This window comes from Rhinopithecus roxellana, chromosome 8 (assembly GCF_007565055.1).
Source record: "Rhinopithecus roxellana isolate Shanxi Qingling chromosome 8, ASM756505v1, whole genome shotgun sequence".
Classification (NCBI taxonomy): Eukaryota; Metazoa; Chordata; class Mammalia; order Primates; family Cercopithecidae; genus Rhinopithecus; species Rhinopithecus roxellana.
In genome coordinates, this window is record NC_044556.1 from 48,608,880 (window position 1) to 48,680,968 (window position 72,089).

Genomic DNA, 72,089 nt, shown 5'->3' on the forward strand with positions numbered 1-72,089 from the left:
TTTCCTGTAGGCAGGTGGCTCCCTAGGAGGAAGGGGAGAAAAGGATGAGCTACTTATGCCCACAGAGCTGTGTGACTTTTGTGGGTCATAGGCACTGTTGGTTTCATGGGCTCCTTCTTCCATGAAAAATATTAAAAATGTGTGGGCCTTTAAAAGTATTGTGGACTCTAGCTACTGTGCTTCATGGGTAAGTTGGCCCTGCCTGCTTAGTCCTGATATCCAGGTTTCCAAACTAGATAATCCCCTCCTTCTTTCTTGGGGAGTATTGATTGAGGCCTAAATGAAGGGATTAAGTGTTAATTCAGATGGAGATATGAATCCAGGGATACAATGCTGCCCATAACCCCATAAAAGTAAAGTGCCACAAAGGAATGTGCAATGCAGCCTAGACTAACACCAAGCTGAGTAAGATATTCTTTCTGTCTTCAAGAACTAATTACATCACAAAGTACAGGGGAATCAATGCAAAACTGAAGAACAAGTCACTTGCTGAGGAAGTTCCTCAATTCCTTGAGGACATGATATTTGAGCTTGGCCTTAAAAGATAAAAGATGTTTGCTAGATAGGGAATAGATCAAGGTAGGATGGAATGGAGTGGAGAGATCATTCCAGATTGTGAGAATGGCTAAGGACACTGGGTTAGTCTGTTTGCATTGCTACAAAGGAATATGTGATGCTGGGTAATTTATAAAGAAAAGAGGTTTATTTGGCTCACAGTTCTGTAGGTTGGACATGAAGCATAGTGCATCTACTTCTGATGAGAGCCTCAGGCAACTGACAACCATGGTGGAAGGCAAAGTGGAACCAACGTGCTACATGGCAAGAGAGAAAGAGCAAAAGAGAAAGGAAGAAGTTCCAGGCTCTTTTTTTTTTTTTTTTCTCTGATGGAGTCTCACTCTGTCCCCTAGACTGGAGTGCAATGGCCTGATCTCAGCTTACTGCAACCTCTGCCTCCTGGGTTCAAGCAGTTTTCCTGCCTCAGCCTCCTGAGTAGCTGAGATTACAGGCATGTGCCACCATGCCTGGCTAATTTTTGTATTTTTAGTAGAAACAGGGTTTCACCATGTTGGTCCAGCTGGTCTCGAACTCCCGACCTCGTGATCCATCCGCCTCGGCCTCCCAAAGTGCTGGGATTACAGGTGTGAGCCACCATGTCTGGCTCATTCCAGGCTCTTTTAAAGAGCCCGATCTCATTTGAACTCATAAAGTGAGAACTCACTCATTACCACAAGGATGGCACCAAGCCATTCATGAGGGCTTCAACCTCATGATTTAAACACCTCCCAACCAGGTCCCACCTCTGACATTGGGAATTACATTTCAACATGAGATTTAGAGGGGCCAAACATCCAAGCTATATCACATATGGATTCACTAGAACAATGGAACTTTCTGGAAGTTGATGAATTTGACAAGCATGCACTTACTTCCTTCTTCTGACTCCAGGGACACCCTGTTCTATGCATTGTTGTTTTGTAACAGTGAGTGGGAGTGTAAGGAAAGTTATCATTTATTCAGTACCCCCTATGTTCCAGGTGCTTTACAGACATTCCTTATTTAATCTTCACTTCAGTGATTTGAAGTAGATACCATTATGCCCACTTTTTCAGACAAGGAAATTGAGACCCTGAAAGGACTCAGAGCCTACTAGCATCAGCAGAAGCCAGAACCCAGAGCTCTTGATTGCAAACCCAGGGCCCTGTTCTCCGACTCCTTGGAGATTTCAAAGGGTTTCTCTGAGAGGCCTACAAAGAGGAGTTCTTACAATTACATTTTAGGTAGAATGTTTTTCCAGAGCTTCATTTCTGGCGTTCCACTATCCAGACTCTCGACTCCTGGGAGGCTTTTCCTCTCCTCACCTGATCATCTCTCTGCTGAGGACCCACATCTGTTGGTCCACCACCAACAGGTGGTGCCGCTTTCCTGGCCTCCCATGCAGAAACAAGATCTCTGCTGTTCTGGGGTCTCTGTTTATGATTCCCCAAGGAGGAGTTGCTTCCCCAAGGGTTGAGTGCTTCTTCCAGGCACTCAACCTATTGGCCTGTCCCAAGACCATGTTGGGCTTGTAGGAGCTCACATACAGTGGCCGCATAGCTAACGTTTAGTAAGCACTTGCTATGTGCCAGGCACTGTGCTTAAGACTTCTCGCACATCTTTTACCCTCTCAACACTCCTTTGACACTATTAACAATTATTAATAACTATTAAATTGTTAATTTAATAATTAGGCATTATTAAAATCTTACAGACAAGGAGACTGAGGCGCAGAGAGGTCATGTAACGCTTTCAAAGTGACACAGCTGGAGGTGCTGGAGGCAGGATTTAATTCTGGCAGCCCTGCTCCAAACTTGCACTGTGAATCATGACAGGTTGCAGCCTCTTGTAGTAGAGTTTCACATCAGGTTTTCACTATTTGTGAGAAATGGACCTCTCTGCTTTTCTTCAATTTACTTCATTCTCAAACTTTTGCAGGACTTGGAATCGTTTCCTTGTTGTCTTTCAAGTTATACTTTTATAGGCATTTTTTTTTCTCTCAGAATTTTGTCATTTGGCTGTATCCTGTTCAGGAACTATTTGTTCTCCTGTTTCTGTTGCATCCAGTCCTTTGTTATGTCTTTTCTGTTGTCTTTTTCTCCTTGATTTTTTTCTTTTCTCTTTTTCTTTTTGAAACAGGGTCTCACTTTTGCCCAGGCTGGAGTACATTAGTGCAATCTCAGTGCACTGCAACCTCCACCTCCCGGGCTCAAGCAATCCTCTCACCTCAGCCTCCTGAGTAGCTGGGACCACAGGCACATGCCACCGTGCTCAGCTGTTTTTTAAAATTTTACTTTTGGTAGAGATGGGGTTTCACCATGTTGCCCAGGCTAATCTCGAACTCCTGGAATCAAGCAATCTTCCAGCCTCAGCCTCCCAAAGTACTGGGATTACAGATGTGAGCCACCACACCCAGCCTCCTTGCTTTGTTTCATCTTCTCCTTGCAATAACCAGGAGGGTTAGGATGGAAACTAGAATGTAGAATTCCTGGGTCAGAAGACACCTCGGGAGTCCTCTCTTTCCCCTCTAGCAAGACCAAACCCTGAGAGAGCATCTATGGGTTTTATCTCTTAGCATCCGTTCCCCTTCTTCATCAACATCAACATATTGCCTTAGGGAGCCTATCCTTTCCATTTTGATATTAGAGCAAACATGGTGGCAACCACACTGCCTCATGTTGAATGACAGCTCAAATTCTGTCTCAGTTTCTTAACTGTAATAGTAGCTACCTCATAGAGTGTCTGTGAGAAGAAAATACATGCAGATGTGGTGCTTAGAACAGTGGCTGGTAGAGAATAAACACCATAAATATTAGTGATTTTTATTGTCAATCTTTCCCAAGGCTAGGCCAAGGGAATGTTCTTTCCCTGGAATTTGAATCTTAAGCAGAATGGCAAAAAGACAGAAATCCATTAGAGCTGATTTATTTGGGTAATTGTGCCCTAAAGAAACGGTTAATCAGTTCCCACTCCCTGGATCCTAGGGCAGTCCTTGTTTCTGGTCCTTCTTGAATTTGAATCTTAGTTGTTTATTTTTTCTGCACCCCACTTCCAACAAATGCCCCTCTTTTTGCCTCTTCCTCCTCCTCACTTTCCTCTTCACCTGTCTTCTCCTTTTTCTTCCTGTCCTCCTCCCTCAACCCCCTCTTCTCTTCTTCCTCTTCCTTCTTTTTCTTTTTTATCTTAAAGTAGTTACAGTTGGTTTCTGATGCTTACTGCCAAAGAACTTGTACCGAGTCAGCATCCCTTGAAAATGACCCCTCAGCCTTGGTTTAAATATCTTCATAAAACAGCATCCCCTTTTTAATTGGTAAACTCTTATTCTTAGAAAGTACTTCCTCACATTAGGGCAAAAAAATCTTTATAGGACTCTGACGCCAAAAGGTTTCAGTTTGGAGCCTGGCTCAATTATTTACTTGCTATGTGGCTGGGACATGTTGTTTAACCTCTGTGCCTTGGTTTCCTCATCTGTAAAACAGAGGATAATAATAGTAACCACTTCATGGTATCGTTGTGAGGATTACATGTCATAATATTTGTAAAGAACAGTGCCTGGTAAGAGTAAGTTAATGTGAGCCCTCTTTCTCCCTGTCCTCATTCAGATCCCAGTTCCACCCTTTGGGCTGCCCAGAATAAGTAAAATCTTCCTTGTCATGTCAGCTTTTTGAAAACCAGGATGCCATATTCATGTCCCTCTTTCCTCCAGGCTCAATATGCCCTGCTTCCCCCTGACCCATCTGGAGACCTCTTCCCTGTGAGGCCAAGCCCTTCTTGGAAAGATCCAAACCTATCTTCAACTTTCCTGCCTCTTTAGTTTACTCAAACACAAACAAGCATTTTATAAGGTTTTGTGTTCAGGTTTACCCACCTCACCCAGCCCTAGACCCTCCAGAGTCTTGGAGCCCATCCCACTGCCCAGGCCTGAGGATAGAGCCTAGGGTCCGGAGGATGGCACAGGAAGGTATAGAGGCAGAATGCAGGGGAAAACCATTTCCCCTTCTCCTGGCCCGTTCCATCCAGGGTTGTGCAGAAGCTGACCAGACACACTTCCTGCACTTGGCTTGTCCTTCCCCAGACCCATGGCATGACTCTGCACTAAGCTGTCTGGTTGTTGACATGCCAATGACAAGGCTGAATAATTTCCACTCATAGGAAGAGGCTTCACTGCATGGAGAGCAAGAGTTTGGTTGATAATAACATCACTTGCCTGGCACGTTGCAGTTTACAAAAAGGGGTACCCTTTTTATACATGAGAACATTAAGGCTTGGAGACATTAAGGGACTTGCCTAGAATCACACAGCCACCAAGTGACGCAACTTCCATTTGAGTTGAGTTCCGAGTTTTTTGTGATGTGCTTGTTCTGAAGGCTTCTGTTGCTGTTTTATTATTCCTGTGACTATATCGGTTTGCCCTTGAGGCCGCAGGGCCTCCAGTGGCCCCTTTCTCAATGATCACCACAGACACCTAGAAGCAGGTGGCCTGAGAGCCCTTGGACCTATAGACTTTCTGCTTATGAGTAGGGGAACTTTTGGATGAAGAGCCACAGCTTAGTGAAAGACTCATTGTTTGGTAAGGCTGCAGGTGTGTCCTGGAGAGAAAGATAATAGACTGATACATTGGAAGAGTCATATCTTAGGGAGTCCAGTTATATCTGTTCATTCTAATGTTTTTGAAGCCCAAGGGAGCTTCTAACTGAGGGGCTTATTCTTACAGATTCTTGCAGAGATTTTATAGAAATCTCTTCACCTTTCTTCCCCTTTTTGTTCCTGTCCTCCTCCTCATCCCCCTCTTCACTTCTTCCTCTTCCTTTTCTTTTTCAGCTTAAAGTAGTTACAGTTAGTTTCTGATGCTTGCTGCCAAAGAACGTTTACTGAGTCAGCATCCCTTGAAAATGGCCCCTCAGTCTTGGTTTAAATATCTCCATAAAACAGTATGCCCTTTTTTCCTGGTCTCCATTTGGATTTTCTTGAATTCAGGGCTCCCAGGTGAAAGAATGGTCCAAGATTCTGAGGTGGAACACTGGTAGAGTGTCCTGCCATGCTCTGCCTTTGAGCAACTATGCATCCTTCACTTTCCAAGTGCATAGAAGTAAAGTTACCCAGCCTTGGGCTCTACCTGCAATGCTGAAGAGACTAAAAGCAAGAAGCACGTGACCAGAGAAATGATTTTACTTAGCACTCGGTGTGATCCAGGACAGGCAAACTGAGGAACCATCCTGGGAATCCCTGAAAATTGGAGGAGGATTCTGACTCATCCCCTTACTTGGCTCCCTGCTGAATGCAGAACAAATTAATGTGGTTTAAAAAGTTCTTAACAATCTGGCCCCAAACTCAGGTTTCTTTGCAAACCAAGCTCCCACATACTTTTTGGTCCAGCTGTGTAGAATTCAGTTAGGAGGGAGAACTTGACTCTGGACCAGATCAAAGACTGGCTGAAACAGGGAAGAGGCATGGGAAGCACTGCTCTGTAACACATATCCACCAGTGCCATACTAGTTTACCACTGCCATGGCAACACCCAGAAGTTACTGCCCCTTTCCATGGCAATGACCCAGAAGTTATCACCCTGTTTCTAAAAATCTCTTAAATAACCTGCTCCTTAATTTGTATGTAAGTAAAAGTGAGTATAAATATAACTGTAGAACTGCCCTGAGCTGCTGCTGTCAGTGCACTGTGCCTGTGGGTAGCCCCGTTCTGCAGGAGCCGTCACAGAGCTGTAACACTGCCACCTCCATAAAGCTATTTTATTCTACCACTGGCTCACTCTTAAATTCTTTCTTGAGCAAAACCAAAAACCTTCCTAAGACCCCACATTTGGAGCTCGCCTGCCCTGCAAAAGAACTACCCTGTAGTCTTCCAAAGTGCCATTGCCCATCTGTCCCATGGCGCCTGGGATGCACTTCTCCCACTTCCAGTTCTCTGTCTGAAACTTCTACTTATTTTTCAAGACATATCACAAATGCCATCTCCTCTGTGGAGCCTTTCCTGGCACTTTCATTCCTTTCTTAGTTCCCACAGCATTCTGATCGTAGCTCTATTGTAGCACTTCTCACATAGTCATGTAATTTATTTTGTGGTTAAGTGCACAGACATTGAAACTACACTGCCACTGATCAGCTTGGATAAGATTTCTGTTCTTGATTTTTTTTCCTATGTTAAATATAGATACTAATTCTTATCTCCAAGGATTTTGTAAGGGTTAAATGAGCAAACTCTGCTAAGCACTTAGACCACTGCCTGGCATTCTCTGTTAGCTCTCTATTATCTGTTTGCAGCCACCTGTCATGGTCCCTGTCCATTCAGGTCCACTGGAGCATCAACCATCATGATTAGGCTGCTTGCAGGCCCACAGTTCACAAACCAGACCTGGAGGTAAATGGGAACTCCCTACACCCCCTTGTATGGAGGGTGAATAGATGCAGATGTCCATGGTTCCTAGTTTCTGGTTTCCATTCTATACTCTCCTGAGATCAGAGCTCCACCTCAATCCCTTTTACAGGCCATGTTAGCATGCATTGCTCAGCTCCCTCAATCCAGATAGACTTCTTGGAAATTGCAGTGTTATCATAGACTTGATGGTCTAAAACAAGGCAGCATTTTTATTCCAACTAGGTCTCCAGCTAGTCTTGTGGGATTCTAAGTTGGTGACATCACTCAGCTCTCAGAGGGGCCTGGGAGCATTGATATTTATAAAACCCCTAGGTTTTGATTTCGTAATTCAGATGCCGTGTCTGAATCACTAGTATATCTAGTTCCTAGCACAATCTCAAACTCAGTGGGTTTTTAAAAATCAGTGGATAGATGAATAAATGAATAAATAAATGGATCAGCTATAAGTGGGCCATCCAATAACTTTGACACCCCCTGTGCGTTCCCACAGTATAGTGGTCAGTGTGGTTGACTCCAGCGGGGTTTTCTGTTACTGATGGCTGGTAGCATCCTAATTGAAACACACCTCCAAGTGTTGCTTATTTGTATTTTCCTTATTTGGAATACCCTTAAGTTTTCAATACAGCGGCACCACCTGGAATAAAAAATGGCCTAAGAACATCTCCCGTGCTCCCCAGAGTGCTGTATGGGTAAAGAAAGGGAGGAACTACAAGTGTAAATATAGTTGGGCACTTAAGACAAACTTCAACTTCTTCCAAGCTTCGGCTTGGTATGGAGATAACCAATTACTTAGAATCATACAGACATTAAAATTTAAAAGTAGAAGGCATAGTTGATATAGCTTAACCCAAGGGCAGTCAATTCTTTAAGTGTTAGAGATAGGACCTGAGCTCATGTGTCCTGAGACCCTGATTCCTGCATTTCCCTGGTCCCTCTCTGCCTCATCAGCTTTTGTCAGTTACACACGCCTTTCCCACCACAGGCAGAGCTGGTACTTCAATCCCAGAGTTGTGTGTGAGTTCACAGAAACCAGAGCAGGACTGGAGGCATGAGGCTCAGCGGTGGCTGTTCTGGGGCATCAGGCTCATGGTGGTGGTGCGCTTTTGCAAAGTTTGGTTTAGCTCTTCAGGATCTGAACCTTTACCCCATTTACCCATAGAAATCTCCCAAGATTCATGAGGGGTTTTCTCTGAACCTGTCAAGTTTGTTCTTATCTGCCCTAGTGTTTCACCACTCGCTCAGCACACTTCCTTTTGCATCTTATGTGTATGGTGGAGAAGGGGTTGGTTGAATGCAGGAAGCTAGTATTTTTTGTTTTGCTTTGAATTGTTTTGTTTAGAAATTCTGCTTTTTCCCATGAGCTGTTCGCAAGGCTTTGAAAGGACTGCTCAGAATTACATGGAGTAACTTATTCGGGGCAGAGAAAGAAACGTGTTAACAACAAGTTGCTTTGTCTTAGAAATTAAAAGAGCACCACTTACATTCAATATGGTGTTATTTATAGTCACCCAGAATTGAAGTGCTCAATAATAGGGCATTAAATGAATTTTGGTAAATCCAAGAGTAGGAAACTGTGTAACCCAAGGACTTAGCAAAGGGTGGAGGTGATGTATATACCCTGACAGTAGTCTAAAGAGTTCTGCACAGATGCTAGTCTTTGATAATTCTAGTGCAGTGGTAACATCCTTATGGAAAGAAAAGATACAAACACATTACATTGCCTTTGGGTGCCATTCTCTTTGACTACACTCCTGATAATCACTAAAAAGGTGAAGAAGATGTATTTCTATTGGCATAGAAAACGTCCCTGACATATCGTTAAGTGAAAAAAAGCAGGTTACCAAAAAGGGTTCATAATACGATTCCAATTTTTTAAAAAAATTTATAGGTATAAAAATGTGATAGAAAGATCTCAGTATTTTAATAGTACTTACAGGTGATTTTATCTCATGTTTAGACTCTTCTATATTGCCTACATTTTTACAATAATACACTATCCCTTTTTGTAATTAGGAAAAGACTGGAACAGTTTGAAAAATGTAAAGCTTTCTGTCTGTGGTTGGTCTCGGATATTAGTTTATGAAAGGGTCAGTGCTGAGTGGATCAGTCCTTGCATTAATAAAGTTAGGTGATCAATAAATATTATTTCTCTTCCCCATGAAGAGAGGGAGGCAGGAAGATGCCATCCTCGGTGCAGGTGTGGGGTGGAGACTCTTGAATCTGAAATTCTTCAGAGGGAGATATATTCCTGGAGTCCCCAGCCAGAACTTGGCATCATTCTCTCCCATCCAGAGACCATGTTAACTAGGTTGTTAGCATCTCTAGTACTCTCAACACCATAGTTGAGCAACATTATGCCTGAAATAAGCTTTTATGGGCTACCTGGGAAGCTAATTACCCTTTATAACATTATTTCTATGGGAAAACATGCTCCAAATTCCACACCACCAATTTACATTGAAGCTTTTAGGATGCAAGTATTTTCAGTTTGGAGACCTGCTCACTTGCCCCCCTGCCCCTTATTCACTAATTATTTGGAAAATCTCTATTATTTTGCAGTAGATTACAAACTGGTGAACAAGTCTTTTGGCTTATGCTTTATTTGTTAACCCAGCACACAGTCAAAGGGGTTTCAAGATTGGGGGGATCTTAGAAATTGGCACCTAGTTACTGAATGAATATTACTGCTCATTGATTGTCAAGCTTGCTGGAGTTGCCCAGGGATGGGGCAGTTATGCCAGGGTTCATGTCTTCCCCAGCACTCTGCCAGTCTCACTTCCCTTGTCCACACTGTTGGGAAAGGCATTAAGGAAATAATTCTTCATTTCAGGGGCATGCACTCATTTACCTACCACATTTACAAATGTACTGAGTTCAGGGACAGTTCCCATAATCCTATAGCTCCTCTAGCATTTGGGACCATTTCAGGACCATCTAGAAATGGTGCTTAATAAATCCTTGAAAACGTTCTGAGGTGGCAGAAATAATACTGGACTAGGCATGATGAGAGGTGCCAGTATTGGCTAGCTGTGTGAGTTCGGGAAAGTTACGAAAGGAAGGAATAAGCATGCTTATCTCAGAAGACCTTTTTATATTTGACGGGTGAAGACTCTGAACTGAGAAGTGGCCTTATGCCTATGGAACAGATTTCAACCTGTTCGATAAGAGGTTTCTAGGTTGGGAAGGGATAGAACATATTGGCCTTTTTGGTGGTTGTTTCAATTACTTTGGAGGTTGATGTGAAATAACCTTTTTTGACCTCCTATACCTAGAACAGTGACCTTTAACCTTTTTTGGGTCAAGAGTGCTTTATGAATGGATCAAGACTATGGTCCCTCTTCCCCTAAAGCTTTAAGATGAACACAGGGGTTTCTATGCTCCATGAAGCCCACCAAAAATCTTCTAGGGGTCCAGGCAGGTAATACTGATAATCTTTGGACTAAATTTCAAATCATTAAGCTCAACAGATCCTCATGATTTTGCCAAAGATGTTTAAAAACAGCTCAAGCAGAAGTTTTGCATCTCCTCTCAGAAAACTTTAGGGTCTAGAATCATCTGTAGCTTTTGGATACAAGTTATTCCAGGATGCAGAGAGGTCAAGAAACCATGCCTTTTCTCTAGTTTTTAGTAATTTAAGCTCCAGGGACTTTCAGCTAAGTGCCCTAACAGCATCATAGGAGTATCTATGATTAATAACTGACCCATTCTACCCTCAGGGAAGTCCCCAGGTTTCCTGATTCTTTGGAAGATCTGGCTTCTGCTCCTGACCTTAGACAAATTGCTTGCCTACTCTGGGCCTCAGTGTTCTCATCTAGTCCACTTGATCTTCAGTTTCTCTTCAAGCTCCAGTGTTCTGGTATCTGTGATTCCTTGATATCTATATGGCACTGAGACAATCCTCTAAGGAGTCATGAATTTTGCGATTCCCAGCTTTGGTCTGCTCCTGTCACTGAGGAAATTCCTGTTCAAGAGGTAATTTCAACAGCACCTGTCTCAGAAGCATTTGGCTTCCTCGAGGCGGTTCAGGAGACCTGCAGGAAACAGATTTTTTTTTTTTTTTGGCTCTAGAAAAAAAACTCATTAAGAGCCATCTCAGACAGCAGATGTCTGTTAGGTGCATGTACATATCCAGATGAAACTTTCACCCAGAGGACCAGAAAAGGCAAGGCCAGCATCAGAGATTTAGCAGCGTCCTAAGAAACAGAAATCTCTACTCTTAGGCATCCTCCCACTTCCATGACTCACCTCCTCTCATTCCAGAAAGTCATGCACAGGAATTAATTTATGGGTCCTGTCCAGAGGTCTTTAAGTAAACAGTGCTACCAGTCCTTTCAGCTACCCAGGCAAGCTTGACTTCAGGCCCCAAAGAGGAAGCTAATGACTTGTAGTTACTTTGCTATTGTTTTCCGAAAACAATTTGACTTCCTTTTTGATAGCCTCAGAATTCCTTCTTTACAAATGAAGGCGGTGGAGCCAGGGGAGGGCTGAGTTGGCCAGCTCAGGAGCATAATGCTCTCGGGGCAAGATCTCCTTTATTAACAAGCTGCAGAGCCTCCTTAAAGGATGGTGGGCAGACCCTGTTTGTGAATGGAGGGACTTCGGTGCTGCCTCTGCCTCCCTCCTAAGATCTCACCTCTATCCCAGAGCATATGACAATAACTAAGGTGTTTGGTGTCCAAAGAACAAATTTGTGAAGACCATCTTATTATGACCATTTTACAGACAACAAAGTTGAGGCTTATTGGCTTGCCTGAGACCACAAAACAACAAATGGACAAGGTTAAAATTCCATCTCAGATCTCCTGACTCCAAGTTCACCTCTCTCAAAGAGGCTATAAAGATGCAAAGAGAAGCCATCTGTCTAAAGCTGGCGGGCTTTGGTCTATCCCCTGAGAAGGGAATTTGGTCTATCTCCTGAGAAGGGAATCTTCACGTTAGATAAGAATCTACATTTGAAATGTACTGTATGAGTGATAAATCCCTATCCTTTCTTCTGGTCTGGTCTGGTTTTAGGGGAGCTATTTTTGCACCTTCCTTCTACCAGAGGTGCCTCTGCTAGAGGTTCTTAGTAGAGTCCCTTCCTGCCACAACAAAAGATCCCCACTGGATTTCTCTGAAGAGACTGTACCCCATTGACTTTTTCTTGACTTTTAAAAATGGTGTTTATAAGAACTTTTTTTTTAAGAGAGTTAGACTTTTCTCATATTTGCTTCTGTGAATCCCGACACTACCCCTGTCCATGACCACTGCCACATAGAAGGAAAGTTGGTAATCCTCTAGTCTCTTTACGTAAATGCACTCTAGCACTCACTACATTACATTCTACTTCTTGGTGCACAGGACTTTCCCCCAGCCACTGGGAGCTTCAGGGCAGAACTTGCGTTTCATATATCTTTGTACGCCCAGTCCTTGCACAGAGTATGTTCTCAGTATACCTTCACTGAATTAAGGACTAATGAGTGAATGAATGGCTCTACAGAGCAGGTGCTGTTCCTCAGACTCTGGGAGGAACAGCTGTGAGGGAAGTACAGGCTTACCTGGAAGAGTAGTTGCCATGTACTCTCAGGTACAAAGGGAAGGTTATATGTGAGTGGTGCCTTTGGATGTGTGCATTGTCCAACCTGCTTGGCTATATCCGGTGGCCTTGCTCAAAGGAGGCAATGAAGGTGGGCACAATAGTTAGAGCTATAATCATCAGAACCCATGTTTGCATTGTAAAACCTTATCTCCTTTCAGAGTACTCTCCCATTTATAATTTAATTTTTATCTTCAGAATAAATGGCATGATTCATTGTATCTATATGTCTATCTCTCTGTCTATCTAGCTACGTATATATATAGAGAGAGGTATACATTGTATTTATATATATGATAGAGAATATTTAGCACTCACTACATGCCAAATATGACATATATCTCACTCAATCTTCATAGCCAACCCAAAACTACTATTATGATACTCATTTTTAAAGCAAGAAGGATATAGAAATTGAGGGTCACATTGCTGCCAAGTAGTGGAGCCAAAATCTGAACCTGAGTACTCTTAACCACAAAGTTCTTTGCCTCAAGTCCTGTCCATTCTACCTTGTGTATTCAGCTGACTGGACATGTGACTAATCTTTGAAAAACCAGGGAAAAGTTGTAATCTCCTAAATGCCTCTAATCCTATGTAATATCTTGACCCTAGGAGCTAACTTTGGCTCTAGATACTAATTTGGGAGGAAATGTAAAACCTTTGTTATTTGTATTAGTACATTTTCATACTGCCATAAAGAACTGCCTGAGACTGAGTAATTTATAAAGGAAAGCATTTTAATTGAATCACACTTCAACATGGCTGGGGAGGCCTCAGGAACTTACAATCATGGCGGAAGGTGAGGGGAAGCAAAGCACCTTCTTTGCATGGTGGCAAGAAGGAGAAGTGCTGAGCAAAGAGGGAAGAGCCCCTTATAAAACCATCAGGTCTCATGAGAACTCACTACCACAAGAACAGCATGGGGAAAACTGCCCTGATGATTCAATTACCTCCACCTGGTCTCTCCTTTGACACATGGGGATGACGAGGATTATAATTCAAGATGAGATTTGGGTAGGGACACAAAGCCTAACCATATCATTATTGAATTAGGCTTTGAACATCAATGGCTAAATTATCAGGACAGATACAGGGTGTTGTACCTCACTTTTAGACACAAGGAAATACCTCTATTTCAGAGTGAGTTATTTGAGGGTCTGAGGGTGCCTGGTTAACAGCATATTTGGCAGAAAGTTTCTTGATCTTGTATCTTAAGACTTTTTTTTTTTTTCAACAGACCACCTAATACTATACCTTGGACATGACTGAAACACCTTTCAAAATAAAGGAAAAGCAAGACCTTTTTAGTATTGTGAGGTAGGTAGGTGGGGTGGATCAAGGATGCATAAATTGTTAGAGGAGGGAGGAATGTGTACCAGGGATGCACTACAAACTCTAGACCTTGCTTATAATCAGACCAAAATATGAGGCTCTTAGTCTTCTTGCTTTCAGAGATTTCCGTCTGGATCTAGAGGGGAAATCCCATCCCAAGATCTCCCAGGCCAATGTCTCATTTTTTGCTGTAGAATAAAATCCCCAGTCCCGGGACTCTCAGAGCTCAAGTGAAACTGCACCCAGCTGTTGCCTTCATGCCCTGACTTCAGTGGGAGAGAATTCGGCAGGGCTGGTAGTGGATTCCCTCTCCTCTTCTCACGTCCATGGAGGCTATTGTTCCAAGCCCATCACAAGAGTTCTTAAGCCTGAGATCCTTGAGGATTCCATTTGCCTTAAGCCTAAGAAGTATGAACATGATCTTGACCTTGTCTTTGGGATTAAAACTTGAGATATGATAAGAGTAGGCTCATAGATCAAAACACCAGGAGCAAGGAAGTCTGTGTTTCTTTTGCTTTCTGCTTCTTGGAACAGAGTGTTCTTGCCCTTTTTAGCCAGTAAAAGTCTTAAACGGGATGGCTTATGCCTGTGGTGTCTGCATGTTAACCATCAGAAAAGTGTGACCTCAGCCCACTAACCATGGCTCCAATTACCCATTTATGCCCTCCAATGAGGCACAGAGGACTCACCATTCTTGCAATTAGATGCTGACAAATACTTTGCACATGTTATCACGTAGGCCATAGGGGAGGCAGCCCTGGACCACAATGTCTTGGGAAGGAAACTTGTAGAGTCAGAGATTCATTGGGTAGAGAAGACATTGGAAGATCTCCTCATTTGCCCCCTTGCCTCTAGAGAGAATAAAAAAAGAAGCAATTTTCAGTATGCCAGTTTTAAAAGACTTGTAAAGAAGGTGATGGTGCTTCATCCTGGAGATCAGTGACTGCTGAACCACCTTCATAATCAGGTCTGAATACAATCTCTTCTGCTAGGGTTGGAGTCCATTCTTCTTGTCCTATCTGCAGGTCTGTTTGCTCCTACCTGGAGGGCCCTGTGCCTGCCTGTCTTACCAGGCCAATAGGTTTCATGAGAATTTCTTCTACAGCCATGGGGAGAAAGTGCCTAATCTTTCACATCAGGTGAACCTTTTCTGTACTTACTGAGTAATCTTGGGAAAGTTACTTAACTTCTCTGAGTCTGAATTTTCTTTTCCATGAAAAGGAAATAATAACATACTGTCTATCTGACTGTTGTGAGGTGAAAATACCTGGTACATTGAAGGCCTTCGATAAATGTTCCTCACAGCCATAAAAAAAGAACAAAATCATGTCTATTGCAGCAACATGGATGCAGCTGGAGGCCATTGTCCTAAGCAAATTAATACAGGAACAGAAAACCAAATACCGCATGTTCTAACTTCTAAGTGGGAGTTAAACATTGGGTACTCATGGACCTAAAGATGGTAACAATAGACCCTAGGGGGTAACAGTGTCTATTGCATAGAAGGAGGAGGGAAGGAGAGAGGCAAAGGTTGAAAAACTGTCGGTTACTATGCCCACTACCTGTGTGACAGGATCAACTGTATTCCAAACCTTAGCATCATGCAATATACCCAGCTAACAAACCTGCACAGGTATCCCCCTGAATTAAAAATAAAAGTCGAAATTAAAATAAATAAATAATATAAAAACTATTGCTTTTTCTTCCCCTTCATTATAGCACAACAAAGAGCTCACTCTGTATGAAGCTGTTTCCCAAATGATTTTTTTCTCACATAATTTAGCACTTTATTATATCATCACTGACACACATACATATAGGATACTACCCTTTATTCTAATTGTTTTCTCTCAACAGCTCTTTTCTACAACTAGAACATCAGCTCCTTATGGACAAGGAGGGCCCTTGTTTCTCACATAGAATAGGCTGGGCCCATAGGAGTAGCCAATGATTCTTGTTGAGATGAGACCCTGATTATAGTTGAGAAGGTCTTTATAAGGTCATTTTTCTGTCTTTTTTCTCAAAGTAAAGGAATGTGAAATGTGCCTAGTACAATGCCTGGCACATAATAAATGTTGAATAAAGTTTATTTTGCAATCCCACCTCTACAGCCTTTCCTTTCAGGTATGGTAAAGTAAATCCTTTCAAAGATTTACTAGTTCTTTGACTGGTTTGGGCTTCCTCTGTAAATCCTCTCTGAGTCCTCCATATTTGGTAATGTGTGGGACACAGGCTTTGATACTTCTTTCTAAGACCGTTTCTTGTGTGAAATGTGAGGAAGATGGGGAGGTGATGGCAGAACCTCAGTTCCCACCCTTGGCCCTTGGCCCGTCCTTTTCTCTGGTGCATTGAACATCTGCTTATGGGGTCCTTCTTAGCTATGCGGTGATCGCCAGTTTCAGCCCCTTTAGAGAATCACCTCACATCCACAGCCCAAATGATCTTTTTTTTTTTTTTTGAGACGGAGTCTCGCTCTGTCGCCCAGGCTGGAGTGCGGTGGCCCGATCTCGGCTCACTGCAAGCTCTGCCTCCCGGGTTCACGCCATTCTCCTGCCTCAGCCTCCCGAGTAGCTGGGACGACAGGCGCCCGCCACCACGCCTGGCTAATTTTTTGTATTTTTAGTAGAGACGGGGTTTCACCGTGTTAGCCAGGATGGTCTCGATCTCCTGACCTTGTAATCCACCCGCCTCGGCCTCCCAAAGTGCTGGGATTACAGGCGTGAGCCACCACGCCTGGCAGATCTTTTTTTTTTTTTTTTTTTTTAACTTTTGTTCATTAACTTTCAGGTTAGTCCTGGTGCCTATTCTGGGTGCCTGAGCCAGGTGAGGAATAAATCACATTTCTGAAGGCCTTGCTGAAGCAACATAGCTGTCCTGGATGCCATGCTGAACGGTCCCGACTGGAGAGCTGTTTGACCTCATTGACTTGGGATGATCAGTCAGAGACCTCAGCCTTCCTCCACCCCTGAGGCAAACTTCCTGGACTTCCTCTGACAACCCATCCAGTTTCTTCACTGCTTTAGCTCTCTGTCAGCCAAGCACGAAGGGAAAATTTACCTTGTATACCCTGCTCTCCCTCCAGGGTCGTTAGTGTGTCTGTATCTGGGCAGCTCTTCCCTTCTGCACATTCAGAGGAAAACGGCATTCTCCTGTCATCTCCAGGCCTGCCCGAGATCATCTCTCCTCTGGCAGCCCAGTGATCTAGGCGTGTACATTCCACTAAACCTTCCCCACTCTCAGACCATCTCCCAGCTGAGACTTTATGGGTTCTTTAACTGGCTACCTCCTGGATGGAGATAACAAGATGTTCTTAGGTGTCCCCTGCTCTTGTAGAAAGGCTGAGATGTAGGGGCAAAGTCACAGTGTGAAACTGGTGAAACTAATCTCTGTTTTGGAGAAGCAGGGTTTGCTATTGATTTCATATGTTGAATTCCATCACAGGACTTTGGTACAGCCATGGCAAGTATGGGCAGGGAGGAGGTAGGTATAGTATTGAGTATTGTGTATTGTATTGTATTGTATTGTATTGTATTGTATTGTATTGTATTGTATTGTATTGTATTGTATTGTATTGTATTGCATTGCATTGCATTGCATTGCATTGCATTATTTTGCAGCCACATCTACAGTACCTCCGTGTTCCCAACCATTCTATGTGCCTTTCACATCCTCGTTAGTCCTCATGACAGCCCTGTGAAGTAGATAATATTCCCAATTTACAGTTGAGGAAACTGAGATGCATAGAGGTTAACTTGTCCAATGTCACACAGCTAGTAAGTGGCAGAGCCAGGATTCAAACCCAGTCAGGCTGGCTCCAGAATCTGCTCTGATGCTGGATAAAAGTGGGGTAAACTCTGGCTAAGGAATCAAGAATCCTGCATTTGCTTTCACCAGGGTTGTTGCCTCCCTCGAAACTGGAAATTCAACCCCTTGCTCTTTTCCCTCTTGCTGATCCTAAGCTCATTCACCCATGAAAAATATAGCCCATTAAGGAAACATCTTTGTAGAATCTTGGAATGCTTGTGACCGGTGCTTTGTGGGAAAGGCATGTTTCAGGTGATGATGTGGAGCAAAAGGACCGTTCTGGCTTCCTGCCCTGCCTCTGCCACCTACTACTGTATATGACATTGACAAGTGGCCTTTTCTCTGGGCCTCAGTTTCCCTGGCTGTTCCAGATGATCACTGAAGTTTTCTTTAGCTCTCATAATCAGTGGGCTCTTAGTCATTGTTTTGTCTGATTTCAGTCCACTCGTAGTGACCTCTGTTGTTGACACTTACCTCATTCCAACTGGGTCCATGGCTAAGTGTTTAAGTTGAGGAGTCTGGGGGAGAAGTTGGAGAGTGGGAGGGTTTGAAGGAAGAGATACCCCAGTTTCTGAATTTGGTCACCTGTGGCATGTGATCTAACAAGAGCCAACCTTACTTCCATCAGTTCAGTTCCAGCTGGGAGACCTGTTTGCTTTCACGGAAGGAGCAGTAAGGTAAACGTTGGCACCGGTGAAAACTTCGAATCCTGATTCTACCACTTACTTTACACACTGGGCCACCATAATCATGTTACTTAATTTCTCTGAACCTCAGTTTCCTCAAATGTAAAAAGCAGAAAAGGTCTACCTTATAGAATTGGAAATTAGAATGATTGAGATAAAAATAGGCAACATATATATGAAGTCTCTAACCCAGTGCCTGACGCATAGAAGTTGCTCGCCTCTCTTTAGAGGAGAAGGGGAGAGAGTATGATTCTGGGAGTGAGGAATCCCCTCCACTTTTGGAGCTGGGAGGTTAGCATTTCTTTCCTTTCAGGTTAGTCCTGGTGCCTATTCTGGGTGCTGGATGGTTGTGACTTGTGAGACCGCATTTTCCTGTGCTGGCTGATGCTCAGTTCTTTGGTATGGGCATAGTGGAAATCCCAAAAAAGGCTTGTTACGTGAGTGAACACCCTCTTTTTTTCTGATGATGGGAAAAGGATGGGAAGAGGGATCTCTCAGGCAGTGCCAATTTTCCTGCTGATGCTCCAGGATGGCCTGGGAAGTCTGTGGCGACGCAGCAGAGGGGTGGGCAGGAAGAGACCTAGGGAGGTGGTGCACCAGCGGCCCGGGCGGAGAGGCAATGTGGAGGACTGCTGTGAGGACAAGGATGACAGGCAGACAGACGGGGGAGGACTGCAGGGAGAAGGGGGCTCTGCCTCCTTGGGGGCAAGGGAGGGGGAGCACAGTGAGCTGAGGCTACAGGAAGGTAGAGGGAAGAAGACTTTTAGAGCAAAGACTCTAAGAGCACAAAAGAGAGAGGGGAGGGAGGGATTCACAGGGGAAAAGGGGTGGAGAGAGAAAGAGTAGGAAGAAGTGGGAGGAGGGAAGGCGACAGATACGATTAAAAAGAGGGTGGAAGAGGAACAACTGACAGGCTCAAGAGCAAAGAGCGTGGGCAGTTGGAGAAGAAGCAGCCAGAGTGTGAAGAAGCCAACGGAAGGAAAGTCCAGGGAGGAGGAAAAGAAGCAGGTAAGAGAAGACTTGAATTTGAACAACTAAAACTACAAGTGGATATGAAGTAGCCACAAGAGGGGAACTTGGATTCTGGGCTGGATAAAAAGAAAGCTCTTTCTTTCTACCTGTGAGTTTATTCCCTACCCCTCTCACTATTTCCTGTGATAGTGAGGTTTGGATATATTAAAAAGAAAGGCTTAGCGAAGCAGCAGATAAATTACTTCCTTGATTTAGAGTGAGCTGGAGAATTGCGAGTGGAGGGCCCTTGGGGTTCCAGCCTACTCTTGTGGAGTTCAGTCCTCTGGGGGCATCTTAGAAGTGGGTCACCAGTCCATTCCTAAGAACTTTTCTTAGAGGGAATTGGCCCTTTAAAAGTAAAACCAACACTGTTTTACGATGCTTCTGCTAGGCATGGAATCTTTTTTCAAAATGCTTTTCGAAGCATCTAGGGGAGTGTTTTACTTTTTTTTTTTCCTCCCTAAGGCATGTTGGATGGTTTAAAAATATTCCCTGCTTAGTTTCCTGCAGAGTATCATGTCCCCGCTGTGCAGTGGCCGCATTTGAGAGATCCAGGCTGCCACTTGCAGCCAGAGGAAAGAGGCGTGTGAAACCAGTTAGGAAGCCCAGGAAAGCGCCCACCTGAAGGTCTCCTTTCCACTCGCGGTGTGAAGTAGAAGACCACAGGGCAGAAAGATTCTGTTAGTTTCTTCCTGGACCTTTCTTCTGAGCAGGTAGTGAAAGAGCCCAAACTCAGGGGCTGGGAGGCCTTGTAACAGACACATCCCCATGCTTGGCCTCGGTTTCCTCATCTATAAAATGGGGAATTTGAAATGGAAGGTTTCCTCTGGTTCCATTCAGCAGTAACGGTGTGTAAGGCTGTGATTCCAGAGGCTCAAAGGCAACTCAGAACCACTGAAAAAGGGAGGCTCAACCCAAGGATTTCTCATCCTGCTCTGTTGCTAAGTTTTTTCCTTATTCTCCCTCGCAGTATTGCATTGTAATAGAGGGATTCCTGGTTCTCACTCCCCAGCAAATCACTGGGGTTGCTGTTTCTGGAAAAAGGCTCTGGCACAAAGAGGTCCAGCTGGCTGCGGGTGGAGGCAGGGCAGTGGAGAGAGCACTGAACAGGGTGTCAGGAGACCTGGAACCAGCAAAATTGAAGGAGAGAAGAGACCAAGGGGAGCGTGTGGAGGTGCAGCGCCTCTGACTGCCTGGTGCTGTGGCTCATGGCTGGGGACACCAGCTGGTATTTAGAGGCCTTCTAACCTGACTTTCACATCAGCAAGCCAAGCAGCCTCCATCCCCTCCACCCACTGTCCTCAGAGTCACAGCCCAGCCCAGTCCTTGATTCACTACTCTCTAGGGACAGCTCTGAACTTTCTAACTTCCTGCCAGGTTGCCTGGGGCGGCAGAGCTGTTTGGAGCCTGCTCCCCTGGCTGTCCCTCCAAGCCTTTTCCTCACTCAGCACCTGCCGGTGAGGAGTCCCAGTGACCACAGCCTGCAGAGCACAGAGTACCAGGAGGGGATTCTGTGACTTCCAACCCAGCACTCTTTGAGCATCCCTCACCCACACATGTGACGTCCACAGAGCCACAGCAGTCACAGAATCAGGCAGCCCCGCTTTGTCTCTGCCTTGGAACCCCGGAGGCGTGCTTGCTGGGCTCCTGAAGCTGGTCACTGTTCTTATATCTTAACTGCCTCACTCCCGTCCCCTCTCCTAGTACTCCCTAAGGTTCGAGAACATTAAAACTTAAAGAGGTCTCTTCCATTACCGACCTCCTTCTTCAGCAAATAAGGAGAACAAGGACTAGAGAAGGGCATGACTTGTAGGAGACGACACAGTGAGTCAGGGCTGATTGAGTTGGGAGAGCACCCTGCCCTGCTCACTCATACCAAGGGCTCTTCTAACCTCCACCTCCCTGGCTGTATTTTCCCAGCCTCCATCTCTCCGAGTCTCCCTGATTCTTCCACTTGAGCGTCTCTACGATTCTATTTGTTGGTATTGACTCCCACCTGCCCACCTGCTCTTCATTGTCTGCACTGGCGGTTCGTGGGCCACAGGCAGTGCAGGGTGCTGCCACAGTGCCGCCTGGTCTCTCGGCTACTGGCTGACCCCACCTCTTAGGACAGGGGACCTGTCTATGTGGATCAATCAGGACAGGAACTGGATGATCTACCATCTTCAGGGCCAGGGAGACCCAAGGTCAAAGCTCTGCCCCCTGTCCTAGGGAAGGACTCAAGATTCCAGTAGCTCTCTGTGTGAATGAACTCCCATAAGCGCCAACCTGGGCTCAAGGGTTGAACTGGACAAAGGGGAGAGATGACCATTTTCCTGGAAAGCTTCAGGGTTCCTGGAAAGGAAGCTGGCTTCCTTCCTATTGTTGCAAGCTGCTGGCTCCTGGTGATGCCAGCTTGATGCCACTTTGAGAATATTGTTTCTGATATATTAGCAAATAATGGGCAAGTAAAGTTTACTATTCAACAGCCCAATGAGAGTCAGGAGGTCGCAGAATCAGAGGTATTGAAAAAATCACAGAAGGATCTTAGAGTTTATCTCATCGAGGGGTACGGCTGAAGGAAGAACCTGGGCATTTGGAGTCACATTTGGCTAGGATTTTAGCTACGTGACCTTGGGAAAATTATTTAATGTCTCTTATACTCAGTTTCTTCATCTGCCAAAGATGCTAATAAATATCTTCTTCATAAGGTTTTATGAGGATTAAACAAAGTATTTTAAATGGCTGTCAAATAGAAAGGCTTCCCATGACATATACTTCCGAGGAGGTATTGCTGGGTTTTTATGACCACAGATTTTTTTTCTTCTAGGACTCCTTCTGCTGTCCTCTAAGCTGGAAGTCAGAAACTCTGGACTTGCTTCTTGGCTTTGCCACTAACTTGCCATACTGTCACAACTGGGCAAGTCACAGACTCCCCAGATGTTCTAACTTAGAGATGGAAGAGCCTCAACTCTTTTGTTTCACATGTGAGCAAAGTGAGGCTCAGGGAGGGGAAGTATCTTGTCTAGGATCACAAAGAAACAGCTGGAATCAGAAAAGAGCCTCTCTTCATGAAATGATAACATTGCATTTTCACAGGGGATTTCCAGAATCTTACTCCAACCTGGCAACTCCATGATTCAGAACCTCAGGAGAGGACAGAGGTGGCTAGGGATCAAGATGTCCCTTACCCTCTGATCACGGAGTAGACAACCCCCCCTTTCTCTTCCAAGTAGAACTGAGCCTGCTTCAGACCTCTCATTGTGAGTGTGCCTTCTGCTTGGTGATCAGATTCAAGAGTGTTGCAGCTTCTCAGAAGAGAGGCATCCCATGAGGCATACATTTTATAATATGGAGCCATGTAGAGTCCAACTTCAGGCCTAAAAGCTTGAGTTAAAAACACATTAGGAGGCAGGCTGGACTTGAAACAGGAATGAGAGTGGCTTAATTTGAGTAGGCCCTACACCTCCCTGATTCTCCAGCTTGACCCAGGAGGTCTGGATGCCTAGTGAAATAACTAATTTATAGACTAATTACTATGCTTTCCATTGTCTGTATTTTTCCCATCTCTTGACAGTTACCCTCTTGTACCTGTGCCACGTGAGGGTCCTTGCTGTGTCACTAACCAGCCTGAGGCACTATCAGATTCTGCATCAAGTTGGCTAGTTGGATCATGTCTGAGAGGAGTTTTTACTGCAAATGTCAGAAAAGAAAACAAGGAACTAATATTATTGAGTGCCTATATGCCAGATACTGTTCTAGGTGCCTCCACATGTCCACATATTATGTTATCCTCATGAGTAAACATTCCCATTTGTTAGATGAGTTAGAAATTGGGAGGATAAGTGGCTTGCCTAGGGTTACACCACTAGAGAGTAATGCAAGCAGGGTCCTAGCCCTATTATTCCTTAGAGACCGGAAGTTCCTCCACCTAACAATCGCTGTTTCTGTTGTTCTTGTTATGATTTCACATCAATGGAACACCAGAGCCCGCTGTTTGGCCAGCCAAGAACCGGGCAGTAGACGCTGCTGCAGCCAAGAACACTTGCTGGCTAAAAAAGGAAATAACTTTCTATATGTGAATTCTGGCCAAATGATGGCAGAGGCCAAAGAGTCTGGGAATCCTGACTACTGTGGGCTGAGGGCCCCAGTGTAATAATTAATTCTAGGAACAGCATATGTAAGAGATGGCCAGCCAGTAAGCCAGAAGCTAAAAGGAAAAACCCTGGGTCTCTTATGAGGCAAGGTAATGTGGGAAAAGTCCTGCTCTCAGAGTTAAGAGACTAGAGTTCTGGGCACAGGCTTATCATCATCTATCAGTCCTAGTCCTTGGTTTTCTTTCTCGTCAGAGACATAGAGAGGATGTGGGCTTTAGAGTTAGGCTAGCTGGATTCCAACACTTTATGCAGCATTTGCCAGTTGTGGCACTTAGTACAAGTACTTAGCTTCTGAGCCTCAGTTTTCTCATCTGTGAAATGGGGCAATACTACTTTCCTTGCAGGATTAATGGGAGGGTTAGAAAGTATAGTTATAAAGGGCTTCACACATCGGAAATACTCAAGTTAGTGTTGTTATCACTATTCTTAACTTCCTTGAACCCTTGTCATCTTGTTTATAAATAAGGAGTTGAGTTTGATTGATCTCTACATTCCGGTCAGCTCTACTGCACTATAAATCTATGACAAATGGGGGAAATAATAAAGAAATGTGGGTATTATAACAGAATTTTCATTAGCAGTTAATTGCGTGGGTACTAAGTAACCCCCTTGGAGTAATTAAGAAGGACCTCCCAATATTTTGTTGTAATTTCATATCTCCATTTACTACTCCCTTTCATTCACTTTTTGTAAACATTTTTTCTTCCAATGGTTTAAGAAAATTATTTATCCTAGCACAAATCTCTTTCTTCACTCCCTTCTACTTCCTTGGCTTTGAAACAACTGTCTGCCAGCAGGGTGTTGCTGAATGGACCCATCTGTTCTTGTCAGAATAAAATAATTACATTTAAAAAGGAGTTAATTATCTGCCATTGGTACCACTGGCTGGAGTAGGAGGAAGACTGAAGTGAGTACTTCACCTCGCTCATCTCTTCTCCTCTCTTATCTCTATCTTCCTTTCCCCTCTACAGTAAGCAAGGTTCAGGGATGCTGGCCCTCAGTGGACTTCCATTTCTGAGGAAGGTGCCCACACTGCCCAACTCAGTAGCTACAGTTATATCATATGCCTGATCATTTCTCCTGAGGCTGAAGTAGTTTCCCCAAACATAAATCCGGGAAAGAATGAAAATCCTAAATGTAAGAATTAGCACCAATCGCTTACAATCAACTGCCTATCCGAACAATGATCTCAACGAACATTCCCTCTTCAATCATCTTATATAAAAGTGGCCAGCCTTTGACTGGCTAGGATTTTCCAAAGAAGAAACTTCAGGTGATTTAGATAAGAGTTTAGCACAACTGTTAAGGCAGGGACACTGCTGCCAGATGAGCTAGGAGCTGGGTTTGACTCCATCTCCACCTCTTACTAGCAATGTGATCTTGCTCAAGTTATCCTCTCTGAGCCCTGTAAAAAAAGATGAGATGCCAGGCATGGTGGCTCATGCCTGTAATCCCAGCACTTTGGGAGGCCGAAGTGGGTAGATCGCCTGAGCCCAAGAGTTTGAGACGAGCCTTGGGCAAAAGGACAAAACCCCATCTCTAAAAATAAATTTTTTTTAAATACAAAAAATTAGCTGGGTGTGGTGGTGCACACCTGTGGTCCTGGCTACTTGGGAGGCTGAGGTGGGAGGATCATCTGAGTCCAGGAGGTCAAGGCTCCAGTGAGCTGTGATTGTGTCACTGCACTCCAGCCTGGGTGACAAAGTGAGACCTTGTCTCAAAAAAAAAAAAAAAAAAAAGAATAGTCCCCACTTCCTCAGGTTGTTGCGAGAAGCAAATGAAAACAGATATAGAAAGACACTTATAGAGTGTCTGGCACATAGACAGGTGTCAGTGAGTGTTATTTTATTTCTATTATTATTATTATCACCTAGATCCAAATTCAAATTCTTTTTCTGTGTGTAACTGGGTAAACTAGATGTAGTTGGGAATATCAAAGGATGACAAAGATTACTGAAGTCACTGAGGATCAAGACCACTTTCTCATGTAATTCTCCCTACATATCCATTTTAAGGAGAAATTATTGGGGTGAGAGGAAATCAGAAAAAAATGTACACAAACGAATAAGGTACAAAAGAGTTCTGACATAAAGATTATGCTTGGTGCTTTGCTTTATAAAGCTACCTTGATGTCTGGCATGGCGGAGGAGCTTGATAAACACTTTCTGAACTAAACTGCCCTGACATGATACTATTTCTCAGGCAGCCTTTAAGCGAGGCCCTTTGGGTCCTTTCACAACAGAATTCTCTTAATCGGGAAGCAAGTGAACTCTGCCCTGCGCCACATTCCACTGTATGGCGAGTGGAATTATAGCATGGGTCCAGGGAGTTGTTATTATTACTATGAATAACAACCTTTATTGAGAACCAGAGATTTGTTAGATACTGTCCAGAACATGTGTCGTTGTCCAGAATTAGACTCAGACTCTGTGGAGTGGTCTTGTCATCTAATTTTGACAAGCTTGGATAAGTTCCCCAGTACTATGAGGGGAGGAGGCAGTGAGGGAGTAGTCCACGGTGATGGAATTTCTGCTTGAGATACATTCAGTCCTGCTGAGAGAATGGTTCTGTCACAGGTAGAAGAAAGACTCAGTGGCTTCCATCTGCCTGGTGTTCTGGTCACCATCGTCATTGGGCAGGTGTCCCTATGCTAGCTTCCCAGGGAGGCCCCTCCACTGACGTGCAGCATGGCCCCAACGTGTTGCTTGGCCTCTGTGTGCATTCTCATCCTTTTCTTCAGCAACTGGTAAAGAATTGCCTTGATCAATTTGGCATTAGGTGTTTTAAGAGACTTAAATGCTATCAATTCATCCATTGTTGTTTTTATAAAGTACATACCACACTGTGCAGGGTGTGGTGTTGAGCACTAAGGGGTTTGGAGTGGGGGTAATTTCAGGAGGAGAATACAGTGATGAACAGAAAAGCAGTTTGTTTTCAGAGAGCTCAGGGTTGAGTGGGAGAGAGAATACATGGCTTGTAGAGCAACTAATTCTCAGGTGTGTGAGACCTCAAAGGCTTTATAGTTCAAGGCCCGGCTGCTGACTTGGGGGACACAGAAATTATTGTAAAATACTATATTAGAAGGGCTATGATGTGTGACTCCATGGGACAGAACTAGAATCAACAGAAAGAAAAGAATTTTCAAGGCATCCCTATGGTAGCACCTCACTTACTAGCAATATATCTTCTTAAGCAGGAGAGACGAGAGTGCAGTCACAGCAAGTGTGCTGGAAGGTACCTGTCATCGGAAGCCTACCTAGTTGATGCTGCAGCCACTACTAAAAGACTGCTACAAGCATGGACATTACTAATTGTGCAGTCCTTTACATCCCCAACCCCATTTGGAGGCTTCAGATTAGACCCTCAGGAGCAAATCATGGACCAAACATGGCCTATCATGTGGGTTGAGAATAACTCCACACTCCTAGGCATGGCTGTTAAAACTCTCCACAATCTGTTTCTGCCTGCTCTTTTTCATTTCAATGAATTTGTTCATGCAGTCTTGCTTTTATCTGAAATCCCCTCATCTCTTCTGTAACTCCTCCACCCACTCCACACCCCTACAAACATCACATACCCCTAACTCCTCCACAAGAGTTATCTCCACTAGGAAGTCCTCTCGAAGGTCTAAAAATTGATGAGCTCCACTCTTGGAGGGAAGACAGAATGAAACTTTCTGGCACGCACCAGACTTGAACAGAAACTCTGGAATGAAGCCCTGGTTCTTCCTCCATTAATTGTTTCTTTGAACGAATCACTTTTATATGTTTCCTCCTCTGCAAAACACAGGCAATAACAATCACCCCACAAAGTGGTTATGAGGATTCATTCATTCAACAATAAAAATTGAATGTCTATAACATTCTGAAGGTATTCGGTCTTGAACAGAACAAATATGATCCTGCTCTCTTGGAACCAACAAGAGAATGTAGAAGCACATTTTGAACAGTATGTAAGCTTTTATTTTTATTTACTTATTGTGAGGTTTTATTTTTACTGCTGACCTTAAGAAGATTTGAGCCTCCTTAGGACCTCTTTTCAATATTACTGCTAGCCAAACATTTTCTTCAATCATTAAGAAAGCATTTATTATGTACCAAATGAGAGAACCTGATGCAATAAGAATTCAAAGTAGAAGACATAGGGCTTTTAACTTTGAGAAGCATACTACCCATTTGAGAGAAAAAGCTGTTAAATACTTGACAGAAGGAATCATGCCTGATTTTATTAATTTTTTTTTTTATTTTTTTTTATTTTTTTTGAGACAGAGTCTTGCTCTGTTGCCCAGGCTGGAGTGCAGTGGCCGGATCTCAGCTCACTGCAAGCTCCGCCTCCCGGGTTTACACCATTCTCCTGCCTCAGCCTCCCAAGTAGCTGGGACTACAGGCGCCCGCCACCTCGCCAGGCTAGTTTTTTGTATTTTTTAGTAGAGATGGGGTTTCACTGGGTTAGCCAAGATGGTCTTGATCTCCTGACCTCATGATCCGCCCGTCTCGGCCTCCCAAAGTGCTGGGATTACAGGCTTGAGCCACCACGCCCGGCCTAATTTTTTTTTTTTTTTTTTGAGGCGGAGTCTCACTCTGTTGCCTAGGCAGAGTGCACTGGCATGATCTCAGCTCATTGCAACCTCCACCGCCCAGATTCAAGTGACTCTCCTGCCTCAGCCTCCTGAGTAGTTGGGATTACAGCTGCCTACCACCACACTGGGCTAATTTTTAAATTTTAATGGAGATGGGGTTTCGCCATGTTGGCTAGGCTGGTCTTGAACTCCTGACCTCAGATGATCTGCCCGTCTTGGCCTTCCAAAGTGCTGGAATTACAGGTATAAGCCACCACGCCCTGCCGATTTTATTAATTTAGTAGACATCATTGAGTGCCCAGTGTGTGTCAGGCCTTGCACCTCTTTGGGACTGTTCTCATTACTCAGAACAGTGGTGGGCACATAAAGGGGACTCAGCAAAGTATCTGCAGGTTAACTGATAGACAAATGTTTAGAAAACAAGTCTAAGGAAATATATAACCAAGTGTGAGAATATATCCTACATGCTGGATGGTAATTTAGAGTCTTCTGGAGTTCAGGAGACACCAAAGAGGGCTGAGGTCAATTTTAGAAGACTTCTCCATTTTGCTGTAGATTTGCGGAGTCAGCGGAAAAGGTTCTGGCTATGAGTTTATGATTAATCCAGGTTGCTCTGAAATGATTTTCTTTGAAAAACATTGGCCGTGTAGGGGGACCACAATGTTACCATAAGAAGGAGCACTGGGCTGGGCGCAGTGGCTCACGCTTGTAATCCCAGCACTTTGGGAGCCCAAGGCGGGAGGACCAACTGAGGTCAGGAATTTGAGACCAGCCTGGCCCACATGGTGAAACCCCTTCTCTACTAAAAATACAAAAATTAACCAGGCATGGTGGCACACGCCTCTAATCCCAGCTACTCCAGAGGCTAAGGCAGGGAAAATTTCTTGAAACTGGCAGGCAGAGGTTGCAGTGAGTTGAGATAGTGCCACTGCACTCCAGCCTGGGTGACAAAGCAAGACTTCATCTCAAAAAAAAAAAAAAAAAAGGAACACTGGATTAAGAATGTAGGTGCCTGAGTTTTATTTCTGGCCATTTGGCCATATAGTACACAAAATAAAAGCAGAAAATGATTTATGCTCACTATACACAAAATTCTTCCTCAGGCCCTCTTCCTCTTATCTAGCATCATATTACTATTGCCAAACAAGTTCCCTAGTGGCCCCTCCAAAATTTGCTTTATCCCAGGATAGGACATGTTGAAAGAGGATGTTGAAGGTTTGGGAGTGAAGAACCTTTAGAGATGGGATGGTTCTCTTCCAGGTTCTAGGGACCATCTCTTTTTGCCTTGCTGATTTCAGAACTTGTATCAGTGGCAGAGGGCTTTAGAACACAATTCCCTAGGACCCTCCCCAAAACCCATAAACCAGATTCAGGCTCCTGCCCACATTCCCATAACACCTTATACTTCCTTAATGTTAACACACATCATGTTTTATTGAAATCATGTATTTACTGTCTGCTCTTAATTAAGGGGTATAAAGGCAGTTACACTCAGTGAAGGCAGGGAATCCTGGTTTGTTTCCCCTCCTTCCTGCTGTATTCTCATTGTCTAGAATGATGGCTGGCACCCTGTAGTCACTCAATAAACTTATTAAATGAATGAAAAAAGGACATTCTAGGCAGAGGGAACATAAGAAGCCAAGATACGTGGGTGAGAAGTGGTGAGATGTGTATATGTACATGGGAAATTGTGTAGCTTAAGTATTGAGTGCGTGAGTGGAAAAGCTGAAAAACGACAGCATGAGACTGTACAGGGTTTCAAATGGCAAGTTAAGCAGCTTAGACTTTCTAAGTGGTAGGAAGCCAGTGAGGATAACTGCTAAATCAGTGAGGTAAATTGCCATTGTGTTTGATAGCATTTATTCATGGCATGGGCAGCTTCCTATGCCCCTCCTAACACACTTCCTGCCAAGAAGCAGATAATAATCTACAAAGTAGTTTATATGCTATACGCCCAGTAAACTCACTGAGTATCTAATCTACAAATTTCTGTGGCTGAGATAGGGGAGCCAACGTAGCTGGAAAAGTAACTACAGTCAGAGACCTTTCACATTATAAACTGAGCATCTGGTACGTGGCAGCAATTTTAAGTTTCTCTGACCTTGCCTGAGCGTCAGCAGGAAGTCATACATGAAAAACCCTTCACCCTATTTCCTCTGCCTGGGCCCAGGAGGTCTGCCTCACCCTCATACCTCCTCAGATAGTTTCTCTTGTTCCCTCCCAATAAGACATCTTTCCTAATACTGCCTTCTGGTTTTCCAAGGTGTTCCTTTCTTGTACCTGTGCTTTACCTCTTCCAGGTGGAATTCCTTGGACAGCAGTGAAAGAGTCAGCAGTCAAGCCTCTTGGCAGATTAGACCAAAGGGTCGCATTCTTTGCCTGGAACTATTTTTATACTTCCTTGGGGACTTGCAAGGAATGAGTGACAGAGTGAGATCAAGGGAGAAGTCTTTAGGGACTGAGTGTGGAAAACTTGCCCCAAATCCTGGAAGAATATGACATTTGTTTCTTTTTGTTTCCTTTCTATTTCCGTTTTCTTCTCATTTCCTCCCCTTCTACTCTTGCTTCCATTTCTTTCCTCCTTTGTAATGCACCTTTCTCTACTTTCTAATTTCTCTTTCTCCCTCCTTCTTCTACCTCTCATCCTTCCCCACCACTCTCATTGCTAGTAATGGCTACCTTTGATTCAGTTCTTATTTGCTGAACACTGTGTTAAGTGCTTTGTAGGCATCATTTCATAGCACTCTATGAGTTAATAGTATGTCCATTTTGCAGGTAAGGAAAGTGAAACACAGAGTGAATCATTTATCTAAGCCCAGCAGATGGTAACAGAAATTTGTCAAACCTCAGTAAGCTAACTCCCGCATCTGTCTTTTCTTAATCCTTACATGGTCTTTTTCTCCATTTCCACCTCCCCCTTGTCCTTGCCTTTTCTTCTCTTCTTTTTATTCCTCCCCTTCTCTCCCTCCCTCTTTTTCTCAGACACTCACCATAGTTCAGTCACTGCACGTGTATGGCTGACCCTGAAGGTGCTGAACACTGTACATGTGCCCAGAAGAGAGGACAGACAATTCAAACTCTTATCTAATCAGCCATTTTCCTTTTGAGCACACGCTCCACAATTTTCCACATTTGGAGGCTGAAAGAGGGGGTGCTTCGCTACCTAAGGAAATGGGGCATTTGTCTGATCACAAATGATAGGACAGGCCTCAGTACATGGATGGGTCTTTGATACAGAGAGGAGCAGAGAGATAAGACCCTTTCTGCTCACTCAGGAACTCCCTCATTCCCAGGGACTCTGTATACTCTCAAGGTTGGGGACCTGGGGTCTGAGAGAAGACAGGGCCAGGAGGTTGGTCCCTGTCAAGGCAACAATCAACTCAAGAGCTGAGGAAGCCTGGACTATAAAATGCACCACCCTGACCCCATCTTTCCCCATAAGCCTGAAGAATGTTTAGACAGAAACCAGGAGCACGTTGGCAGCAAAGATATGAAGGTCAAGTTTCAATTTGACAAACCTCTAAAGTCCCACCCAAATCTGAGGTTTTATGATTCTAAGAAAGGAATATAGTATGCTCCATTCCCTCCGAGATCTTTGTCATCCTGTTGATTAGGAATGGTTAGAGACTTAAACTGTAAGAACATTTATTATTCACTAAGTAAGAATTCTGCAGGTAGGGAGCCGCAAGAGTTGCTTCAGAGGCCTCAGGGCACTGGTTGACATTTCTGAGATTCTCTGGACAGCTTTAGACATCCTGGTTCATACAACTCTGTCCACAGGCAGGAAGCGGTGGGGACAAGCGGAGCTCACTCCTATTCACTGGGGGATGGGAGCACTGTGAGTAGGCTCCCTCCTGTTCACCAGGGGATGGGAGCACTATGAGTGAGGTTCCCTCTTGTTCACAGGGGGATAGGAGCACTGTGAGTGAGGCTCTCTCCATTTACTGGGGGGTAGAAAAACCTTTTCTGGAGCATTCCCTCTACTTTAGATTCTCTCCATACCTCACCTACCAGAACTAACCGCAGAGGAGATTGAGAAAGTAATACCTGGCTTTTTCACCCTGCCAATGGGAGGCAGGCAAGAAACAGGGAATTGGTTTTCTATTGGGTGGGAAACAACAGTGCCTGTCAGCCCCTCCTTCCTTCACTCAACTAAGATGTATTAAACACCTACTCTGGGCCAGGCTCTGGTGATACAGAAGAGAAGACAGTCTCCATTTTCAAACAGTCCCTACTGGGAGAACACAGACAGGCAGAGGATTACAACACAAGGCGGCAAGCACTGGGAGACAAGTAAGTGTCCCAGGGACCATCACAGGAGCTGAAGAGGCTCAGCTTGAGGGAGGAGGGAGGGTTGGAGGAGGCAATGACTGGGTTAAGTTTTGAAGGTAAATGGGATTCAACTAGGAGTGAGGGGCCATGTAGAGGTACAGAAGGAGGGCATTTGGGAAGATTTAGCATGGCTGGACAAAAGGAACTCATGTGGGCAGGCAGGAAGAAGCTGGAAAAGCAGACAAGCGCCAGATGAGGGAGGATTTTGTAAGGGACATAAAGTTTTGGGACATTTATTCTGGACATAAGGGTGGGTAGATCTGTGTGTGAGAATCTTATTTAAGTGAGACATAGAAACTTAGCAGCAGGGCGAGCTGAGCTGTGTGGTTGGAATGGCTGTGTTGCACTGAGGCACGGGAGATCAACATTGCCTTACCAGCCAGGGGAAGTGAGCACTCATCTGTGATACTGTTAGCTGGTGTGACCAAAGCACACTTTTTGTTTGCCACCTCCCAACACAGCTGGTGTATGCTGGACGGTTCTGATTTTTGCAGAGTGCTTCCTGAGGGGCCAAATTTGCCGATTGCATCCTCACTCTTTCCTCCTCCACCTAGTTCTGCCCTCTGGAGCCATAAAAATATTCCTTTTCCATCCAACAGTCATTTAAACATTTGGAACAGTTGTGGAATGATTTTCAGAATATCACATACCTCTTATCACTTAATCCTCAGAATTCTCTGGTGTAGCTATTCCCACCCCCATCTGATAAATGAAGAAACAGACTCAGTGAGGTAAATGCCCAGAGTCACATTTGCAGATCCCAATCCTGTGTTCTTTTTAATACTCGTGTTTCTCCAGGTGCGGTCCCACGCTGCCTGCATCAGAACCACTTGGGCCACTTGTTGTAAATCCAGATTCCTGGGGGCCATCCCAGACCTCCTGAAGTAGAATTACTGGGGCAAGAGCAGAATCCATATTGTAACACACACCTCGATTTCTAGATCCGTTAAAGTGTGGGAGCCATGCTCCAATTTAGCTAATATGGCTACTTTGAATCTTCTCTTTCTTTTTATTTTTGCTGGGAAATGAGAGAGAGCTTTTCTTTGGTTGCTTTGACTTCTAAGTTGCATTGTCTTAAAGAACCCATTGGACGGATCAGTGGAATCCCAGAATATGATAGACCTTCCAGACCTTCACAGAACATCCTTCTCCTTTTCTCTCTTTCTCTCTCCCCCATTTGCAGAAGTTTTGGCATCTGTGACCTGGCTGTGCCAAGATGGGCGATTGGAGCTTCCTGGGAGAATTCCTGGAGGAAGTACACAAGCACTCGACCGTGGTAGGCAAGGTCTGGCTCACTGTCCTTTTCATATTCCGTATGCTCGTGCTGGGCACAGCTGCTGAGTCTTCCTGGGGGGATGAGCAGGCTGATTTCCGGTGTGATACGATTCAGCCTGGCTGCCAGAACGTCTGCTACGACCAAGCTTTCCCCATCTCCCACATTCGCTACTGGGTGCTGCAGATCATCTTCGTCTCCACGCCCTCTCTGGTGTACATGGGCCACGCCATGCACACTGTGCGCATGCAGGAGAAGCGCAAGCTACGGGAGGCCGAGAGGGCCAAAGAGGTCCAGCGCTCTGGCTCTTACGAGTACCCAGTGGCTGAGAAAGCAGAACTGTCCTGCTGGGAGGAAGGGAATGGAAGGATTGTCCTCCAGGGCTCCCTGCTCAACACCTATGTGTGCAGCATCCTGATCCGCACCACCATGGAGGTGGGCTTCATTGTGGGCCAGTACCTCATCTACGGAATCTTCCTGACCACCCTGCACGTCTGCCGCAGGAGTCCCTGTCCCCACCCGGTCAACTGTTACGTATCCCGGCCCACAGAGAAGAATGTCTTCATTGTCTTTATGCTGGCTGTGGCTGCACTGTCCCTCCTCCTTAGCCTGGCTGAGCTCTACCACCTGGGCTGGAAGAAGATCAGACAGCGATTTGTCAAGCCGCGGCAGCACATGGCTAAGTGCCAGCTTTCTGGCCCCTCTGTGAGCATGGTCCAGAGTTGCACACCACCCCCCGACTTTAATCAGTGCCTGGAGAATGGCCCTGGGGGAAAATTCTTCAATCCCTTCAGCAATAATATGGCCTCCCAACAAAACACAGACAACCTGGCCACTGAGCAAGTGCGAGGTCAGGAGCAGACTCCTGGGGAAGGTTTCATCCAGGTTCGCTATGGCCAGAAGCCTGAGGTGCCCAATGGAGTCTCACCAGGTCACCACCTTCCCCATGGCTATCATAGCGACAAGCGACGTCTTAGTAAGGCCAGCAGCAAGGCCAGGTCAGATGACCTATCAGTGTGACCCTCCTTTACGGGAGGACCAGGACCAGGTGGGAACAAAGGAGGCTCAGAGAGGAAAGATGTGTCCCTTCTGAAGTGATGCTTTCTCACTGTCATCACTGCTTGGCTCCTTTGGGCCCTGGGTCTCAATGACATTGCTCATTAATTCTAGAAACTGTAATCAGGGCTCTGGGATAGTAAAAGATGTGACTATCCACCCAGACTGCAGTTCCCTCCCCACGCTGTACCCAGTATATGAAGCCTTTCAGGTTACTCATGAAACAGGGTAGAGGGAGGGAAGGGAAGCATGGCAAAAGCTGGCCTGGAAGGGATAGCCAGAGGGATAGAATGACTCTCTCTTTACATACCAGCAACATACCAGATGCGTTCTCTAAGTTCCTACCTCCTTGACCTGATCACCCTCCCTCTTCCAAGGAAGAGCTCAAAGTTCCCAGCCAACAGAGAGCATGAATCAAGGAACTTGCATTATATGTGCTCCTTGAGTCTGTTGTCTCCATGGACCATTCCTCAGAGTAGTGGTGAGATGGCCTTGGGTTGCCTTTGGCTTCTCCTCCCTCTACTCAGTCTTAAAAAGGGTTTCTTGGAACTTACCAGCAGCCTCAACTTTACAAATGCCTTGGTATGTACCTTTGGCAAATGCCCCACCTTGATGATGTTGCAACCTTTCCTTCTGCCAGGGTGTACACCTAGCCTGTGAAGATGTCAACTCTGCTAGGGAGTCACTGTACACACAAACTCCACTGGAATTCCTGCCAACATCTGTCACCCTGCAGCTCCTTTACAGTTCAATCCAATGATAGAAACCATCCCTTCCCTTTCTCCCTTGGCTGTTCACCCAGCCATTCCCTGAAGGCCTTATCGACAGGAATATCCAAGAAGCCGTTGTCCTCTCTCGAACCCTGACCAGATCCCCAGCCACTGAGGCCAGTGGAATTTCCCCAGGCCTTGTTAAAACAAAGAAAGCATTGTACTTCTCAGATTCCCCTTGTGGAAAAAAAATTCTGCTGTGAAGATGAAAATAAAATAGGAGAGAAAACACTGGAAAACTATTTTCCCCTCCTATTTACTTCCTTTGCTGACTGCCAACTTAGTGCCAAGAGAAGGTGTGATGACAGCTATGGAGGCCCCCAGATCTCCCTCTCCTGGAGGCTTTAGCAGGGGCATGGAAATAGTAGGGGAATCTCCAGCTGTCTTGGCAGGGCCTTTATTTAAAGAGCACAGAGATTCCTATGTCTCCCTAGTGCCCCTAATGAGACTGCCAAGTGGAGGCTGTAGAAAAGCCTTGCCTTCCCCAGGGACTGGCCTTGTTTCTGTATTCACTGGATCCATAATGGGTTACTGTTGTTTTGGATGAAGGTAAAGGATGCTCAGAATTGTTGGATACTGAGACTTATAGAGAGATTATTACATTATTAAAATGCATGCGTGTGTGTGTGTGTGTATGTGCTGATAGGATGGGTAAAGGCTAGGGGAGTCCTGAAATAAGGAAAGGAAACCACAGAGAAACTTGTGTCTTCCTGCTCTCCTCTCCGGCTGCCTCGCAGAGGGGCTAAGCCTCACTGTCTTGGTGTTATTAAACTGAACAGATAGGCACGAGAGGTTGGGACAGAGGAGGCTAAAGGCTCAGGAGGTTCAACCTCTGACTCACCTGCCCATCTCTGGGCCCTCTGCTGATACTTGGATGCTATTGTTGGGTGGAAAGAAAAATGAGAGTGGGGAAGTGGAGAAAAGTGACTAGGATGCCATTTAGGAAGGAATGTCTGATCATCCCAGGTCCCTGGAGGGGACACCTTTTAATCTATTGCCTAGCATTAATATTTTCTCCCCTTCTATCTCTGAAATGTTTTATGAAATGAGCGTTCTTGAATTAGAAGTTCTATGGGATCAATCTTTGATGGTGAGGGTTTTAGAAAGGAAAAATTAAGTAAAATGTGTAATTTGTCTAAATAAAATCCATCTCTACATCTGTCTCTCTTTTGTTGTCCACTTCATGCTGTGACTACAAAAGGATGGCAGACTTGGTGGGGAGGGGAGCGCTTGGACTGTACCCATCAGTAAGCCGTAATGCAAAGAGCTTTGAAGTCAGGCATGCAAGGGTTAAAATTCCAGTTGCTAACTTACATCTGGACTCCAGCAAGACAATCTCTGAGCCTTGGTTTCTTCATCTGTAAATTGGGCCCCATTAATATCTACCTCATGGGCTGTTAACTGAGCTGTTAAGTACCTCATAGAGCTTTTATCTGAGTTGACTGTAAAGAGTTCAGCAGAGTGCTTGGGAAATAACAGTCATTACATGGTAATTGTTGTTATTATCTGATTATTTTTGTTATTGTTTTGAATACACAGTCTTTGGAAATGGGATGTTGAGAGATGATTCCAGAACTTCTCTTTATCAAGCCCACAATCTGCCTAATGTGATCAGATTAACTCACATTATTCTATTCTAACAATTAGAATAGAATTAAACAGGAATTAATGTATCATCAGTTCTAGGAACCATAGGCTCCAGGAGGTGATACATAAAAAACAAAACAAAAAACTAACAAACTACACAGAAAAGAGGGGAGACCTGACCTGGACCTAAAAAATGAGAAGGCTTTAGAGAAGTATAGACCCCAAGGATGAGTCTGTGCAAAAGGTCTTTGTATCACCATTTTACAGATACGTAAACTGACGCCCAGGAGAGTTCCCTGAGAGTGGGGCTGCTTCTCACTGGCTCCCTGATTGATATTTCATCTATTTGGAAGAAGAGAAATAACTGTTGCTCCAAACAAAGGGTCAAGGGACCGACCACCTAGCCTTTCACCAACAAATGGGTGTCATTTCCGAGAGAAGATTAGGAAAGACAAACAAAAGTGTAATCTTAACTACCAATCACTCTTGTTTACCAGAGCAGGAAAGCTTTTTAAAAAAGGTCTTGCAAAGAGATCATAGAACGCATATTATGACACCAATATGGAGACTTAGGAGTGCACCTGGCCTCTGTCTGAGGATAAGGTGCTCCACCCAGAGATACCGCAGTAGTCCAACTAAAGAAAGCACCTGGAACCCATTTTCTTTCTCCTAGAAAAATAAAAATCCGTCCATCTCACATTTTTATAAACATAGTCGTTAACATTTAACAGTTCATTTTATGCCGAACTGCAAAACTAAGGAACTTATAGTAAGATTTCAACCTCATGTATGTCTACTCTCATTTTCTTTCTTTCTGCCTCCCTTCTAAAGCTTCATCACTAAAGAGCATAATCTGGTTGGTAATAGAGTGAACACATTCCGAGTTGCAGGCCCCTTTAGGCCCATTTCCTGAAATTGCTTCCTCCAGTGCCAGATAAGAACAGAATGTCTACCAGAATGTTTCATTCCAATGGCTCAAGTGTTTAAGTGGTTAAATGCTAATAATACTCCTATGTAAAATCATAGTATGAATGGGTTTCAGATTTTTTCCTAATAGCAAATTGCGATACCAGAGAGAAAAACAAAAGAACAAGGACAGTAGGCATCTTGCAGGCATCTTGAAGGATTGCTGTCATGATGTGGAAATCAGGAAAACAGCGAGGCTAGAGGGAGCTGCCCACGTCCCAGTCCTCAGGAAGTTCTGGAAGCCCCTGCAGTTGGTCCTTGATAATAAACAGATTTTTTTAAATCCTAGATTTTTAAGTAGAATGTGATTAGGGATTTTTCCTTTCATTGGTCACTTGATGGTCATCAGAGATAGGTAGGGTCTATAGTTTTTTATTGTTGTTTCAAGTGGAAAATATTGTCACTCAACAAAGAATTACTGACCAGCTATTTTCAGCTAGGCATTCTGTTAGGCTTTAGGAGTATAATTTTAGAAACCAGACATGGTTCCTGCTTTTTGGATCTTACAGTCTGGTGGGGAAGGCACTCTAACACAAATAAACAAATAAAATAATTTTGTGTGTGTGTGTGTGTGTGTGTGTGAGAGAGAGAGAGTGAGACAGGGCTCACTGTGTTGCCCAGGCTGGAGTGCAGTGGTGCGATCTTGGCTCACTGCAAACTCCACCTCCTGGGTTCAAGCGATTCTTGTGCCTCAGCCTCCCAAGTAGCTGGGATTACAGGCATGCACCACCATTTTTAGTAGAGATGGAGTTTTGCCATGTTGGCAAGTCCGGTCTCAAACTCCAGGCCTCAAGTGATACGCTCGCCTCAGCCTCCCAAAGTGCTAGGATTACAGGTGTGATTCATCACACCCAGGGCTAAATAAAATAATTTAAATTGTGACAAGTGTCATGAAGGCAACAAGGGGTTAATAAAGGTGGGCTGAGAGATTCTAGTATTCAGATAAGGCAGCAGAAAGTCCTTTCTGAGGAGATAACATTGAAGCTGAGATGTGACAGTTTAGAAGCCAGGCACTGATGCGCAGGGGAAGAACCCAGGTGGGTGAATCTAAATTCCTTCCAGAAAATTCCAGAATACAGCTTTCCCTTATCTCACTCTGGTCCAACATTTTTGAAAGACAGAATTCAAGCAGTAACTAAAACAGCACAGTTTGGCACCAACTATAGCAAAACACACATACCTCTTTCTACAAAAAATTCAAAAGACTGAAATCTTTTCACTCAAGGAAGCAAAAGGAGCATATGTAAAAGATCTGAATTAAAACAAGAAAATATATGTTAAGTTCTAAAAGCCCTATTTTTTTTTTTTTTCTCCATGGTCAGGAAGACTGTCAGAATCCACTAGTATCAATTCTGATAACACACTTTGGCCTATTCCGTGGGGTACGGCTGGAGAGGGGAGGCAGGGGTGCTTGGGGACAGAAGGGAGTCCAGTCCAGGCTTGTTGGAAGAAGACTGTATCCAAAGGCACTGGGAGAGAGTCAGCAGGGCATGGCCCAGAGTAGCCTTAGCATCAGGGAAGTCAAAGCAGCAAAACATCAAGTACACAGAGAGGTGGGGAATGCAGAGGGTGGAGGAGCACATAGGGAAGCTAGGCCACGGAAGTTGTGTAAGACACCAGACAGGCAGGCAGGCACTGTTGGGGACATGTCTCAGCTGGCAGTAAGGCTCCAGACCCTGATCTGGATTTGGAGCTGGACTTCCAGACTCAGGGAAGGGAGTCTGACATGGGCAGAGTGGAGCTTCATCCTAGTAGCTGGGTTACTAAGCAAGGCACTAGGACAGGGTCTTGGATAGAGTACAAGCAGGCTCTTGTACTCTTGTGGGGCCCATTATCAGAATTACAGAGGTGTGGATGAATGAACTGAGTCAAGCTATTGGTGGCAATATATATGATGTTTATAGATACAGTACCTTCAAAGCCTTAAACCAAAGGAATGACAACTGTGAGACTTCTAAGCACCTCATCAAGCCAGCGGGTGGGGAGATAATTTGGGGGATGGAGGCTAATGCTTTTCTTTATCCATCGCCACCTTCAGCTAAGGGTAGCACAGCCCCGGGGAGGCCATGGCTTGGAAACAAGACTCAAGCCCCGTCATTCCCTTCAACTTGACTGAATTTTCCATTACCTGGATTCAAGGCCCTTATGGGACTGCGTGCATGTACTTGCTAACAAAGGGTTTCTCAGAGAAAGTGAGAACCATGCAGGATCCTTTCAGGAGTGTTCATTGCCCTGAGCTCTGCAGCCTGGCCAAGGCTAAATCCCCTCCAGCAGCAGCTGCTCTTCAGTCAACAGGGGGATTCAGGGAAGGGTAGAAAGTTATTTTATACCTTCCTGGGACTTGTCTTTCAACGTGATAAAATATAACCTGGAGGGGTTTACATTCACAAAGGTTTGAGGTAAAATTGCACATTTGAAACCATTATAAAAACTTGTGTAGGGTGTAGTTGACTGGGGAAAAGTCAATTTAAAAACCCTTGCATATTTTAATACTAATAATGAAATACACCTTCAATTATTAAGTGCTTGCTGTTTTCTGGGCATTGTGCTAAGAGATTTTATGAATTGCTGTTTCATCCTTACAGTAATCCTACGAGGTTATTTGACCCCATTTTACAGATAAGGAAACTGAGAATTAGATTCAGTAACTTGCACAGCGACTAGGCAGTAGGACTGGGATTCAAACCTGCCTTATACTTCTCTTAAGTGCTCATCATTTATTCTTAAGTAAAAAGGCAAGACACAAAATTGTATGTGTAGCATGATTACGATGTGTAAAATTAGGCATTCATGCTTGGTGTGGTATCCCATTGCACATCTATAGTCCCAGTTATTTGGGAAGCTGAGGTGGGAGGATCACTTGAGCCCAGGAGTCCCAGGGCAGCCTGGACAACATAGCAAGACCCCTATCTCAAAAGAAAAAAAAAAGGCATTTATAAGAGCAAAGACTTGAGGGAAACAAACAAAAATGAAAGCAATTTGGTGGATTGGTGGGAGTGCTTTAATTCTCTTAATTTTGTAAACTATTTTAATGTAATGATGCTATTTTTGAGATTAACACACTTAAAATACACTTATATTCAACTTTTGAGCTAAATTTGGTGTTCCCCCGGGGTGGCTGCCAGGAGCTGCCTTTCAGTTTCTGCAATCCTCATGCCTGGGAAAATTGTTTTGTTTGGGCTCAGACTGTCACCCTTAAAGGGGATATGGTTAGCAGGAGGTGCTCATCCCAGGGTCCTGGCAGCCAACTGTGTGACAGCAGATGGCCCACCAGCTGCGGCCTCTGGGAATGGTGGAGCACTAGAGTGAATTGGGAGGCATGGTTTCCCCCATGAACTCTTCTTACACATCCCAGTGTGGTAAGCGCCCACTGCACACCACGTCAGGGCCACGGGCAGGCACCATTTGGGAGGATATCAGTAAGAGAGAAGCCTGCCCTCAACCACTCAGGACCTTGTAGAGGAGGGGAACAATGCCATATTACCAGGGAGCAGTGTTCAGTGTGGTAAGAGGAAAAAATGGCACTGAAGGTCTTCAGAGGAAGGGGAGAACCTGGGGAGGAGGAAGAGCTCAGGAAGGGCTTCATAGAGTTGGTGGCACTTGAAATTGCCTTTGAAAGAGGAATAAGATTTCCTATGTCAGAGGAGAAGACTTTCCAGTGGGAGAAAATGGCATAAATTAAAACAAACAAACATCAACAACAGAACCGATATAGAACTGGTATGTTCCAGGAGCTGGGAGAAGCCCTGAGGGAGTGAGACCAAGAGGTGGGATGCACAATGGGGGACGCTGGACACTTTCACTCTGTAGTGGTAGTGACCTGTTGAGTTTCCTTGTGTGTTGGGAGTGGGATGCTTGGGGCTACACTTCAGAGTTACACTTCAGAGTCGCAGCATGTGAGACAGGGCAGACTTTGGAGGCTGGGAGAGGAGTCAGCATGAGCTAGGGACATAGGCAGTAGGACTTGGTGACTGTTCAGGTATGGGGTGGGAGATGGTGGTAGGAAGAAGTCAGGAATGACTAAGAGGCTTCAAGTCTCTGTGACCATTTATTCAACAAAATGTATTCCATTCACTTATTTAGCAAACATAAGATGCAGGCCTGCTGTATGCCTCATGCAGCGCCAGGACCTGGGGATTCAGAGAGGAAAGCTGGTCAGGCAATTATTATGCAGTAGAGGGATCATGGGTGTGGTAGACTCTTCTCTGCTTTACTACAGATCCTCTCCACCTCACCTGCCTCTTCTTCCAGCTGCCTGGAAACCGTGTGGATCGATTTCACATGGGCGCAGCTGACTGCATCTGACTTCCCCCATGATTTCCCTAAGGAAGCAGTGGTAGAACCCCGCTCAGTACTTTCCCCAACACATGGGCAACCTTGAAGTGTGGACCTAATGCAACACATGGCAAACCTCTGATCAGTGGAAGGCAGAAGCCTTGTCTCCATCCCTGTCCCACTCCCCTGGTGGTTCTGAGATCTGGGTGATAGGGCTTCTCAAGGGTGCGGTCCTGTGGATTGAGCAGCCAGTGACACTTAGCAGTGTCCTGCTTGAAGACACATCTTCCTATTGACTCTGCCTCCTTACCTGCCTTTTTCGCCTCATTCCGTATTGTTGCCCCTAAAATTATACACTCTATTGATGTGTTAGTACATCAGCCTTTGCCTCAGGCTCTGCTTCCTGGAGAATCCAGACTGAGCCAATGATTTCTGTTTGAAATGTAGCTTTCCTCACTCTACAATCGTATGACATTCCGACCAAGCCTGGAGCATCAAGGTTAGCAGCTATCCTTCACTGCTAGAACAAGTATATGTGTGTAGGGAAAACATTCTGACATTTGATAGTATTCTTTCCAGCCTTTACAGGGATTTTTAAAAATTCCTGTGGTTTCCTGTGTGTGAGTCTTGTCTACCTGGATAGATCTTTACCTCCAAGACCTTGTGCCTTGCAACATTTAGGACAACGTTAGCAGGCAAGAGATGCTGGAAAACATCTGCCATGTTGAACTGAAGTTGTTCTTTCTTATTTTTCTGGATTCTACTTTGTCTTTTGCTGATTCACTTTATCTGCAAACTAGTTTCCAAAAGGACATGTTCTTCCTCTCCTTGTGCTGCCTGTGTGTGGTGAAATACAGCACCAATGAAAATTTATACTGAGCATGAAAATATGACCACTTTCCAACAGACACAATGCTTTATCCAAAGAGCTCTCCTCCCCAGACAGTGGCTCTGAAGGCCCTGCTTGGGAAATATCCAAGTTTGTTGCTACTATCACGTCCCTATATCCCCCTATGTTTCCAAGCCATCCTGTCTCCCATCCCCCCACCACCACTGACAAACTGTGACGGCCCCCCAGTTTTATTTGAATTTTTGATGGGAAAGGAAATTAAAGTGTGGAAAGAAACAGTTAATCAAGGACTTCCCTGTCACTAACTTATCTGTCTTCTTCCCCACCCCCTAAAATAGTCTCAAGATTTTAGGAAAATAAAAAATTACTACACACATACTCACACATGTTGGGGTCCCTATTTTAACATGTATAGCAGCCTTTAACCCAGTGGGTTCTCTGGGGGTGGGAGGGGGGGCAGCTAAAATGATGGTGGCCTTTCGCTCTGCCTCCCATGCCGGGCTCAGGCAGGAGAGCTGAGAGTGTGGAGGTGTTGAGTTCAGGACAGCCAGGGCACTTCAGCTGGTTAGAGAGAGTGAAAGGTGCCCTCTGACAGCTGGATCTGGGAGCTGTCAAGGCATGGATAGAGCTGCTCTGTGTAGCAGCTAAGCTTTCAAAGGGAAACACCTCTGGCTTTTCAAACATGCACTTTCTGCTTCCTTTCCTTGGCACCTACTTAGACCCTGCCATTCCAAGCCCCCATGCTCATTCCTTCCAACACTTTCCATCCACCCCACTGACTTTCCCTTCCCATACAACAGAGTACTGGGTCATGGGGGTTGTGTGCATATGACTTACCCTCCCGACTATACTCTGGGACATCAGAGAGTACACCTGACATTACTGTTCTATTGCCCTCTGTCCCTAGCACATGAGTCATAGGATTTTATAATGGTGAGCAGCCCCCACTAGCAATCACATTTAACTCTTATTTTCCAGGAAACTGAGCCTGGAAGGAGCAAGAGTCCTAGAACCTCAGGGCTGAGCAGTCATCTAGCCTAATCTGATTGCTATGATCTCTCCACTGCCTGCCAATGGTCTTCCAGCTTCTTCTGAGCATTTCCATTGGTAAAGCAGCAGAGTGGTTAAGTGTACTCAGCCTGGTTTCGTGGGTCTTGGGGTCAGATCTTAGCCTTGCTGCTTAACCTCTTTGAGCTTGTTTCCTCATCTGTAAAAGTATCTAACACGTAGGATTACTGTGAAGATTAAATGAAGCAAGGCACGTAAAGCACTTAGTATAATAGCTTAGTAAAGTGATTGCTGAATAAATATTAGATATGCTTATACCATTTCCCAATACAGCCCAGCTTATCATTAGGTAGCTCTGTTAAAAATGTTTTAGTTTTCTTTTAGTTGAAATCTTTGCTCCTAGAGTTTCCATCTTGTGTGAGTTGCCCAGAGTCACCCAGTGAGTTAGAGTTGGTGACAGAGATGAGACCAGAACCCAGTTCATTCCACAGGGCAGGCTGTCTCTGAAATACTTGCTGCATGAATGAAATGGACAGCAATTTGCCATAATAAACTGCTGTTATCATGATTCCCATTTTAGAAGCTGAGACAACAAAGTAGTTTTCCCAAGGCCTCAGAGCTAGTTAGTGATAGAATCAGTTACAATCCCATGTCTCCTTCCTAGTTTGATGTTCTGTCCCATCACAGGTGCAGCTTTAATGAGATTATCTGTGCTCCTTCTATCTTAGCAGGCCAGAGAGAAGGATGTGTAGATGAAGATAGACAGCAGCCTGCTATGAGGTCCCCTGCACACACTTTCCCATACTACAGAAGCAGGGTTAAAGGACAGGAATAGTTCTGACCTGTAAGTGTACTGGAGACATAAGATTGGTCCTTTGGCTCTGTAGAGGGCCTTGCATCAAAACTGCAAACACATTTTGCTTCCAGAGAGCCTATCTTGTAGGGATGATGGCTCAAAGTATGGGGTACTCCAGTGGAAGCATCCTGGGGAGTCAAGGACAAGATGAGTACCCTGAGCACCTGAGGGGACAGCTGGAAGATTGTTTAAAAGGGCATTTACCAATTCTACGGCACAGAGGTGGATTGAGCACAGGCTGAACCTCACACTTCCATTCCACATTATTTATGTGATGTGGTCAGGCTTTGTGTCCCCACTCAAATCTCATCTTGAATTGTGATTCCAGTAATCCCCATAAATCCCCATGTGTCAAGGGAGAGACCAGGTGGAGGTAATTGAATCATGAGGGCAGTTCCCTCATGCTGTTCTTGTGACAGTGAGTGAGTTCTCATGAGATCTGATAGTTTTATAAGGCGCTCTTCCCTCTTTGCTCGGCACTTCTCCTTCCTGCCACCTTGTGAAGAAGATGCCTTGCTTCCCCTTTCCCTTCATCATAATTGTTAAGTTTCTGGAGGCCTTCCCAGCTATGCTAAGCTGTGAGTCAATTAAACCTTTTCCTTTATAAATTACCCAGTCTCAGGCACTTCTTTACAGCAGTATGAAATGGACAAATACAATATGATAAATCCAGTATTTAAAACTCCATCCATACATAAAACGCTAGGAAGAGATGTCTTCACGGACCAAAAATAAAGTTTCTACCCTTAAGAAAAGGAGAAAAAAAATATGGAAAGAACTTACAGTCACAGGCAAAGACTGGAGCATCAAGATCCATGGGGAGAGGAAACACATAAGCATCATCACGGCCATAGTTTCAACACCCAAGCAAGGATAGAGGCCAGTGTTTTAATTGGGAGTCCTGTTATTGGCAAAGGGCCTGAACCAGCATCCCTGAATAAGTGGATACCTAAAGAAGGAAGTTGGAATAGCTCTGTCCTCTTTTCTGGAATTGCACACAAAACAAGGTGCCTACCAGAGGCTAAGAAGGAAAAGTCACCTGCATAATACTCAGGCATAGACCTTTGTGGTGAGTTCAGAGCTCAGTATTCTATTTTCTCAGAGGCTGAGTCTTGAGCCAAGCTTCAAACAAAATCCCTACTTTGGTGCTGTGCATCGAAACTGCAAATGTGCTATATACAGTGAGGCCATCATAGTCCAGGGGTACATGTGGGATAAAAAGTCATGGAAGGGGTCATGAAAAATTGATTGTGGTGGTAGATTCACAGATATTTACATATTCTGAGAGCCATTGAATTATACTTCAAATGGGTGATTTGTGTGGTATATGAAGTATATCTTAATAAAGCTGTTAAAAAGTGCCATGGAAGACAAGCTCAGAATTTGAGCTTGACAAAGCATTTGAGGAAAGTCAGCACCATGAGTCACCATATACAACCAACTGGAAAATCACACCTGAGAAAATACAAATAACAGAAAAATCTGAAAAAAAGACTTTAAAATACGTTGAAAATTCTTAAAGAAATAAAGGATGGAGTAGCACCCACAGAAGAAAAACAGGATTTATGAAGCAAGAACATGGAGATAAAAACACAAGTATATCTTTAAAATGAAAAATAACAGCATTAAAATATGAAGTGCTTAAAATTAAGATTTGACAGAACTGAAGAGAAAATGAGTGACTTGAGAAATAGAACTGTTGAAATTTTCTTAGCATTTCAGCACAATGAATTAAAAGATAGAAAACCTGAAAGAAAACTTGAAAGACAGGGGGACACTCTAATATAGTCTAACAAGAGTTTCAAGAGAGAATTAAGGGAATGGGAAAGAGTCAATAATTGACGATAGAATGGTGGAAATATTTCTAGAACTGAAGAAAGAAATTAGTATCTAGTTTCATAAAGCTCATCAAGTGTTAAATGATAGATTTCTAAACTCCACATTATAGATAAACTGTAAAACATTAAAAATAATAAAAATTTCTAAAAGTTATGGAAGAGACAAAAAAGTACAGCAGATTTCTCATCAGCAACAATGGTAATTCTTTGGTATAATGTAGAGGAAGGAATCCAATGATTTAGGGAGACAGGAATGTTGGAATGTATGGATCATGGGGAACCCCACTTATTTACCCCTTAACTTTGTCCTAGTAAATGGGAATACAGTGGGGGTCACCCTTCTTGCCTCTTTCAAGACTTTGATGGTGGTTCTAATCTCTGTGATTCTACCATAAATGGGGCATTGCTTTGGTCCACTATTTTGGTTGGGTAGTTCCAAGGATTCCACTTTCTTTCTACTGTGATAGTCCTCATTCTACAGGTCAGGGAGAAACATGAAGATTCTATTAGTGTTTTGGTATCTTTATTACCAGTATACACTCAGGAACTTGGGGGGAAACTATAGGATGTGTTTGTGGACCTAGTGGGACTACTGTGATAAAGACTTAGATGTAAATTTCATGTATTTCCTCCTCACTATCTTGGTCAGGCAGGAAGCCTGAGCTAAAGCCACCTACCCTGATACCCTTGAGAGAGTGAAAAAATAAAGGTCTCTAAATCACAACACCCATTCCCCAAATCCCCCCACCCTGACTGGTGTGTTACAGTGATGTTCTGTGTCCTTAGGATTTAGCTTAGAGCTAGTGTTCAATAACCTCTGAGAAGGTCTGTGAATTTCCCCTCCCGCAGTGCACAGTTATTTGGGAAATAGCTGTAGGAGGGCCTCCATGGGGAAGGAGAGAAAGATTTGTAGTACATGCTTGTGACACTGTCTCAGAGTTCTTTCTCTAGTGTTTTCAGCCTTTTTTTTTTTTTTTTTTTTTTTTTTTTGAGATAGAGTCTTGCTTTTGTCGCCCAGGCTGGAATGCAATGGCATCATTTCGGCTCACTGTAACCTCCGCCTCCTGGGTTCAAGCGACTCTCCTGCCGCAGCCTCCCAAGTAACTGGAATTACAGGTGCCCGCCACCACACCCGGCTACTTTTTGTATTTTGATTAGGGACGGGGTTTCGCCATGTTGGCCAGGCTGGTCTTGAACTCCTGGCCTCGTGATCCACCTGCCTCGGCCTTCCAAAGTTCTGGGATTACAGGTGTGAGCCACCAATCCTGGCCCAGCCTTTCTTTTACTCAAGGAGCTCTGGGTCTTTGAATTGATTCTGGTCTAGATTCTCTACCGTGGTGATTTGTGTCAGGCTTACGTTTGTCAGACCTCCAGTTTCTTTGATTACCCAGGTAAAGAAAGAATTTACTGAGCTGCCCCTCTATATTGCTCGTAGGGACCCATAATCAGGTTAATACTTCCAGTGAGTCCTGTGGGTCAAACCTGCTGATTCCACTCCGTCCCTGATGTTCTTTATGGTAACCATGCCTGCCCTACCTCTGGTGGCTAAGTGTTGCCTCTTCCACTCCAGGATCCAACCATCTCCTGTGAAATCAGGGAGCTCATTTCAACTGCATCATCTCCTACCTGCAATGCCAGCCTAAAATAATCTGGTTTACAGGTGGTATTTGTATAATATTCTGGCACCAGCAGTAACTGGACTGCTGTTACAGCTCTACTTTAGGGGTGACCCTGCAGGATGGTAGAGAAGGGAAATCCTTCCACTATTCAGAGCTTTGAGTGGCATTTATCATGGTGAACTTTGTGTGGAAGGACAAATGACCTGAGGTCTGGATCTGAGCCAATTCATGGACAAGGGCTAATGGTTTGGTCAAGCAGTCAGAAACTTGGAAGATATGAACTTCATGGATTAGTGACAAGAAGTTTTGGGGAAAATGTACATAAACAAACTAATCATAATGAGTGAAAATATATTTATTCCATGGTAATGTTCTCCCAAAGGTGTCCACAGTGCAGGAGACTCTCAAATAGTGTACAAGATTTCATGCCTTATGAATGTCAGTCAACCTCTTTCCCACTCACCCCAGTATTTTTCTCAGTGAGTTTATGAACATCACCGTGGCGGTAGGATTACGATCATAGATAAGCTCAACAAGTACTTTCCTTTACTGAGGCTGATCTGACCACACCACTGCTGAGTATTCAGTTTCTTAGAGGCAGTGACTAACCTTGAAACCTTAGTCTAGTACCATGGCCTAGAGGTCTCAGTCTAGCACTTGCCTGGAAGGTTGATTACATTAGATTCCTTTTCATGGAGGGGGCAACAATTTGATTCTCATTGGAGCAGATATTTATCTGGATATGGATTTGCCATCTCTGTCCACCATGCTTCTGTCAGGAACATCACTTACGGGCTTAACAAATGCTTGATTCACCATCATGGAATCTTTTGTTTTGTTTTTGAGACGGTGTCTCACTCTGTCACCCAGGCTGGAGTACAGTGGCACCACCACAGCTCACTGTAGCCTTGACCTCCTGGGCTCAGTCAGTCTTCCCACCTCAGCCTCCGAAGTAGCTGGGACTATAGGTGTGCACCACCATACCTAGCTAATTTTTTTTTTTTTTTTTGTAGAGAGGGGGTTTTGCCCTGTTGCCCAGGCTGATCTATAACTTCTAGGCTCAAGCCATCAGCCTGCCTTGGCCTCTCAAAGTGCTGGGATTACAGGCATGAGCCACCATGCCCAGCCTGTCATGGAGTCTTACATGTAATTGTTTCTAGCATCACCATAATGCTAAACCAAGTGCATAATTACCATAATGCTGTAACAACAACAACAAAATTCAGTGGTTTAACAAGATGAAAATTTATTTCTTGTTCATGTAAATTGTCCAAAGTATATGTTTCTGATTTGCAGTGTCCCTTCATGTGGTGTTTAGGGACCATCTTTTGGCTCTAGTATTCCTTAGAAGCTCAGCATTCTCAGCATTCAGATGACAGACAGGAGAAGAGAATGTGGATAATCCCCATCAGCTTCTTAAAAATCAAAGCCTGGAAGTGATACACATCACTTCTACTCATATTCCATTGTGGATAGCTAGTTACACAAATGGAAGGGATGCTGGGAAACAGTCAGTCCCAGTGTCAATTCTGTATGAATATTTGGTGAACAGCTAGTCATCTAGGTCTAACGTTATCTGTTTGCCAGGCAAATGCATTATGGTAATTATGCATTTGGTTTAGCATTACGGTGATGCTAGAAACAATTACATGTTAGACTCCATGACAAGCTGAGCATGGTGGCTCACACCTGTAATCCCAGCACTTTGAGAGGCCAAGGCGGGTGAATGGCTTGAGCCTAGGAGTTAGAGGTCAGCCTAGGCAACATGGCAAAACCCCATCTCTACAAAAAAAATACAAAATTAGTCAACAAATATCGGTGGACACGTTTCTTCCCATACTTAAACACTTAGAATATAAACACACACCAAGAAATAAAAAATCCCACTCAGCCACCACATCCAGCTCAAAGTCTAGGATCTCTGAGAGATGTGCAGTTCTTTTTGGCAAGTCTGGATCTACCTCCTTATGGTCTGGTGACTTAGAAACTCAAAATAACTATCTGTGTTCCACTAATCATCACCAAAAATACAACATGGAGGTAGAAACAGGAACAGTACAGGACATTCTAAAATCCTCTTTCAGAAAGGGAAGAATGGGAGCTACAGAGCAGTCTCTTGTCCATCACAATGATGAACTCTTGCTTGAATAGACACAGTAAAAACTGCCTGCTCCAATATGAGGGGAAATTTCTGGATTAGATCTTAATTCTGATCTCTGGGGGAATTTCCTTGTCCATTGTTCTCCCTGGTACCTGGCTCCACCTTTAGAAGATTCTTCCGTGTCCATTTTCTTCCATGGCCTCATCTGAAATGAGCATTGTTGAGTTGGCCTTCCTTGGAACTACACAACATTCACAGCCTGCTCCCTGCTGGTGCAAATTTGGAGCCCTGAGAGCTGTTTTATATTTCAGGATATTTTTTGATTGTTTATTTTAGCCAGGATTATGATTTTAGCCAGGATTGTGATTTATCTGCCAACACAATTCTCTCAAAGACAGTAGGCTTCTAATCTATTTGCTTCCATTCAATTGCATGTGCCAGTAGCCCAAAAGTCTTTCCTAGACACAAGTCTTAACACTGTTCTATTTCTTTGTTTCCTCACCCTTATGCCTCTCTCAACTCATCTGAGGCTACCCTATGACCATCTGGCCACAGGGTTCAGTATGGAGGTAATAATTTGAAGCTGATCTTTGTCATAGCCTGAGTCCTCCTGTATAACTGTGAAGTCTTAATGAACCTTTGTTGCCCAAATATACTTTGCATCTTAAGTCCCATTGTTTGAGGCCCAGAAGTTTCAACTTTTCCAGTCCCACAAGGTCCCATATTTCTTTACTGCTTTTATAACCTTTAATTTCGATTTCATGACAGATTACTAAAGCCAAATCATCTCAGTGTCTGTTTGTAAAGAACTTGACCCAAGATCCTTGTATATTGACTATCTACCTATTAGGATATAAGTTCTAACATGGCAAAGACTTTGTCTATTTTGCTTATTACTACATCCCAATGCCTACACCAGACCAGTGTCTAGCACATAATCATTTAAGGTGCTAAACAAGTATCTATTGAATGAATGAGTGAATGGAATAGGAACAAATTGACATTTATTTAGTGAATAGATGAAACGAATTTAGTGTTCTCCTTGACAGATGCTCTGGTAAAGCTATTCTTCATTTCACTACATTCAGTGATGTTTTAGAGCACAGTAATGCCTTAGCAACTATCATAGGTTGGCACTTTGGAAAACTGCCTGGCTGGCCCATGCCCAGCTCTCACTGAGTGAATAAACGTGGTGTGTGTCTAGGACTAGGAGAAGCAGAAGACACACAATAGGGGGAAATGAGGTAAAGGAGGACTTGCTTACTGGGTGCAATCAGATTGGGGCAGCTCCACCACTGACAGTCAATAGGGAGAGGGAACTCTGTAAGCAGCTACCACTCTGCTGTGTAAGTAGCCACACGTTCTTTTGGCCAAGCAAGGGAAAGGCTGACTGTCCCTGTAGAATGTGGGAGAGAAGGGAATATGGCAGTTCTAGGTGTTTCCCTCTGATAAGGTAAACCCTGGAGCCTGATGCCTGATCCCACTTTAATCCGTAGCTTTTTAACGTCTTTGCCAAGGGTGGAGCAGGGTTGGCTGGCAGCTAAAATTGGCTAAAAATAAATCCTGAAACAGACATTGTTTGTCAGGAGCAGGTGCTTTAGGAAGTACTTTCAGTTTGACTTCTGAAAATAAAAAGTACCTCACAGGACTTTTGCAAGGGGAGAATGGACACCTGGTGACAGCATGAAGGTTGTTTTCCTGTCCCAGCTCCCCTGAAGGAAGGCTGACCAAGTCTTCCATCCCAACCCCCATCCCTAATACCACCACATACCACAGCCCTGTCTTGGCTCTACTGGGTTGCTTTACCACCTCCTGCTCAATATAGATTCACAAAGCCACCACCTTCTGAGTCAAGGATTATAGAGTTTCTCAAAATAAGTTGCACTGAACAACTGCTGTACCCAGAAACAGACTAAATGGAAATTCCAAAGCCTTGGGACAAAGTTCCTATTCCCTCACACTTAAGCTCCTGCCCCTGGGCCCCTGTAGGCGCCTGACCAGGAAGCAAAGAGAAAGAACAAATCTTTCCAACCCTGTCTTCCATTTTTGCATTGAAAAGAAGTTGGTCTAGGTCAGTGCATTTAAAGCCTTTTTGTAAAAAGCTCTGCGAATACGATCTCCTATAATCTCATGCACAGAACTGGCCAGTGCTGCTTGAACAGTCCTAATTCAATTGTGAGGCAGGGAAAGGTGGGTAGCTGAGCCTCATCCACTCTGTTCCCACCCACTCTGTTCCATCTCTGTCTCTCCTTTCTGTGGGCCTGGATGAACTATCAAAATCCCTTCTGTCATAGCTCAGGGCAGAGCAGTGTGAGACCCAGCAGGCTGGGACACACTGAAGAGGGCCAGGACCTGGAAATAAACTATACATGGGGCAGGTCTTCCTAGCTCATGTCAGTATGGCACCAAGGGAGCTGAGCCAAACTGAGCATACAAGCCCTGTAGGTATGAGTATAGGTGGAGATGGGGGGTCAGGTTGACCTCAGCTGAGAAGAGAGGGGCCTTCTGGGCTAGGAACCCAGGCAGAGCCAGAGACCATGAGCAGTTTGATGTGACCAAAATGGGACTAAATGGTTACAGTGTTAGCATTTGCAGATGACATTGGAGAGGAAGCCATGAAGGATCCAGTTAATGGGCCCTTGAAGGTCAGTATGGGAAGCCTGGATGTCACTGTCCCTGTCTAGGTTTAGATGCCCCAAACATTCCACCTAGGCTTTCACTCAACCTTATTCCTGGCACCCACCTTCCATCACCCAATATGAGTCCATCCTCCACGCTGATGCTGTCATGATCTTCCTGAAACACAACTTGGCCTATCCCAGCACTTCCTCCTTCAGCTCCTTCAATGTATCCTTATGGAGTAAAGTTCAAACTCCTAAGCCTATCTTTCAAAGCCCTCCACAGTTATACCACAGCCTCCTTTCCAGCATGATCCTTCATGCACCTGTCCTTCTCCAGGCCCCACCTCTCTGGCTGACTCGTTTTGGGCCCTCCACCCATTCTCCTTCCTCTCTGCAACCTCCCTTGCCTTCTCCCAGGGTCTTCTGTTGAAGATCTGTTATTCTTTAAGGCCTGGTTCTAATCTCATGTCCTTCAAAACTCCTTTTAAGATCTTCTAGTTTGAAATAGTCTCTCAAGCCACTGTATTTGTATATCATGTACCTACACTAGCACTTATCTGTCTGCCCAGTATCAGAGTTATTTATAAATGTCTGTTTCTCCTATTATGTTGCGTGCTCTTAGAAAGCAAAAATAGAGTTGACAAAAGAAATACTTGATGGGTTTCTCATATTGGACTTCATAAAAACCTTTTTGGAATAGTTCTACAGATATCCAAACACTAAGAGCAACCATCCTGAGCCTAGGACATCCTGATCTTTCAAGACCCACACAATTTCTACTCCTTGTTCTATGGTAGGTTATCACTAGATAAGAAATGCCACCTTGATAGGCCAAGAATCCTCCACACCCCTCTCAGCCCAGTGTTGTGTCTAACAGTGGAGCCAGGCTGGGGATTTGGGGCGGAGCATGGTGCTGATATCATAATATTAGGACATCATCCACCACACTGCCTTAGTCCCTTTACCCAACTCTGGATCAATCTGAGGTGAACACACCACTGCTTAGTCTGTGAGGAATGGAGGAACACAGGAACTTAGCAAGGGAGGCAAATGGTTATACAGGGGGAAAAGCAGCCATCTGAGATAATTTACTGAGCGTGCTTACGTGCCAGGCTCTGGACCAGAGATTCTGGGTGATATAACCCTGAAAGGTAAGAAAGATGGTTAAGTACAAGTCAGGATAATGTGCCGTAGACAGACAGGCTGTGTTCCTGAACCACAGGAAACTTAAAATGTTTACTTTGGAGAAACCTATGAATAGGAAAGTGAGGTTTCTAGTCTATTGCAGAGGAGCAAGGAGCCAATTTAACTCATAACGTAACTAACTATAGTATCTTAACATTATAGAACTCGAGCAGCTTTTAAAATCTGATTCCAACAGAAAAAGTCATTTTGCATTCCAGTATGAATACCATTTCCTCCAAGTACAGCCCTGGCCATACGCTTAAAGGTCCTCTCCCCTGCACAGGGCCCCTGTAGTGGCAGAATGTGCCCTCAGCCAGTATAAATGGCAGGGAAGGAGAGTTCCTGAAGTTTCTAGTGTTTGAAGTGGGTGCCTAAGTGTCCCCAGCAGCAAGGAGGAGAGGGGAGTGTGAATGTTTCCTTGCTTCAGGGATGCGAGTCCTTGGCTGGAATGGTCATTTGTATGGAATGGGCATTCACTGAGCATGATTTGCAGGCTGCGAAGGGTCTATTTACTTAATTTGTTGAATGGGAGAATATAAGAACTGAAAGAGATCATTTAAGGTGAACTAATCGAAGCTGCACACTTTATAGAGGAGGAGACAGACACTAAAGACTTGCCTCTGGCTATACAAAATTTGTGGCAAGACCAGGCTATGAATCCAGATCTTCCATGGAGCAGATCACTTCATCTGAGTTCAGTTTCTTCATTTGTTTAGTGGGAATGATCATGTCTCCCCAGCTCCCAGGGTTGCTGGGAGGTTCAAATGAGGACATGTTTATGAAATCTTTATAAATTGCAAAAAGCCATACAAATGGAAGCGACTTCTGCTTCTTCTATTCCCAACTGCCTCTTACTCCCCTCTTCAAACTTAGTAGTATAATAAAGTAATACAGGAGCCAGAATGTGTGACGGCAGGATCCCAAGATAGCCCGAATCCCACTAGCCCCACCAGCCTAAGAAGCTGTGGGGCCTGTGTAACACTTGACCCGTTTTTCCTTTTTTTCTACCCCTGAAGCTGATACTTCTCTTTGGACAGGCAGCAGAAAACATGCTTGCTCTTCTTACTCAAGCAAAGAGGGCCAGTCTTTGAAGACTTTGAAGCAGTCTTCAAAGAAGATGTGTTTGCATGGGACAGCACCAGAAACATCCCCAGGTGCCTGTCAGAGCAATGCTGGGAGCCCTTTGGTCTCACCCAGTAGGAAGCTGTAGAGAGCAGGGATTCTCAGCAGAAATTCCTCGTGAAACAAGAGCTTTCCCCCAGGTGCCACCTTTGTGCCTTCAAATGCTCTGGTTTAGGTTGTATGTACATGTTCCACCTACTCCCACTTGCAGATATTTTTGCAATAAGTTAAAAAAAATTTTTGCAATTGTTTGCCATTGATGGGTTATTTGCTTTTAAATTACTTGGTGCCATTTTTAGAAATGTCCTATCAACTACCACTATTCAGTTACGGCATTCTATTGCTGATGTGAGCCCACACATCTGGGCGCACTTTCCTATAAGAAAGGCCTTACTAAGTGCTGATTGGTCGATTTTCCTTGTGGTCCAGTTGATTACAACACCTCTCTGCACAGCACATTCACAAGATTGCCCATAATAGCAACCACTCTGACAGAAAAATCATGTGTCAAGTGTGTTATCTATTTTAAAGCATAAAACGGCTGTGAGTGAAAATTATAATGGGAGATAACATTTATTAAGCAATCAATATATCAGGCCAGTACTGAGCATGTCACTTGAATAATTTCATTTAATCCTTACAACAACCTTCTAAGGTGGGTTGACTAATATTATAAATATTTGCATTTTACAAATGAGGAAACCGAGGCTAAGATAAGTTAAGTGACCTGCTCACAGTCTCATAGCTTATAAACAGAGGAGGTGGGATTTGGTAATGTTCATCTAGGTCAGTGGATTTTCTATGTGAAATCCTAAAAATGATTTAAAAATAAAGGTTCACTTCTGCATGTTCTCACTCATAAGTGGGAGTTCAACAACCAGGACACATGGACACAGGGAGGGGAGCATCACACACTGACGCCTATCAGGGGGTGGGGGCCGAGGGGAGGGATAGCATTAGGAGAAATGCCTAAGGTAGGTGACAGGTTGATGGGTGCAGCAAACCCCCATGGCAAATGTATACCTATGTAACAAAACTTCTCATTCTGCACATGTACCCCAGAATTTAAAGTTTAATTAAAAAAATAAAAATAAAGGTGCATTTAATTGCATAGTTGATAAAAAGTGCTCCTCAGTGAATAAAATGGAAAAATGTTCCAAGGTGTTGTTTCAGGCCAGGAAGGCATTTACTGTGATCTCATATGAGTCTCGTGGTCCAGAGAGGACCTTACATGTAGCAGGCCATAGATGGTTACTAAGTTCTGCATGACAGTCTGAGGTACCCCAAGAGGGCAAAGCTGGGCCCCTACCCAGCATTACATGACTCTGAACGACAAGAAATTATGGAAGGATGGGTGTGGTGGCTCACACCTGTAATTCTAGCACTTTTGGAGGCTGAGGCAGGAGTATCCTCTGAGCCCAGGTGTTCGAGACCAGCCTGGACAACATACGAAGACCCTGTCTCAAAAAAAAAAAAAAAAAAAAAAAAATATATATATATATATAAATGGAAAGGTTCCAAAGAGCACCATCCTGCCCAAGTCACTTCTGTATTTATTCTCTTAGATGCCTATTTAGTCTGTAGGCATGGGCTACTTGTAGGTTCAGTGCCAGAAACAACAATAGATATTGCAGCACAGTAACATTTTGCATGTAAGATGTAAACCCTCCTTACTCCCTTCTTCACCCTCTCCTCCTGTGGCTTCTTCCATCTCCCTCACCTATTCCAGGAGGCTTTGATGTAAGGTTTTTTGTTAGTATGCTCAGTGAGTAGGGAGCAGTCAGGACAGGGAGGTGGGTGGGAGCCATGATCGTCTCCCTGTCACCACAAGTACAGCTGAGACTGTGCCCTATCCAGTCACACTCTGACAGCAGCTGCCACAGCAACCACACCCTCAGCCTAGTTTCCAAGAGTCAAAGTGGCTGTCCCCAGTGTCCCCTGGAATGTTGACAGAGCTGAAAACTCAGATTAAAACATGACTCGATAAAAAATTGACTGAGTCAGAGTTTAAAGACTATGCCTTGCATGCCTTGCTCAGCCCTCCCCTCCCCCTTTCTGCTTCTGTTTCTATCTCTTATCCGTAAATGTTCTGGCTGTTATATGCAGTGTAAGGACACCACACATGTGAAGTAATAATGTGATGGTTCTTTAGAAAGTCTCTGAAAAGGATCTCAGTAGACATGTGTTGCAGATACACAAGTAAGCCCAGGAGATCATAGGCGCATGTTACACAGATTATGGGGTGATCACATGGCTTTTGTCAAGCTTTGAGTCTTATTAAATACTAATCTATAAAAGTTCATCTTCTGCTTAAGGAAGCCCTACATCTGGAAATGAAAGAACAATGTCTATCATCATGAAAATACAAAATTATAAAATTCACTAGTAGAGCAGACACATAAATGAGAAAAAGGACTCAAATGTTACCACTCCAGAAAACCACCAAACCACAATGATAAACAATAAGAGAAAAAAAGAAACAAAGGATATACAAATCAGTAAGAAAACAATTATTAAAATGACAGAGATAGTCATCATCTGCCAATAATAACCATAAATGTAAATGGATTAAATTAACAACTCGAAAGATAAAATTTCCCATGAATAAGTAAAAATTCATGACCCAATCATATGCTGCCTACAAGAAACTCATGTCACCTGTAAAGATACATACAGACTGAAAGTAAAAGGATAGAAAAATGTATTCCAAGCAAATGGAAACCAAAAGCAAGTAAGAGTACCTATACTTATATCAGATAAAACAGACTTTAAGTCAAAACAGTAAAAAGAATGACTATTCCACAAAGCATGTTAAAAAAAACTGTAAGAAAACAAAACAAAACAAAACAAAAAAGATCATTCTAAACATATATGACACCAGAGCACCCAGATATATAAAGCAAATATTATTAGATCTAAAGGGAGAGATAGACTATAATATGGTAATAGTTGGCAATTTCAACGGTCTACTTTCAGCATTGGACAGATCATCTGGACAGAAAATCAGCAAAGAAACATTGGATTTAAACTGCGCTTTAAGCCAAATGGACCTAACGGACATTCATACATTTTTTTTTAACTTTTAAGAGCAGGAGTACATATGCAGGTTTGTTACATAGGTAAACCTGTGTCATGGAGGTTTGTTATACAGATTATTTCATCACCCAGGTATTAAGGCTAGCACCCATTAGTTATTTTTCCTGATCCCCTCCCTACTCCCATCCTCCACCATCCAGTAGGCACAGTGTCTGTTGTTTCCCTCTATGTATCCATGTATTCTCATCATTTAGCTCCCACTTATAAGTTAGAATATGTGGTATTTGATTTTCTGTTACTGTTAGTTTGCTAAGGACAATGGGCTCCAGCTCCATCCATGTTCCTGCAAAGGATATAATCTCATTCTTTTTTATGGCTGCACGGTATTCCAGGTGCATATGTACCACATTTTCTTTATCCAATCTATTCTTGATAGGCATTAGGTTGATACCATGTCTTTGCTATTGTGAATAGTGCTGCAGTGAACCCATACATGCATATGTCTTTATGACAGAATGATTTATATTCCTTTGCCTTTATACCCAGTAATGAGATTGCTGTATTGAATAGTAGTTCTGCTTTTAGCTCTTTGAGGAATTGCCACAATGCTTTCCACAATGGTTGAACTAATTTACACTCCCATCAATGATGTATGAAGCCCCAAGTTCAAGTGATTCTCCTGCTTCAGCCTCTTGAGTACCTGGGATTACAGGCACCCGCCACCATGCCTGACTAATTTTTGTATTTTTAGTAGAGACAGGGTTTCACCATGTTGGCCAGGCTGGTCTCAAACTGCTGACCTCAGGTAATCTGCCCACCTCGGCCTCCCAAAATGCTGGGATTACAGGAGTGAGCCACCACGCCTGGCTGTGATTTCAATATTTTAAAATTTGTTGAAACTTATTTTGTGTACTGACATATGGTTTATCCTGGAGAATGTTCCATGTGCTGATAAAAGCAATGTTTATTCTGCAGAAAAAAATTGACAAATGGGGCCTCATTAAACTAAAGAGATTCTGCACAGCAAAAGAAACTATCAATAAACAGACAACCTACAGAATAGGAGAAAATTTTTGCAAACTATGCATCTGACAAAGGTCTAATATCCAGAATCCTTATGGAACTTAAACAAATTTACAAGAAAACAAAACAAAAAAACCCACTGAAAAGGGGGTTTTTTGGAACAGACACATTTCAAAAGAAGACAGACATGCATCCAACGAGCATATGAAAGAAAGTTCAACATCACTGATCATTAGAGAAATGCAAATCTGGCCAGACATGTTGGTTCACGCCTATAATCCCAGCACTTTGGGAGGCCAAGGTGGGTGGATCACATGAGGTCAGGAGTTCGAGACCAGCCTGTACCACAGTAGAGTAAAACTATAAATTAATAACAAAAGGAACTTTGGAAACTGTACAAACAAATGGAAACAAAACAACATGTTCCTGAACAACCATTGGTTCAAGGAAGAAATTGGGAAGGAAATCACACAATTTCTTGAAATATATGAAAATTTAAGCACAACATGCCAAAATCTATGGAACACAACAAAAGCAATGCTAGGAGAGAATTTTATAGTAATAAATGCCTACATCAGAAAAGTAGAAAGATTTCAAATAAACAATCTAACCATGCACTTTAAGGTATTAGAAAAGCAAGAACAAATCAAACCCAAAATCAGTAGATGGAAAGAAATAATAAAGACCAGAGCAGAACTAAATGAAATAGAGACAAAAAAAAAAAAAAAAAAAAAAAAAAAACCCACAAAAATTAATGAAACAAAAAGCTGTTTTTTTGAAAAGATAAACAAAATCAATAAACTGCTAGTTAGACTAACCAAGAAAAAAGAAGACTCAAAATCAGAAATGAAAAAGGAGACATTACAACTGATGATATCACAGAACTAAAAAAGATCATCAGAGACTGTTATAAACAACTATACACTGAAAAACTGGAAAACCTAGAGGAAATTGGTAAATTCCTAGATACATATAACCTGCCAAGATTGAATCAGAAACAAATAGAAAACCTAAATAGACCAATAATGAGCATTGAATCAGTAATAAAAAGTCTCCCCAAAAAGAAAAAGCCCAGCACTGGATGGCTTCACTGCTGAATTCTGCCAAACTTTAAAAGAAGAACTAATACCAATTCTCTTCAAGGTATTCAAAACAAATTTAAAAGGAGGGAATTTTCCCTAACTTATTCTATGAGGCCAGCATTATCCTGACACCAAAACCAGCCAGGGGCACAACAGAAAAAGAAAACTACAGGCCAATATCCCTGATAAACATACAGGTGAAAATCCCCAGCAAACCAAATCCAACAGCATATGAAAAAGATAGTACACCATGATCAAATGGGGTTTATTCCAGAGATGCAAGGATGGTTCAACATATGCAAATCAATTAACGTGATACAGCACTTAAACAGAATGAAGGACAAAAATCTTCATATGATCATCTCAGCAGATGTTGAAAAACATTTGATAAAATCCAAAATCTCTTCATTATAAAACCGCTCAACAAACTAGGCATAGAATAAACACACCTCAACACAATAAAGGCCATATATGACAATCCCACAGGTAACATCATACTAAATGAGGAAAAGCTGAAAACCTTTCCTCTAAGAACTGGAACAAGACAAGGATGCTTATTTTCACCACTCTTATGCAACATAGTACTGAAAGTCCTAGCCAGAGCAGTTAAGGCAAGAGAAAGAAGCCAAAGACATCTAAATTGGAAAAAGAGAAGTCAAATTGTTCCTGTTTGCGGATAATGTGATCTTATATTCAGAAAAACCTAAAGACTCCACCAAAGCACTCTTACATCTGACAAATAAATTCCGTAAAGTTTCAGGGTACACAATCAACATACAAAAATCAGTAGCATTTCTATACACCAAAAATGAACTAGCTGAGAAAGAAATAAAAAAGGCAATCTCATTTACAATAGCCTTTTAAAAATACCGAGGAGTAAATTTAACCAAAGAAATGAAGACTTCTACAAGGAAAATTACAAAACACTGATGAAATAAATTGAAGAGGACACAAACAAATGAAAAAACATCTTATGCTCATGGATCAGAATAATATTGTTAAAATGTCCATACTGCCCAAAGCAATCTACAGATTCAATGCAATCCCTATCAAAATACCAATGCCATTTTTTCATAGAAATAGAAAAAATAATTTTAAAATTTATATGGAACCAAAAAAAAAGCCTGAATAGCCAAAGCAATCCTGAGCAAAAAGAACAAAGCTGAAGGCATCACACTGCCTGACTTCAAAACGTATTACAAAGACATAGCAACCAAAACAGCATGGTATTAGTATGAAAACAGACACGTAGATCAGTGAAACAGAATAGAGATCCCAGAAGTAAATCCACATATTTATAGTCAACTGATTTTTGAAAAAGGCAACAAGAATGTACATTGGAGAAATGTGACCCTCTTCAATAAGGTACTGGGAAAATTGGATATCTGTATGCAGAAGAATGAAACTAGACCCCTATATCTCACCATATTTAAAAAAAAAACAACATTAGGTGAATTAAAGACTTACACTTAAGATCCAAAACTATAAAACTACAAGAAGAAACATAGGGGAAACACTTCAAGACATTAGTCTAGGCAAAGATTTTATGGCTAATACCTCAAAAGCATAGGCAACAAAATCAAAAATAGACAATGAGACTATATTAACCTAAAAAGCATCTGCACAGCAAAGGAAACAACAAGCAGAGTGCAGAGACAATCTGTTGAATGGGAAAAAATATTCACAAACTATTCATTTGGCAACTGAAACAACTCAACGGTTAAAAAAAAATAGTTCCGGCCGGGCGCGGTGGCTCAAGCCTGTAATCCCAGCACTTTGGGAGGCCGAGACGGGCGGATCACGAGGTCAGGAGATCGAGATCATCCTGGCTAACACGGTGAAACCCCGTCTCTACTAAAAAAATACAAAAAAACTAGCCGGGCGAGGTGGCGGCGCCTGTAGTCCCAGCTACTCCGGAGGCTGAGGCAGGAGAATGGCGTGAACCCGGGAGGCGGAGCTTGCAGTGAGCTGAGATCCGGCCACTGCACTCCAGTCTGGGCGACAGAGCGAGACTCCATCTCAAAAAAAAAAAAAAAAAAAAAAAAAAGTTCCACTAAAAAGTAGATAAAGGAAAAAAACATATTTCTCCAAAAAATACAATAAGTGGCCAACAGATATATGAAAAATTCTCAGTATTAATAATCATCAGGGAAATGCAAATTCAAACCACAATGACATATCATCTTACCCCAGTTAGAATAGCTATTGTTAAAAAGACAAGAAATAGCAGGTGCTGGCAAGGATGTGGAGAAAAGAGAAACCTTATACACTGCTGATGGGAATGTAAATTTGTACAGCCACTACGGAAGACAGTGTAGAGATTTCTCAAACATTAAAAATAGAGCAATCCTCTATTGCAATACAATCCAGCAATCCTCCTACTGGGCATTTATCCAAAGGAAAGGAAATCAGTATATTAAAGTGTTATCTGCACCCCGATGTTTATTGCAGCACTATTCCCAATAGCCAAAATATGAAATCAGCCTAAAGGTTCACCAGTGAGTGAATGGATAAAAAAAAGTGGTATGTATGCACAATGGAATACTATTTAGCCACACAAAAAAAATGAAATCATGTCATTTGCAGCAACATGGATACAGTTGGATGTTAGTATGTCAAGCAAAATAAACCAGGCACAGAAAGACAAATATTGCATGTTCTTGCTCATATATGAGAGCTAAAATAGTTGATTTGGTCTCATGGAGGTACAGAGTAGAATGATAGATACCAGAGGCTGGGAAGTGGAGCAGGGATTGCGGGGATGAGGGCAGGGGTTGGGGAGTAGGTGGGTGGAGGGAGATTAAGAAAGATTGGTTAACAGATACAAATATACAGTCAGATAGAAGGAAAGTTCTAGTGTTTGATAGCACAGTGGAGTGCCAATAGGTGACAATAGTATATTGTATATTTCAAAGTAGCTAGAAGAGAAGATTTGAAATGTTCCCAACAGAAAGAAATGGCAAATGTTGGAGGTAATGGATGTTCTACATATCCACATTTGATCATTACACATTGTATGCATACCAGAACATTTCACATGTACCCCATAAATATGTATAAATATTATGTATCAATAAAAAAAGTTTATTTCGTCCCACCCAACAGGGACCACTATGATAACAATCTGGGAAGATATCTAGAAAGAAGAATATTGCCAATTACCAAACCTTTTGCTTCAAAGTAAAACTGCAACCCCCTTTCCACTGGCCGGACTCCAGTCCCACCGCAGCTGTCTTACTGGGTGGTGGTGGAATCTATATAGATAGGGCTGAAAGTGTCTAAAGCACCTTTATCTCTAACATTTGATCCTTCTCTAAACAACTTTATCTCTAACCTTTGATCCTCCAGCCTCAAAAGGGATAAAAGGCAGCGAGCCCACAGTTCTGACCTCCTTTGAGGTTACAGTTCAGCTCCTCCAACCTAGACCCCCTCTATGTAATAAAAGTATGGAAAGTGAATAAAAAGAACATACATTAAAAACACAGGAGTAGGAACTTATGGGCAAGGGAGAAGGGTCGAGAGGGGATAAAGGGAAAAACTGAATAAAAATTTAAAAGGTCCCCAAATAAGACAATAATTATAGGGAGCCATGAACTGAGGAGTGTGCTCAACTCAATTCACAAAACCTGAGGTCCAATAGAAACCAAAAAATGAATAAATAAATAACATGGCATCTTTCAGAATTAAATTCTGAGAGAGTGCTCTGGACTGAGACAGAAAAAAAAGGCACTACTCACTCACAAAATTGACAGCCATTGGTTATTTTGGGAAAACTCACCCATAGTTCCACCTGGGCTCTGACTTGACATATTTAAAAATATACCCCCATGCAATTATTATATAGTGGAAGAAAGTTCAAATCATTGTAGAAAGTTCTACAGCTTTTCTTTGTCAAATACATAGAAATCCAGTAAAAATGCCAAGAAAGGAAGAAATAGCCATGTGTGTTCCTGGCACATAACAAGTGCTTAATAAATAATTATTGCATAGGTACACACTTTCAGTAATGTATATTTTGTGTACTACATCTACTATAGACACACACTTATGCATGTTTCATGTATATTTAATTGCATTCTTTCTTAAATTGCTAACATTTTCTTTCATTTCTTCATTTATGTAACTCATAAAATCTTCCCTCTTTGGTATCTTTCTTCGTTTAGCTTTTTAATTGTCATTTGCTTGCACAAAATAACTTTCCAGAAACTATTCCCAGCCTCTCTTCTTAATGTATCCCTGTCCAACTTCCTCCCTTTTCTACATACACACACTCTCACATCCCACATACCACAATCTAGTCTCCTTTACTTTAACTTCCTATAGACAGCTCAACATAGATCTTTTAATCAGAATGTAATAGTTAACCATAAAACATTCAAATATTTTATTTATTTATTAATATATTTTATTGTAAACAAAATTGATCTTGTTTTTTCCCTATGCTTAACAAGACCAATACCTTGAGAGAGCAACATATAGTTATGAACACAATCATTAATATATTTACAGCATAAATTGTTTGCATAAAATGAAAATATTTGTCCTTTGTCTACTTGACAAATCTGTTTATCAAATCAAACCTATTCCTGTGGCATACTGGAAGCATATTCAATTTTAAAAAATACTTTTATGCCTTACGTAACTAAAAATAGGTGATTTATAGAAATTCTAAAATTATTTTTTAAGACAAATTAAAAATGCTTATAAATAGAACTTCTTACCTGTTATCTATTAATATCTAAAATAACAACTTGTTATTCATGATTACTGAATGCCTGTCCTATCATTGGCTAAATAGTCACCTGAGAACCGCACCCCCCTGAATCCTGGGGAAAATAAAAGTATGGCTTTTAACAGTGCCAGATTTTTCTCACTCTGGCCCGATACTAGTTTCTCTTCATTTTCACCTTTCCTCACTCTTCAAGTCCAGCCCCCTCTGATAATGAGTGTTTACAAGTTTGTCATATGGCTCTCCATGCCTTCGAAGCCCTTTGTAATTAGGCTAAAACTTACTTCAAGGCCTAGCCTCAATGTCACTTCCTCTGTGAGGTAGCCCCAGTAACCCAAAACAGAATTAGCCATTCCCTTCCCTGTGTGGCTTGGTGTTCCTGTGGCACTTTTCACCCAGGGATGTGTATTTCCCTACGTGACTTCTTTGGTTTCGGAACTCCTTGAAGACAAGGACCATGACTTATTTGCCATTGTATTCCTACACATGCTTGGCATATGGTAGGCATGTAATAAATATTTCTTTCATGGATTTGTTGAATCATTTCTGGTCTGCATTCAGCATATTTTTTATAACTCTACTAACTAATGATGCCCAGCCGGTACAGTGGAAGTGGACCCCAGCCTCACATGGCAGAAGCCAACTGTCCTAACTTCGTTGTTAGGTCTGCTTCCCTGGCAACAGCAAGCCGACTTTACCTCCCCCAGATCCCTTTGATTCTCTGTTTACTGCTCCATCTCTTTGTGTGTTTCCCTAGAAGCGAGAATGAGAACAAAACCTCTGTAATGCATACGACTTGCAAAGATTTATCTGCTAAAAAATGTTTTTGTAAAAATTCAGTTAAGCTTACCTTATATACTTCAGTAGCCCTCCCAGCAATGCCTACCACAGCTCCTGGCTCAAAATAGATTGGATCAATTAGTATGTGGTTTTGTCAGTGCTATAAAATTTCCAAGGAAGTTAAAATATTTCAGATGGTAAAAATGATACATTATTGGGATATCATTTTCATAGGTACATACATGAGGCTGGAGAAGTTAAATGCTAGAAAATGCTGTGCTTCCCATGTCATTACCAACAACCCTCACAAGCTACTGAGAGTTTTGCTTTTTGTTGTTGTTGTTTGTTTTGTTTGTTTGTTTTGTAGAGATGGGGTCTTACTACGTTGCCCAGGCTAGTCTTGAATTCCTGAGCTCAAGCAATCCTTTCATCTCGGCCTCTCAAAGTTCTGGGATTACAGGCGTGAGCTACCACATCCGGCCTACTGGGAGTTTTAACATATTTACTGTGGTAAACTTGTTTCATAAACTCAGTAAAGATAGACTTCAACTCAACCCCGGTGAAAGTAACCCCAATTTTGAATGATAGCATCAAAATGGAGGAAGGTAGATTGTACTGAACACAGAGTTGCAGCCAGCCCCAACATACCCCTTTTGGATGGACCTCCAACCTCCAGATCACTTCAACTCACTATTGACACAAGGAGATCATAGATTTAGAACATTTTTGCAGTGGAAGGGACTTGAGAAATCATCCGGTGAAATTGTTCCAGCCCAGAGATCTTAGATGCTCAGGTTTACACTAAAGGGGCAATGGGAGAGCCAGTGCTATTTTCAATATTTCAAAAAAGTCTAGTAGAAATCATGCATTTACTAGCAACTATACAAAAGCTTTTGAAAAGGCAGGCTTATTTATATTTGCTTTAGTTAAGGTTCTGTCAATTCTGTGTTACAAAATTCCTTTCTCTTGCGGATTGAAGTCTTTGAGTAATAAAGGATGGAAAATGACCCATCTGTTGAGTATATACACAAGAGAAAGGCAATCAGCACCTCATAGGGATAGCTGCACTCCCATGTTCATTCACAAGAGCCAAGATATGGAAACAACTTAAGTGGTCATTGATGGATGAATGGATTTTTAAAATGGATATATATATATATATATATATATATACACACACACACACACATACACACACACACACACACACGCACAATGGAGTATTATTCTGTCTTTAAAAAGAAGATACTGCCATTTGTGACAATATGGATAAATGTGGACAGCATTATCCTAAGTAAAATAAGACAGACATAGAAAAATACTGTATAATCTTACTTATATACAGAACCTAAAAAATATTTTAAGTCAAAAAAATAGAAACAGTAGATGAGTGGTTACCAGGAGTGGGGAGGGAGGAAATGGGGAGAAGCAGGTCAAAGGGTACAAATTTGCAGTTAGGTAGAATGACTAAGAGACCTAATGTACAGCATGAGGACTATAGTAATAATGCATTATTGTACTGTATACTGAAAATTTGTTGAGAGAGTAGATTTTAGGGGCTCTTACCACAAAAAAAGGGTGGGGGTAACTATGGAGAGTGGTGGATATACTAATTTGTTTGACTGTAATAATCATTTTACTATGTATATGTATATCAAAACATCATGTTGTTTACCTTAAATATATACAATAAAAATACATTTTAAAAAATGGAAAAATAATTTAAACGGCAGGGTGTTTTGAGCAGAATCAAATCTTTTCAAACATAAAGTCCACGCAAAGAGAAATAGTAAAGGAGATCCATGGTAGAGAAAAGTTTGCCAACTACTGACCTCATCCAACCCTCTCACTTTACATCTAGGAAAGGAAACGAAGGTGGAGTGAGGTGCTGGGTCATCCGACAGGCTAGAGGCAGTCAGGGTGAGCCAGATCCATATCTCCTAGGCTTGTGCTCTTAGGGCTTCTAAAGAGCCCTAAGACATTCTGTTTCCTTCCCTGAACCTGCCTTTGGTTCCTGATCTTCCTAACATCCCTGGATGGCTCAGGGAACGAGAGCACACTGCACCCAGGAGGAAGGAGACCACTGCAGATCGCCAAGAGCAGGAAAAGCTGGAGACCAGCGACACCCACTGCCCAGACTGTGTGAGAACTGCAAGTGTCCCAGGCAAAGGACCTCAGAACTGGTGCTCAGGTGGACAGTGTGCATGATTAATGAAGACGGCTAAGGAAAGCACACTGGACAGGAATAAAAGATCAAGGCAGCTCCTGTTTCCTGGAGGCAAGACCTTCCTTATCAAAGGGTCATTGGGAGTGTCAGGCACTGACTGCACTGGCTTGTGATGGCATATCACTGGCCCTGCGGGGTGGGGTGAGGAAGCAAGTGATTTGGTAGAGACCTAGGAAAGAAAAAGGGAAACAAAGGCAAAGGCACAGAAAAACTCCCGGTTGTGTAGGGGACAAACTTGCCTCTTGAGATTTCCCTGGTCACCTCTCCCATAGTACCTGATGCCTGCCTCTGTGACAAAACCTGATGTCAGCTTCTGTAGCTGAACCCACAGCTGGAGTCACCCAAAAGCAGGGGGAGGAGAGTTCCTGCAAGGGACTTCCCGCAAGGGACTTCCCCAAATGATTCCTGGATGGGGCCAGTTGGGATTCCAAAGAAAGAAGTACTAAAATGCCAAGATGATTACTTAAAAGCATTTATTGTATCAGGTGAACTGTATTACAGAGGGGGCCGGAGAGCATCCTCCCGAAGGACAGTGACACAAGGGATGTCTTACCTAGGTACATCTGCAATGAGGAGGTCAGGGTATGGAGCTTATATGAGGGTTTAAGGAGTTTGACTCGGGGCTGGGGCTAGTCTCTTTCAGTGTTTTGGGCAAAAACCTAAACACCTTTATCAGTGCCTGGAAATGTTCAAGGGCCCCACTTGGGTTCAAGCCTGCAGGAGAAAACATGTATCTGGCTGGGAGAGTGGTGCAGGTGCTCTGTGTTTCCTGGCAGGCCCAGAGAAAAAGTGGGGGGAGTTGGAGGACCCTACAATAGTGTTTGTTTTATTCCAGGCACTGGTTGAGGCACTTTATATACATATTAACTTATTCTTTCCTCACAACAACCCTATGATGAGGTACTACTATTATCCCTATTTTATAGATGGAGAAATGGAAACAGAGAGGTTAAGACTCTCGCCCAAAGCCATACAACTAATAAGTGGCAGAACTGGAATTCGGATCCAAGCAGCCTGGCTCAGCGTCCATGCTTGTAACCACCATAGTGGTTCACACCTTCTACTGAAACGTGACTTTTTCCCCTCAGTCTCAGACTGTGGATTCCTGAAGGTCAGGAACTTAGATTTACTCATTGCGCTATCTACTCTGCTTAGCTGAGTACCTGGTACATGGTATGTTCTCAACCAGTGTATTCTCCTTCCCCTCAGATCCTCCATATTCCTAGGATTCTAGGAGCCCACTGAGCCCTCATAGATTTCATCCCATCATCCCCACTTCAATCCCTACCACCCAACAGGCTTGCTCTCTCACTAGCAGGGTCCCCTACTCAGAGTATTTATTTCTTTTTTCCCTTTCTCCCCTCTCCAAATCCTACAGGGCCTTCCATTTGACAAGGTCCTGCAATCAGAAATATTAATTTATGCCAATGTTAATCATTTATAAGTTATTTCCTCTCTTGGTGGAATTTGCTATCCCAAGTGGAAAAAATTCCAAATCCATTATTTCAGACAATCCCAGCAATTCTTTAGAATCTGACTCATGAAACTGTTCCCTTCTGAGACTGTCCCCAGGTCAGGGACTGAGTGGCACCTGCTACTTCCTTCAGTCAGTGTGATCACAGCCTCCTGTGGTGGTGTCCTGCCTGAGAGCTTCTGCCAACCCTCCTCCCTAAGGACGTTCTCCCCCTCCATCCCCTCCTCTGCTCACTGGGCAGTCAACAGAACTGCAAGGACTGGAGCTCAGCTGTCCTAGGCAGCTGCAGCCCCCTCCCCTGATGGCTAAGCTGCCCACCTGAAATATTCTGCTGGGAGGTGTGCAGGGATGTCTGGGGGGCTGTCATGAGATAAGGTGGTTCATGATCAGCCTCTTTGAAGATGTCTGGCTAAGAAGCCATATGCGGAGAATTGGTGAGGGAAACTTTGACCCTGTCAGAACATAGGAAGCACAGAGCCTTGTGTCTCCTGAATGAGTCATAAGACCTCTGAGTGGCCTCAAATGGCACTGCCCAATCTCTCTCATCTCTCCCCATTACCCAAGAACTCTCTGAAAGTGGAAATTTCCCCCCAGGCCTTCCTGATGCAATGAAATAAGCATGGGATTAGCACCCAAGCATGAGAATTTGCATTCTGGCCACATCATCTACTGAGTGTGTGCTGGGCATTGTGTAAGCACTCTACATGTATTAACTCACTGAATCCTTGCGCCAACCCTCAGAGGCTGGCAACTGGTATGTCACTCTCTCTCAACCTTGGCAGTTCTCCTCCCACTCTGCACTTCTCTCTAGCTGCTGCCTTACAATGCTCTCCCATCTCAGCCAGGCTTCTGCCAAAACCTTTTCTACCTTCTCATACCTTGTTTGCTTCCCATCCCATTGCAATCATTCCCATCCTCTCTATTTTGATTGTATTGGCAAAGTCCCATAATGATCTCCATGCTGCCAATTCATATGTGTGTTTTCCTCATTTTATGTCATCTCTCTGTGGTAGTTGATGAAGTTGACTGATATCTCTTATTCAGCTTCCAAGATACTGTGTTTTCCCCTACATTCTCCTGTTGTCCTTCAAAATCTAGTTCAGACTCCACATCCCTCAGGAAACCATCTTCGATTTCTGCCTCTCTTCTCTCTACTCAGTGACTCTCTCTTTTGTGTTATGATAGCTCTGAACAGTACTGTACTTCCCTTCTTTGCTGTACTTATCACATTATACTGTAAATTTAACCCATTTATGTCCTCTATTAGGCAGAGAACTCCTCTGAGGGAAGAACTCATAATCTATCCTCTATTCCCAGTCTATTATTCATAGTAGGTCCTCAATACATTGCTTATTGCATAAATTCATAAGTGGGTAAATTGCTGAGGAAGGCCAGGTAGGTGGATAGCTCATTTAATATGTTTGCTAAGGAAAGACAAATGCAACTATAGCTGTTGGTTGGAAACAGGGCTAAATGGTAGAAGAGTATGGTTTTGTGTGTTTGTTTTGTTTGAGGGATGACTAAGAGCTAAGAGAAGTGGTCCCAGGAGACAGAAGAGGGTTTTAGAAAAGGGGAGAGCAAAGCATGTTTGCAGGCTGAGGGGGGAAAGACCGTGGAATAGGAGGAAGCCTGGAATGAGTGGGGGAAGTGGCTGAAGCAAGAGTCTGTGAGGAAAAGTCAGGATGGGCCCAAGAGCACAGGTGAAGGGATTACTGTGAAGGCAGAGAAGGGCTCTCTCCTTAACCAGTTGGGCCCCTGCCCTTCACAGCTGCTGCCAGCGCTTGACCACTCCCTCAGTTGGGATTTCCACTTCCTCAGGCATCAGCACACCCATTACCAACTCAGCTGCTGCCACTGCAGAGACCCAGGGAACAGGTGCTGCTTCTCCTCTCAGTAATTCCTGAACTCTGAGGGCAGCAGGGTCACCACCCAGATGTTAAAAATGCCTCTTAGGCCACAGCATAGAGCTGCCATGTGCCCCTAGAACCCTTACAGCAGCCCTAGCCCCAGAACTTCTTTGCTGACTTGCTCCTCCTGCTTAGTATAATTCCCTGCTTAGCTGGAGGGTCTGGCAGGGCCAGAAGACACTGTGGGTGAGACCTTGCTGTTACCAGAAATGGGTCCCAATCCAGAACCCAGGAGGGAGTTCTTGGTTCTTGGATCTCACACAAGAAAGAATTCATGGCGAGTCCATAGAGTAAAGTGATAGCAAGTTTATTAAGAAAGTAAAGG

The 72,089-nt window shown here is 43.4% G+C and overlaps 1 protein-coding gene across 1 annotated transcript; it reads left to right on the top strand.

The window, feature by feature from the left end:
- The first annotated feature begins 18,954 nt into the window (after positions 1 to 18,954).
- On the top strand, positions 18,955 to 36,639 carry GJA5 (gap junction protein alpha 5). Its single transcript, XM_010383989.2, has 2 exons — positions 18,955 to 19,329; positions 33,563 to 36,639. The coding sequence occupies exon 2, from the start codon at positions 33,596 to 33,598 to the stop codon at positions 34,670 to 34,672; it is 1,077 nt and encodes a 358-aa protein (XP_010382291.2). The 5' UTR covers positions 18,955 to 19,329; positions 33,563 to 33,595; the 3' UTR covers positions 34,673 to 36,639.
- The last annotated feature ends 35,450 nt before the right edge of the window (positions 36,640 to 72,089 follow it).

Excerpts from the sequence above, each read along its gene's own strand:
- GJA5 (XM_010383989.2), top strand. The coding sequence starts at position 33,596 with ATGGGCGATTGGAGCTTCCTGGGAGAATTCCTGGAGGAAGTACACAAG.